Source organism: Leptidea sinapis, chromosome 34 (assembly GCF_905404315.1).
Source record: "Leptidea sinapis chromosome 34, ilLepSina1.1, whole genome shotgun sequence".
Lineage (NCBI taxonomy): Eukaryota > Metazoa > Arthropoda > Insecta > Lepidoptera > Pieridae > Leptidea > Leptidea sinapis.
In genome coordinates, this window is record NC_066298.1 from 3237845 (window position 1) to 3302500 (window position 64656).

Consider the following 64656-nt stretch of genomic DNA (forward strand, 5'->3'; position numbering starts at 1 on the left):
ATGCGGTGATGTTAGAATTTATTCATGAAAGTAGGTATTCTATTGTTGCTTACAATGATTTAATTTTTATCAATCAACCTATCGTTGTGAATTGTGGTTAATTGGAAATTAAAAGTGAACTATTCAGAAATGAGTAGTGCCTACTTATCTGGGGGCACGGTAGTACCGCGGTTATGTGTGTAATCAATATTAAAAATCTTTTATATTTTAAATAAATAGATTGACTTTGCAATCAATATGTCCCACCGTCAGTGTTTTATGTAATGTAAAATAAACATATATTTTGATTACGATAAAAACAATGAAAATAGGTGACTATGGATCAAAATTCAATACCTTTACGATACGTTGTTTTTAATAAAAAAAAATACATTGTGTTTTGATCACAATGCCAGGTTAATCTATTTATTTAAAGCATACGAGTAAAACATTTTTAATAGTGACATGGTCACTATAAGATGTTGTTAGGTTATCTAATAACTTAGGACAGGTAGGGACTGAAATCTGAATAAGTTGACTGACTTGGTATTACATGGATCTCACAACTTTTTACGGTAAAAGAACTGAGTTGCGAGTCTTGCTTTGTTTTACAAGTTATGTTTTTGATGGCATTATTTAATTACATTTAAAGTTCCTCTTCCACTAGGTACTTGGTTACATCATTTTTTTTTGTAGATACTCTTATCAACATCAGAAGGCACAAGTCAGTCTTCAATAATGTGTAGGTCCACCAAACGACAATTTTGTGGACCATTACCGGTTCTGCAGTAATGTGGTATATATAGCAATGGCATCCATGTTATCCAACAAACAGCCTAACACTTAACAGGTGACGAGAGCGAGGTATATCTTGAACAAACCATGATATCAGCATCTTACTGACACTGCATTAGTGTCTATAAGGGCATCGTCACAAATTTTTTCGTGGCTTACGTTGCTTTTTTTTTCCTTTTTTTGGAATAAAACTTATTAGTATGTACTAATATTATTTACATCCACTCATTGTGACAGAAAGAAAAACAAGTAAGAAATAGATGGAAATTCCTACTAACCATTTTAAAAATGGGTTACTTTTCAAATTTTACGTTTTCTCATGTCATCAATAGTAGCTAGATTCAAATAGTAGATACCTACGGGCTACGGCTAAGGAGATTTATTACAAGTTTATACATGGGTATAATCCTCCTTAGTCAAAATTGATGGTGATGGAGCATAAAAACCTTCATCTTTAAAGATGTCGGCTAAAAGCCTGCGAGATAATTGTTCTTACAAATGGCTATATTGTAGATCTTAACAGTTCGTACTGGGTTTTTAACCTTCCAAATACTAATGGCTGAATTATATCTAGCCTTGCGAGGTGAGTAAATGGCAACATCTACTGGCTTTAAATTAATTCTTCAGGGGGTTGGCTGCAGCAAAGTTACTCCATTTAAATTTGCGTATTTGACAACTTGAACTTCGAGTTTTCGAAGAAATCAGAAACATTTTTTTCTATTAAACCTGGTTGATCTAGATAAGTTGGTTGCTTCTGGGGTTCTTAAGCTTAGTTCAAAGTTTCTTGTCTTAAATCCTCTGAACCAATCATTCCGTGCGCAGTTGTTGAAAGTATTATCTGAAAATAAATATTATTGCGGGAGAAGGGGAGAGATAACCCTGGGTAAAGTCTCCTCCCGATGGCATCTTAATGTCTCCCACCGCATGCAAAGTTGTCCTTTAGTACATTTTTATAAAAAACAATGACACATAAGTAAGTAAGAAGCTTCCTACCGTAACTGTTACTAGTATAATTACACTTACGGTGTATATAAATGACATACTGCAGTCTATTCACAGTAAGCAGCAGAAGTCAAATTTCAAAAATTGAAAAAAACTACAAACCGAGCACGAAATTGTTTCGTCACTACTCACTCCTAAATCAAACTACCGACAGCAACGGCGTCGCGTTAGCGAGATGGGAGGCGTCTAAGGAGTCTAAGAAATGTGGTAATGTCGCAAAATCCAGTTCCACAAAGATTCTATGAGCAGTGGCTATTGTCTCCCACCTGCTAATCTCTCCCGGACTCCCCCTATATACCCCTGATAAAAATGTCAGGTCATCCTTGTGGTGGGTGCTACTTGCGGTGGACGGACGATCCTGTCATCGAGAAAGGATTAAAATGCATTTATTTTCTCAAAATTGATTCCTTTGGAATTCTTTTTATGTTACTTCAAAAACTACCACTATTCGGAAACAAATGGCGCTCTGAGAGAGAAGAGAAGGCGCAAGAAAATCTCCCAGCATTCTTTTTTAAATAAAATATTGCATATTATACTGTCGTTATTATTATAAAATAATCATAATCAAGTCCCAGGCTGTCCCATCACCTTGATATTCAGCTGTGTTGTGTTCTGAGAAACCTTAGATCTAAAATACACTTATAAAATGTTCATATATTGTTAATATAATATTGTTAAAATGTTCTACTTTATTATAAACAATATGATCTATGAATAGATATGTGTTTTAATTATAGATGTCCCAATATTTCATCCACCATAAGTTGTAGGGTATAATCCATCACCATAATCCAGTAACTTAATCAAAAAAGTCATAAATTTCCAAGAACTTAATTCAACAGATTATATTAGAACACAGATTTCAAATAATTAAGAAAGGATTAACGAAACATCAAAAAAACACAAATTACATTACAGATTTCATATATTCAGTAGCTTGATTGAACTGTTCTTTCAACTGACCAAGTAGATCTTCAGTCTGTGGCCATTTTTGTTTCTCAGCGACCCTTATCGCGGCCTGGCTAGTGAGTCGAGCTGATGACAGCTGCTGGTTAGCTTGAAGTACTTCAGCGTCGACTGCATCCTGTCGAGCCTTAACGCTGTATTCCAAAAGCAATTGGGAGAGTTCTAAAACTTTCTGGCATGTTTCTGGATCATTTGACCAGCTGGTGTTCTAGAATAATAGATGTGTTTTTGAGTAATTTGATTTCAATAATATTTACTATAGGCCAAAGCTGGCCATGTTTCACTGTGGTGTACTGTTTCAAATTAACAAACTACTAATATAAATAGAAAAATTGAAGTAGGCGTTATTTTGCGGAAATCCATAATTATCCAAATGTTTTCAGTTTTATTGAGTGTTAATTGCGTCAATATTTGTGTTCAAACAATTCGACCCGTGTATCGCCTCTACACGAGGCATCCTCAGGAGATGTTGAATCGCCAAACTCTGGCACGAGCCAGGCGGAAATAGTTGGATAGAATAATTTTAGTAAATAAATTAATTTACAATTAATTTTACAACCTTACCCACTCTGTTACGGGTAAAGTTTTGGGTAAAAACAGAGTATATAGCAAGTGTTGGTGGCTTTGCTAGTATGTTGAGGGCGTGTCCCTAAATTATTAATATTTTAAATAAATTATTCCTATAAAACCCGTTTTAAGTGTCTACATCGCGAAATAAATAACTATGCTTAATTCCAAGTCAATCCAATCGGAATACCACTGAGTAAGTGACACATGGAGAGATCTTTTAAAATATATTTATAGGTTGGTAGTTTTTTCGTCAGTCAGTCAGAGGTTTACAAGAGGGAGGCTCCTTTGCACAGGATGCAGGCTAGATTATGGGTACCACAACGGCGCCTATTTGTACCGAAAAACAGTAATGTGTAAGCATTATTGTGTTTCAGCGTGAAGGGCGCCCTAGCTAGTGAAATTATTGGGCAAATGAGACTGAACATCTTGTCTCAAGGTGACGAGCGCAATTGTAGTGCCACTCAGAAATTTTGGGTTTAATAAGAATATATTTTAAAGAATTTCCTGAGGAAGAGCGGCAGAACATTGTAATGGGCAGGGCGTATCAATTACCATCAGCTGAACGCAGCTTATTTTCTGAAAAAAAAAAGAGGTATTCCGCTGTTATAAATTATATAGATTTATAACAGTGTTATTAATTTATGCAATATATACCTGTGTGTATCCCTTGTATGCCTTGAGGAGCCGTTGCGCTTTCAATAAATAAGTCGGACTGACGTCACAGTATAATTGCCATATTTCTGGATTATTGTGATGTACAGATGTGATTCGACCAAATAGTTCCAGAACTCTCTTTCTAAACCTGCAAAGAAAGATTGGTCATCAAAACTCATGGGTAGCGTGTATGGGTGCCGATTGTAGATTAAAATATTAGTGCAAAACTGAATGTTCCATATTGTGTTTTTAAATACATAATATATACAATCTAAATCAATTTATTTATTTAAATCTTCAAGGCAAATGCCTTTTATTGTAATTTTTGCTATGTATCATATTATACTGAATTTATTTAATTCATTGTAACATTAACGACTTCAAACCTGGCAGCACTGTCACCGTCGGCGTCCGCGTCGCCCTGTACGACCGCCTTTACGAGCATAGACAATAACGCCACGTCATCGTACTTGTGCTTCAAGTCTAGTAGTCTATGCACGCCACGGATGACGTCATCGAGGTGACCCGTGTCTATGCTTACTAATATCACATTCTCCCAAAGCTGAAACCATATTTAAAAAAAATGCCGAGTGTAAGTTGTAAAAAATTTAGAAAAATACAACTTCAAACATATCGGCTCAGGGGTTAATACGACTTTATACACACACAAATTAAAAATTATGAATAGTTTAAAAATTAGATTATAATGAAATTAAATACTTATTAATTTAGTGGATCGAACAGACACGTCCGATCGGTACGTGCTCCAGTGTCAGACTGCCCGCTCACTCCTACGGCCATGTCCGAGCTCGACTCGGTCTCCAACATATTATTAATATTATAATGAAAAAAACTAATTTACTAACTAAAATTATATTAACATTTTGAAGTTAAAAAGCAGTTATGTCTCCTGGAAATAACTTCTATAAAACAGCTGACCTTCCAGTTGTCGTAGTTGAAACGCAGTGCCTCCATGAGAGCGCGGTAGGCTCGAGGCCGGTCTCCCAGCTGCACGTACACCTTGGCCAGGTTGTTCCAAGCCTCGAAGGTGTTAGGCTGCAGATATGTATACCGCCGGTAGGCTGTGCCCGCCAACTCCCAACGCTCACAGCTCAGCGCTGCGAAACTGTAACGTGTGCTTCATTTTAAGAAAGAAAGAAAGAAAAATCATTTATTCTGCGTCTTAAACCTAGTATACAAGTAGACTTATTATTAATTTATATTAAATTGCAGAATTGGAGTAAACCTGATATACTGATTATAACCATAGGTGATATGATCAGCGCTGGTCTTCCGGATAACCCCAGGCGGTCTAGCGAATTGCATACTACATGCAGTTTATACATAAATAAAGGGATGCCATACTAAGATAATAGCAGATAAAACAGTAATAAAAACAAAACAAAATAATTACATAATATTTCGTAACTTAAGCTAATTCAACAAGTTAGTAATATAATTAAGTACTTACAAAAAAAAAGTAATAAAAATATAAGAAGTGAGCAGTAATTGCGTGATTGAGTGCAAATTTTGCTGATATTGGAGAATGTGGGCGGCGGTGATCACTTAACTCCAGAGTACAGGTGACCCGTACACTCGTTTGTCCTCCGTTTCCATAAAAAAAAATATTAAGAATCTCGTATTACATTCAATTTATTCAAAAATAATTAAAGTGCCTGAACCAGTTAATCTTATGTTCTAGGCGTAAAAAGTTGACATATAAACCAAATAACCAATAAAAGAAGACTAAATAAATTAAAAAGCTATAAATTAATCTACGATTATGAAAACAATGTGTTCAATTAATGTTAACCTAAAACAAATAAAATATAGACAATGTTAAATGGCGGGGCGGATAAATATTTTTTTTTAAATTAAGAATTAGAAAGAATAGATATAGAATTTAGAAATTAAGGGACGTGACGAGTAGGACGTTCTGTTGGTGGTATTTGATACGCCCTGCCGTTGGTTACACTACAATGGGGTGCCACTAAGGAATTTTGAAAAACTCAATATTTCGGAGCGGCAACACATGCAACAACTGCGCTCGTGTCACGTGTGTTATTGAAGTCGGTTAAAAAGTCAATTATAATTGAACGGCACTGATTCAATTTTCTTCATATAACACATACAATAAAATAAAATAGATAAAAATAATAATGGATTACCAAAAACCTACGTCGATATTTGTACATAACAAGATAGATCATCTTTTTAATTCTAGTATACTATACAATATCTTCTAGACTCAAAGTATGTTACTTCTTGCTCACCCCAATCTCAACCAAACACCTTCCTGGATTGAGTTAATCTCGACCGATTTCTCATAGTGAGGTATGCACTCCTCGTATCGCTTGTGATCGAACAGATAGTTGCCCCAGTGTCGCTGTGCACGGCTGCTCCTGTTCATCGAGAACTCCCAAGCCTTCTCATAGCACGATTCGTCATCTGCAATTAAAAATCAATAACATCATAAGCATATATAGAATACAATACTAGATTTATACCAATGGGAGTCTCCTTTGCACAGCTGGATTATGGGTACCACAACGGCGCCTATTTCTGTCGTGAAGCAGTAAGTAAGCATTACTGTGTTTCATTTGTGTGAAATTACTGAGCAAATGAGACTTGACATCTTATGTCTCAAGGTGACGAGCGCAGTTGTAGTGCCGCTCACAATTTGTGGGTATTTCAAGAATCCTGAGGTGTACTGCATTGTAATGGGCAGGGCGTATCAATTACCATCAGCTGAACGTCCTGCTCGTCTCGACCTTTATTTACATAAAAAAAAGAGTGAAATGGCATGAGTAATCCACATATATATTTTTTTTTATGAATGAAAGTTACGTGACCAGCAAAACGTAGACCTGATGGTTTAATACGCCCTGCCCATTACAATACAGTGCCGATTAGGATCTTAAAATTTCCAAAGATCGGATCGCAAAAATAATCATCAGACTTATTCATTAGACTAGTAATTCACTCACATTCAATTTTATGACTAGATTAGTCCAATAAAAATGCGATTTTGCCAAACTTACTTAAATAATTGAACATTATTGATTACACTATTGTTGGTTACACACCAACATATTATGTAGGTTAATAAGGTGAAACATCTAAGAATTTAATAGCTGACATATTTTAATTACAGCCCTTTTTTAATACTTCTCATTATTAACAACATTTCCTATAGAGCAAACCCTGAACTTGCGAAACGACAGCTGATTCCTACAAAGGGTTAATAACCATTATTAGTATATGGAATGGCAGAATCTTTTTTCGCGTTTTCGTTTCTTTGATACCTACTATGTTTAGTCTCATTTGGCCAATAAATTAATTTCACTATCTATGCGCCCGGCATCCTGTGCAAAGAAGCATTGGTATCTTCGACAATGCCTTAAATTGTTATCGGTTCTTGTTTCATGTGTATTGTTCAGATTGGTAAAATGGTATCGCACAATTATTATCTAGACGGGTCGTCAAGAAGATATATATTCCGATAAATAAACCTCAACATCGTCTGCTTACTAGTAAAACGTGTTAAATGCATATTTTGTCCAAAATAAATTCCAAATCTACCGCCAATCAAAAAAGTGATAGGATTATTTACAGAAAATTTATTAATCAAATTAATTATTTATTAAATAAAGGATTGTTTTGATTCTCTTACCGGTTGCGTCACCCAGAAGACAATACAGCTTTACACTGGGCTGTATGTCTATTTGTTGCTTGATAACTTCAGCCGCCTAATAAACAAAGAAATATATAATAATAAAAATAAATATAATTAATTGAAGGTGTATAACGCCGCTTGCAAAAGAGTCAATCGGGGAAAAAATGTAACGTAACGAAAAAGAGTTACGCACGTCAACTGCTGACCGCTTTTTTTTTATGAAAAAAATTGGTGAAAGTTTTTCCTGTCCTCTTGAAATTATTTGTTAGGTAAATGTCAGGCTAGCGAAACTCTCTAAGAATAAAGCGATTCACTCGATTGGATTGTATGAAACGTGCAGTCATTGACAGATGACGGCTATAATCTTGTAAAAATAGGAGATAGTCCAAATCCTCTTCGTTATAAGGAACTGTCCACTTTCAAACTTATCTGGATTATACTTCGTCGCCAATCGCCATTCAAATTCAAATATTTTAATTCAAAATAGGATGTGAAATCACTTATTGAAAGTCAAAAAAACTACCACCCATTCCAAAGTGAATGCCTCAGGCCTGAGAAGAATGGGCGCAACAAACTCAGCGGTTTTTTTTCATCAAAAATATGTTTTACAATTAAAGTAACATTTACAAAGTAACATTGCACAATTAAACTTATTATTTAATAGCCTGAGGGCGGTCGCTCCATTCCCAATCTGTGGTATCATTAAGAAAGTCATTTATGTTATAGTAACCTTTACCACACAAACGTTTTTTAACAATTCTTTTGAATAACGTAACACCTTTGTTTTGAACATTTTCTGGGATCTTGTTGTAAAAGCATATACATCGCCCCACAAAAGACTTACTAACTCGACTTAGCCGAGTAGTAGGCATCATCAGTTTATGTCTGTTCCTGGTGTTAAAATTATGGTTATGACAGTTTCTGGCAAATTCACTTATGTGCCTATGAACATACATACTGTAATTACTACTATTTCAAACTTATGTCAAATCACTGCACGTTTCATACTAAGCTAAACTTCAATTTTTTCACTAGCAGTCCCGCCTCTTATTACGTAGTATTTAAATCCTCTTTGGTATATGTGTATTACTCTTTGTGTATTAAATTAAACTAAAATTTATTGGTTGACGATGAAAAAATAAAAACAAAATACACAGATTAGGTACTAAGAACAACTTCTAACTAAGAAGTAGGTACTACTAACTAAGGTAGATAATATAGTTGAGTGGAAAATACATCTATTTCCAAAATTATTTTTTTTTAAATATCAATTTACAATCGAAGTTAGAAGAAATGGCGCGAGGAACTCTGTATCTGACGGCGGTACCAGACCCGCACACGTTTTTTCTATAATTCATATCATTATTAGTCTATTTTGAAATATATAAATGTATATCCCTAACCTTCTATGTTTGTATAGGACAAGAGCGACAAGCAAGGAATCTTTGCTGTCTTGCAAAATCAGAGGAATCACAGAAGCATTGAAACATTTCAGAGCCACTCTGAGCACGGCGTGGTATTTACGATATGTAGCCTGGTTAAAAGGTCGTCAAAGAATGTCCGTGCGACGTTGTATATACGTATACATTTAACTTATACAGATGACATTAAACATTCATTCAAATTAACACCTTATTTCATGGCAGTAATGTTCAAAATCTATTGGATATGTTCATTAGAAGTAGAATAAGTCGTGCGCGAGACGGCCACGAACACGAACATGCACATTTTGTTTTAGCAATTGAAAAGTAATTATTTAGCAAAATTATTAAAAACATTAACTTAGTTACCCAATTTTATTAATTTACATAATACACTGCTGGACAATGGCCTTCCCAAAAAAATAGCTATGACGATTGGTTCTGCTCTGCCCTCATCCAACCTACTCCGGTGATCTTGACCCGATATATATTTGATATTATATAGATTATTTTATATATATATATATTCCATAGCTCACCTTATGCCTCAACTGCAGCATGGTGTAACATACTACAATATCTTCCCAAAGCTGCAGTCTCTGGTACTCCTCCAGGGCAGCCTTCACGAGCCCCAGGCTTAAGTAGAGGTCGGCAAGCTGCTGCCGCCAGGTCCACGCCGGTGCCAACCCTGACGCCCACAGATAAGATAATCTGAAATATCCCGAAGGTTATTTGTAAAATTAGTATTTTTGGGTTTAAAACCTTATCAGATTCACAAACATATCAGTGAACATTAATATTATCCTACATATACATATTTGTTAAAAAAATGTTTTCAATAGTGAGGTAAAAACAGATGTATATTGACCACCCTGTGTATATGCTTATTGTAGCACAAAACATAAACTGTAGGCAATAGAGTTCTCACCGATTTTTAGGAGAAACTTCAGTTTTGTCATTAACAATTGTCTCACATTGCAACATAGCCCGTTCAACGGTCCTCTTATGGCTTGCTTCTAGTTTGCATCTAATCAATAAAGCAGCCACCCGCGTCGACCATGGACCATTCTTCTGACTCAGCACAGCTTCTATATAAGGCTGTAATTCCTCTTCCAGCAAATTATCTTTAGGTTGGGACTTTTGTAAATACTGTCTAAAATTACAACATTTTATTAGTGGGTTTTTAAATCTTTGTTTTACATATTATCATTTTAAAAAAGATCAATAAAAATAATATTATATACAAAATAATTTTATTATTATCTAAACCAAATTGGGTCTATCTTTATCCATACTACATAATATAATTTTTGTAAAAATAGAGAGTAGAACTTGTGCCCGAGTCTAACATCAATGTGAAATCAAGACAGAATGAATAGTTGTTTTTTCATCTAGAAAGGATGCAAGATTTTGAATTTATTGATGGCAAATAGCATCTTGTATTATGTCTAATATAATGCTGGGTAAAAATGTAAAAAATCTTTGTGTACTTCTACTGGCCAGTCCAACTTTGTGTTGGTAATAATTCTGTTAAAACAGTGGTTACCTAAGGGGAACTGACTGTAGTAATTATTCATAATATTAATATATCAAGTGAACTCACACAGTCAGTAGGCACAATGTCTGCTCCAAGCTTGGTAAGTCAGATTGAATTATCTTTTCATTGAAGTGTATCTTATTAAGTCGAACATCATCTTGCAACTCTACTTCTGGCGGTAGTACGGACATACCATGACTGTCTTCAGCTGAGGTTCGTGTAATGTCTTGATTTAGTTCACTTGTCAGCGCTAACTGTGGCAATGAGTTCTGTTGGAATTTTGTACGCTTTCCCAGTACACCTACAAATATTTCATAAAATTAGTTTAGTTGAAGTAGTATCTCATACAATTAAATTGCCATATATGTTGTAATTAGAAAATATAATATAAATAAAACTTATACATGAATTATCAAAATAACAATTTGTAGCTTATAATATTTTATCATTACTAATTCAACAAATTAAATAACAGTCATACTGCGGCACTCATATATTCATTTTATAGCCAAATGTATAAGGATTAGTTAAAACTAATAACTACTAGATACCTGTTAGCTCTAATTTTAATCCAGCTAATTCTTTAGCTTTTGCCAAATACTCATCTACTTTCTGTACTCTTCCATATAATAAGTAGGCTTGCCCAATTTCCAGATACAACAATATCCTTAAGCGAACATCATCTATTAATTGCGATTTATTTGATAACTTGACAATAATCATTTCTAGCTCGGTAAATAATGTGGCACTTGTGTCTTCCAATATTCTTTGGTGGATAACCTTACATCTAAAACTCCACCACAGATGAAGCTAGAATGCATAGAAGCATTTATTCACAACTTATAAATTAATATTGGTGTATATATATAAGAAACATGTTTACATTGCCACAGACTTTATTTTAACATTTTATAAGATCTCTCTAGTAATATGTGCACTAACCCGCTGTCTAAGACAAATAAAAAGCTGGGACAACTTCATGCTGTTTATTTTTAAGTAACATCCCTCACTTCTAGGATTAAATATACAAATTTAATGTGTACCACAATTCAAGGGCAATGCGGGATTCGAGCCCGCCCCCACAGATTCCATTCGAGCTCTCTTACCTCAGTTGGTACCCCAACCAGTGAACAGATTCACAAAAACTTTTGGTATGTCTTATTCAACTGTTAGGTTGTGGCTCCATCTAGTAGATAACCTTCTCAACCCCAATAATTATATATTAGAGAATTAACTCTTGAGCAAAACAATTTTTAAAAGTGTATGGTAGACTTTGCAGCAAGACTTGCTCAAAAGGCACAAACTTTACTTATAACAGAAGTAATGGCCAGACTAGGTACAATAATACTTAAATTAATTTGTTAGAATAAAAATTTCTCCATAATTTAGTTCAAAACCTTTAAGTTTAGTAATCTTTTTTAACATATACATTATAGGCTATAGTATAGCCTTACCCCCTTATTCATAATAGTCTGCTAACTTAAAGCATTGCTAATTCACACCCTGTCTTCTTCTATTGACCTAAGTCAGAATGAGAAAAAACACTCCTTAGCGGCTGTTTTAAGTTAGCGGACCATTATGAATAAGGGGGTTAGAATATACTAGCGTGTACACAACCTGATATCCCAATAATGTGTCAAAAATTTTGATATGTCAAAATTATTAGATGATGTGTGTGGTAGCTAGTTAGTTGTTTACTTGACATTGCATATGTTTATTGTTTATTAATATGCAAGTATAATGGGGATTCCTAGTACTCAAAAATACAACAAAACCTAGGTAAATTATTATTGCTGCAAATTATAATAATATATTTCACTGTATTCCTTAATTATGATCATTTCTGCTGCTTTAATAATTTTACTTAATACTGCTATGAGTAGCCTATTCTGCCACTGGTTTTAATTATCCATACATTTGATAAATCTATCCCCAAGCACAAAACCATACCAAACTATTAACAAAATTGTTGTATCTATAACTGTTTGTTAGTAATTTTCAGTGATATAAGACTAGCATTGAATGTAGTCATAATTCACATTGATTTTAATTGACATGAAAAATCAATATGTAATAATATTTAAATAAGATAAGAGAAAAATTTCCTTTCATTCATAACAAATTTTTATGCTGAGGCTATACCTAACATGAAATCTAGTACAAATTGTTAATTATTGAGTTAAACATACCAAGTTGTCCTCCACATGACACAGAGCAGCAAACAATTTATTTGAAACCAATAATAGTTCTGGATATTTGATGTTTGTACAAATTGGTTCTGAATCACACTGCAATAGCTCTAAGGTATCAATACTTTGTGGCCATTCTGTTCCTATATATTGTTGAAAATCAAAATCATTTGTACAACTGTTCCAGTTCTTTTCACAAAACATCAAGCAACAACTGATTGATACATGAAGTAAATCTTGCATTCCAGCCTCATCATTTTCATATAACTTTAAAACTTCATTGAGTTTATCAATATTAAAGCTGGTTTGTAGAACTTCTTTAAACAGACTTTTGTTTTTTATCTCCCAATCTTCAGACCATAAGGATGTTATTGTTTCTGAAACTTTAAAATGGTATGAAAAAAAACTGCTTAAATAAAAATCCGATAAAACTCATGAATGCCTACTAGAACTAACCTGATCCACATGATGGATTGTCGTAATTACACAAATATAACACTGTATCTCCGGTTGAATACATGGCGTGACAACAGAAACAAAAATAATTTTTATAACATAATATAGGCTAGTATATAGATTTTTGCACGATAGGCCTGTAGACTAGTGGCTACCTCCTAATAAAGAGTACACTACTAAATTACTAATATGTAGTAAAAATATAAACTATAATTATTAAATTAATTAGTTAGTAATTTCCAACCATAACAAAATAGCTCCACATTTACAAACCGAAAGTCGTAAGTCGTCTCCGTCTGTCGTAACTCGTAACCACGTGTTTTTGACGTTTATAGTTTATACCCAGAGAATATAATACGCACTAGTAACGGGTAGACAATAATTATTAGGAACTATAATTGTTGGGAAATGAATATTCTTTTCTTATTTATTATGTACACAGAAACTCTAATAGTGGGACCTTTTTCTTAGAGCACAAATTTTGCGGAACTATGATATAATCTAGCTTAGATTTTAGCCGATCTGAGAATATTTTGAAATCGTGTCCTCTAATGGATTGTCTCACTTCTGGTCTTTCAGTCACTTCTGCCTGCGCTACTGTTGCATAATTGTAAATGAAACAGTTCATACACTTGCGAATGAAGGTGTAGCATGTGGTGATAAAATTATCTATAAAAATGTATAAGTACACAATATGTCATTGCTACTTTTCATAGTTTAAAGCTCTTTGGGTAGCCTGGGTAGAAAGTAGCCGAAAGAAAAATATTATTTGTTCAGGCGTCTAAAAACGAGCACGGCGGTACTTCAAAACGCGTCAATATTTTTCTAACATTACCTGTCTCCTCTGCGGCAGATACCACTAACGAGGGGATTAAGCATGACTTCTGTTTGGTTTATATTGTAACTTAATAATTTTGGATTTTAAACATAACTTAATTTCTTGTTTGTGGAAATTTATACAAACAACATTTTGTTTCTATTACGTAACGTCCAAAATCTAATTTAAGTACCTACTATTAAAAGGGGTTTAGGAAATGAGACCTTGACCGCATTAAATGTTAGACGTAGTTCAGTTAAGGATCAAGTTACTAAATTTAAGAATTATTTAGAAAGATTATCTACGTTAAAAATATTTACTGCTGCACAAAGAGCAGAACTTACACTTAAACTAAGCAAATTCGAAACTTTATCTACAAAATTTGACGACCTTCAAAGTCAAATAGAAAATTTTAATTCAGGTCAGTTAGAGAACTTGATGAGCGTGAGAACATTGAAGGAGAATTTATTAGCAATATTGTAACAGCCCAGGAATTATTATTATTAATTTATATATTAATATGGATGTTTGTTTCCGAGTCATGGATGTTTAAATGTATTTATGTATGTTTATATGAATATTTGTATGTTTAAGTAAGTATATTGTATTAAATATATCGTTGTCTTGTAACCCATAACACAGGCTATATATATATCATAGAGGTCTTACTCATTGAAGAAGAAATTCGTCTGGAGAGTTGTCTGCCGAACATAATAATTTCGTGTTCGCTCGGTCCGATGGTTTGCACATCGAATTTGGTCCGCTCCGTACCAAATCCGCGAGTCTGTACGCTCGGACCGGACAAACGCACGGGAGTCACGTTTGAAACATTCTGGAGGTAGTACGTGCGTCAGCGCATGTTCGCACTATGGCGGAGATTTCCTTGTCGATGTTTTGGCATTGTATAAAGACTTTCCGTGCTTGTGGGATACATCACATGAATTGTATTGCAACAGAGATGCTCGTAATCAAGCTCTACAGATTCTTCGGGATTGTCATTCAAGGTTTGATAGAAGTATCACTGTAAATGATGTGAAAAAGAAAATAGAGAATATGAGAGCCGCGTACAGACGAGAGAGGAAAAAGGTTAGTTAAAATCAGTCTTTCATTTTAGTATTTTTCATTTATTATTTATATTATGACAGTATTTACAAAAATTAAGATTTGTGTTTTTTTAATTGCAGGTAGAGAAGAGTAAATCTAGTGGTGCCGGGACAGAAGATCATACACACCATCCTTGTGGTATTATCAATATTTTACGTTTTTACACGAAAAACAGAATCCAGCGGTACAAGGAGTAGACAATTATGACGACTGTGACAGCGGCAGCGAGAAAATTTTAAGTTTTTAAATATTCAACACATTTATCATCCTTTCTTGAAAATCAACACGACCTTCGCCATTAAAGTGATCAGTAAATATTTGCCGAACTTGTCTCCCAACTTCTGTGCGCTCCCTTTCACTACGAAGACCGGTGGAGATATCATTTTGTCGCCAATACAAGATGTCGAACAACACACCTTCCGACCAGGAGGGTCGATCTTCAAAATAAACACAATTTCTAGTAATATAGGGGCGACTCTTTTTTCTTAGAAAGTTGTACAGGGCACACGAAGCCATTACGATTTTTTGCACATTGTTTACGCTAATCGTAATTGGCTTTTTGAATACTCTAAATCGTTCAGCTAAAATACCAAATGCATTTTCGACAATTCGTCTGGCCCGAGAAAGCCTGTAAATGAAAATTCTCCTGTCATGTGTCAAATTTCTCTGTGGGTATGGCTTTAAAAGATGTTCACTCATCGCAAAAGCACTGTCTCCAACAAAACAATACGGAGCCATGGTATTCGATCTTGAAAAATTTGATAATGGTGGTATATGCAGCTCATTGGATAGTAGTTTATCATAAAATTGTGTATGTTTAAGTGCTCCACCGTCGGAAATACTACCATTTATGCCTGCATGTACGTACAAGAATTCATAATTTGCATTGACAATTGCAATCAAAACTATACTGAAAGATCCCTTGTAATTATAATACAAAGATCCACTATGGGCCGGTTTCTCAATAATAATGTGTTTACCATCAATAGCACCCAAACAATGATCAAATTGCCATTTTTGTTCAAATAATCTCACTGTATCCAACCATTCATCTTCTGTTGCAGGAACCTGAAAAAAAAAAAAAAAACAAGAAACTCAAACAAACGACAAGCAAATGAAATCCTTCTAAAACAATTGTACAAGTGCTTGATGCGACAAAAACTTTACTAAATGATTCTGGTGAAGAAAGTTCAGCTGATACTTTTGGACGTTCTGTTAGCTCTCAACTAAAAGAGATCCCAAATACATTGCAGCGCTGTTTAGCAGAGAAATTAATAGGGGAAATTTTATTTTATGCCAAATGTAATTAATTTAGATTTACGTCCAGGTCAGTCTCAAACAGGTTTTCCACGTTCATCTTCTCTGTACCCATCTTCACATTCGATGATTCAGCCATACTTCACACAATCACTTACACAATCACGTCGGGACGTAGTCCAATATACACATTCATTCTCACACTCGCTGTCACCTCTACAACAAGATCAGTCTCTAAACTCACATTGGCAGTCACCTCGCCACCAAATCCAATCTCCAAACTCAAACTCAAACTCGCCGTCACCTCTCTACCAAGTTCAAGCTGCACACTCATACTCACAGTCACCTCTTCACCAAGTTCAGTCTCCAAACTCACACTCGCAGTCACCTCTTCACCAAGTTCAGTCTCCAAACTCACACTCGCAGTCACCTCTTCACCAAGTTCAGTCTCCAAACTCACACTCGCAGTCACCTCTTCACCAAGCTCAAACTCCACACTCGCAATCACGCTCGCGGTCATCTCAGAATCAGTCCCTTGATTTTAATTTAGATTTGACTACGCATTAGTCAATTGATACTACTGATAATTATGTGGTAAGAGGCGAATGTAAAGATCTCAAAGATTTTTTGATTTTTAAGAAACCGCTTTAGTAATAACTAATATGTTTTTAATAAAGATAAATATTTTATAATTTTTTTTTTATTCAACCTCTTTAACGAAAATTGTAAGTTGATGTGTACCTTACATACCTTAATGTAATCTTTAAGTACGTTGTAGATTGCATCGCAAGTTTATGGTATTATTTCGGAGAGTAATTGTGACGATATACCAGTACTGAATTTCAGCTCTCTAAATTCTCTTCCTGATGCAAGATATTTTAACGTTGCAATAAGTCGCTCTTCAGCAGTAACAGCTTTCCTCATCACAGTATCAGTTTTCGTGATTAGAGGTTTAACCAAATTTAAGAGTTCCTCAAAGGTTTCGTGATCTAGTCGCAAGTATATACGGAAGTCTTCGCAATTGAGCGATTTGATTAACTTCATGTGACTAAATTCATCACGGTTTTTTAAATATGTTTTTGCCCACTCCTTTCTTTTTTTTCGTGATATTTGTGGCGGCATTACTGTTGCCGCAACAATCGCAATTTTAGCGCGCTTGGATAACGTCGGAGGCATGACGTCTGAACTGTGTACACGCCACGCGGTTACTGCGAAATCCGGCCGTGTGTTGTGAGTAGCGGATTTGGTACGCCACACCAATCCGCTATCCGGCCCGCACCAAGTTCGATCGTCTATTAATACTATTATATTAAATAATGGTGAATGCACTAATTTGCTCATAGTCTACTGCTGATACTCTGCTCTATCTCATATAACAGGTTATGGGCCCAGAAACGGGAATAAAAGAGAAAAATGAGTAATCACGTGCACATAGAACAATTGAAAAGAGAAAACTTTGATACATGGACGATCCATGCAAAAGCTGTACTATTAAAATTGGCCTTTGAAGCTATGTTTCAAATAAAATTAAGAGACCAACGCGAGAAGGTGATGCATTGAATGACTATAAGTTAAAAGATGAGTTAGCATTAGCCGAGCTATTTCTCATAATATCACCGGGCGAATTAAAACAAGTTAAAAATTGTCAAACAAGTAAAGATGTCTGGGATACGCTAGAAAGCATATATTATAGCAAAGGTCCTGCAAGAAAAGCAAGCCTATTAAAAGAGTTGATATTGAAGAAGAAGAAAGATGGTGATAATATTGTCAATCACTTGAATAAATTTATGGATATCGTCGATAAACTAGCAGATATGGACATACCAATTAATAAAGATCTTCTTAGTATTATGACGCTTTACAGCTTACCTCAATCTTTTGAAAATTTTAGAATTGCAATAGAATCCAGAGATGATCTACCAGATCCAGACAACTTGAAAATAAAGATAATTGAAGAAGCTGAGGCAAGAAAAAATATAGCTAGTACAAGTGAACAAAACTCTGAACAAGAGGCGCTGTATAGTAGACAACGTGGCAAAAATAAAAACTTTATTGTTAATTGTTTTAAATGCAAGAAGAAAGGACACAAAGCTCATGAATGCTGGTCAAAAGTGGACCGTGTTAATAAAAATAATGTAAGTCTATGTTGCTTAGAAGAAACATGCCTAAATACGTCTGATAATAAAGAAAAAATTAAGAAATGGTGTCTTGACAGCGGATGTACGTCACATATGAGTCATGAATTGAAAAGATTCATTAATATGGACAAAGCTGATATCAAAACGTTAAGGTTAGCATCAGAAAACTGTCTTGCACAAATCGAAGGACGAGGTCCAGCAAAACTTTACACCTATAAAACACCAAATCTGAAACTAACTGAAGCCTTGTACGTACCATCGCTGACTACAAATCTAATGTCAGTTGGAAAAATAACAGACAAAGGTGGAACAGTCTTATTTAAACAAAAAAATGCTACCGTGATGCGAAACAATAAAATTCTGTTAAAAGCAGAGAGACATTCAGACGGTTTGTACTACGTTAAAGAAAACATAGAAGAGAAAGCTGCTTACTGCGAAGCAAGCAAATGCAGCAATGGCATAGAAAGTTAGTACATCTAAATGAAGGACAAATGAGATTAGCACTTGATAAGAAAATTATGGAAGGCTTAGAATTCAATAAAAGTGACACAGTTAAAGACTGTGAAGTCTGTGCTAAAGGCAAAGCAACAAAACTACCGTTTAATACACCTAAAATTGAGCAACGTGCAAATGAAAGATTAGAAATTGTGCATACTGATGTATGTGGTCCCATGAGGCAGCCATCGAAAGGGAGTTCCAAATACTTCATCACATTTACAGATGATTATTCAAGATATACAAGAGTATATACAATGAAAACTAAGGGTGAAACTCCATCAAAATTTAAGGAATTCAAGAATGAGGCTGAAAGATTTACCAAAAAGAAGGTAGTATGTTTACAAAGTGACAATGGGACAGAATATATTAACAATAATTTTGACAAATATTTGAAGGAGAATGGCATCAAAAGGAGACTTTCCGCACCATACACGCCAGAACAGAATGGCTTAGCAGAAAGAAAAAATAGGACATTGCTTGATAAAGCTAGATGTATGTTGATAGACGCCAATATGAAAGAAGTCTTTTGGGCTGAAGCTATTAATACAGCTAACTACTTAGCAAACCGTAGTCCTTGCACAAGTATTGATAACGCGACTCCATTTGAAAATTGGGTAAAGAGAGTTCCGTCTGTAAGACATTTTCACATATTCGGAACTAAGGCGTTTGTACGTAAAAAAGGAAAGAAAAATTGAAAATTTGAAGCCAGAGCGACACCTGGAATTTTTGTAGGATATTCGGAAAATCACAAGGCATACCGAATTTTCAACCCAAAAACAGACCAGGTAATGATTAGCAGAGATGTCAAAATACTGGACAAAATGTTTTATGAAAACGAGATCATAAGAGAACAAAAACAAGATGTAGTTAATAAAAAAGAAATAGAAATTATATTTTCTCCTGAAAAAGAAAATGTAGAAGATAATAAAGATTTGAAAGAACATGAAATTGATGAATCTGAACAGGAATTGAACAATGATGAAATATTTGTTGACGCAAATACAGAAACAGGTGAAATAGATCCGACTAGTTCTACTGATAAAAGACAGAGAAAACCACCAGCATGGCATCAAGATTATGAGATGGATGCTGAACAATCATTCCTCTGTGAAATAGACGAGAACATAGATGAATGGGAAGATGCAATAATAAGCGAGATTGAATCTCATCTTAAAAATAATACTATGAAAATTGAACACAGGAACGCAAGCAAAAATTTGGTTGATAGTAAAATGATTTTAAAATATAAATATAATGCAATGGGAGAAATAGATAGACGAAAAGCACGACTTGTGGCGCGTGGGTTTAATCAGAAAGAAGGAATTGATTACACTGAAACATTTGCACCTGTTGCAAAAATGAGTACTCTTAGAATACTTATCCCAACTAGACGTGTGTACTGCATTTTTAAACGGCGATATAGATGAACAAATTTATATGAAGAAGCCGAAAAATCTGGATAAATATTTAAAATACATAATTACACATGGAAAAGACAAAGAGTTGATTAAAAAAGCAAAAGAAATGCTTTTAGATATAAATAGATATAAAAATAATGGGATATGTCAACTAAACAAAGCCATATATGGTTTGAAACAAGCAGGAAGACAATGGTTCTTAAAGTTACATGAGAAATTGTTGGAAATCGGATTTAAGAATTCTTCAGCGGATCCTTTCTTGTATATATTAGAAAAAGGAGGAGAAAAGCTGTTTGCAAACATTTATGTGGATGACTTAATACTAGCATATAAATCAGAAATGTTGTTACGAGAAGTCAAAACAAAACTGCAAAAAGTTTTTGAGTTCGAGATATGGGTTCACTCCATCATTGCCTGGGCATACAATTCACCCATGTTGGGGGAGAAATAACATTGTCACAGGAGAATTATATTGAAAATTTAATAAATAAGTTCAACATGGCTGAATGTAAGCCAGTGTCAACGCCCATGGAGACTGGTCTGAAACTGGAGAAGGGTAATGGACTCACAGAGATGGAGAATATACCATACTAAATGTTAATTGGATCTCTAATCTACCTCGCTGTAGCCACAAGACCAGATATAATGTTTGCTGTTAGTTATTTGAGCCAATATAATACATGTTTTGATAATACACGTTGGCAAGCTGCAAAAAGGGTGATTCGTTATTTAAAAGGAACGAAGAATGTAACCATCAGATATAAACAATCAGGAATGGCACTAACAGGCATGGCTGACGCTGACTGGGCGGCATGTACCGTTGACCGTCGTTCATATACCGGTTATATTTTTAAGTATGGTGGTGGCCTTATCAGTTATGCATCAAAGAAACAAAGAACAGTGGCTTTGTCAACAGCAGAAGCCGAATATATGGCGATGACAGAAGCAACGAAGGAAGCTGTGTACTTGAAATATCTGTTGGAAGATATTGGAGTTTTTCAACAAACTGTAACGATCTATAATGATAATTTGGCTGCACAGATGTTAGCAAACAATCAAATGACTGGTAAGAGATCGAAACATATCAGTATAAAGGAACATTTTATACGGGATTGTGTCCAGAAGAAATTAGTGACCACCCGTTACAAGGACACAGAACATATGGAGGCAGACCTTTTTACAAAGGCATTACCACAACCAAGATTGTTAAAGCTTCTAAAGATGATAGGCGTCACTCAGACCTGAAGGTCATCGTGAGAGGGAGTATCATAGAGGTCTTACTCATTGAAGAAAAAATTTGTGACTTTTGGTAACTATGACTACAAAGCAGTTATTACGTTGTCATGAGAATAAAAAGTTGTGATTAATTTATAAAATTGTTTTCTTATATTAAATAATGGTGAATGCACTGATTTGCTCATAGTCTACTGCTGATACTCTGCTCTATCTCATATAACAATATGCTTACATTGGGGCAAGAGAATTTGTGTAAAAGTGGGTCAATATTATTATTATATTCTCTTTATTACAATTTCATCTTCTTTTCTACATTTATATATATAACATATTTATAAAAAAACAATATTACAAATATAAATATAAAAAATAGAGTCCCGCCGGCGTTGGTTCACGACAATTCCGCCGGTGGTTAGGGCGACAGACTGAGGAACTTCCGTACGATGCGTGCCGTTCCCAAAACAGCTGCTTTCTGTAACTGACCCTTTATCCAGTTATTAATTGAGAGCCTCTTGAGATGATAGTCGCTCTTTGCTATAAGACCGTTAACGGAAACGACTATTGGGACAATTATTGTTGAATCAACATCAGTATGTCAGTAACCTCGTGTACTAAGTCTAGGTACTTCGACAATTTGTCTATTTCAGCTTTCACAAGGTTATCATCACACGGAACGGTGATATCTCTAACCGATCTACCAACACAATATCAGGCTTATTAGCTATGATAGTTCTGTCCGTGATGATAGATGATAGGTCCCAGTAGAGCTTGGCACGGCTGTTTTCCAGAACTGGCTCCGGAGTATACTTATAATACGGGACTTCAAAATGCACAAGATTGTATCGAAGAGCAAGTTGCTGATGGATAATCCTGGCTACTTGGTTGTGTCTGTCCAAATGGAGAGTATTTGCACACATTGGCAAGACGAGAACAACCGGAAATAATATGTCTGATAGACTCACCAGGATGATGGCACGCCCGACATATGTCTACTGTGCCATCCTTCATGATGTATTTTTGGTAGTTATTTGTCTTGATAACTTCATCAGCAATTACACAGGCAAAACCTTCAGTTTCCCCAAAGAGGTCACCAAATCGTAGCCAGGTCACAGACGAAATCGTGTCTACATCAGGTCCGTAGAGAGCCCGGTAAAACCGTCCATGAAGCTCTTTTCCCCTCCACACATTCATGCGATCTTGAGTAGGTACTGGAGTATCACCGGTTTTCGCCAATTCTCTTTGGATAAACAGAGCGGAGTAAGTCCATTGTCTACTGCCACAATTTCTCGATGCACTGCCCATTTTTTACGTAGGAAATATTCCCTGAGATTATACAGCTCATGATTATGCAGGTTTTTGGTACTTAGAAACCCTCGGCCTCCACATTTCCGTGGGATGTATAATGTCATCAAAGATGGGCGTGGATGGTGCATCCGGTATGTCGTCAGTAGTTTACGGACCTTTCTATCTAGGGCGTCAAGCTCGGTCTGAGTCCACTTTAGTATGCCGAAAGTGTATATTAATAGGGGCATTACCCAGCTGTTGAAAGCACGTACCTTGTTTCCACCAGATAGGAGACTTTTTAAAACTTTAGTTAGTCGGTTAAAGAAACGTTCGTCACCAGCTGTTTAATGTCCCTATCAAAAAATCCGAGGCATTCTGATATACCAAGGTATTTGTAGGTTTCAGTCGCACTAAGTGATTTGAGAAATAATGACTCTGAGAGTTGTATATGTCGTTATTTACAACCCGGCCTCTAAGTACATGTATGGTCGCACATTTATCCACACTGAATTCCATTCCGATGTCATGACTAAATGTTTGCGTGACATTTAATAACGATATCAAGTCCTGTTTATTCCGTGCATATAATGGTGCTCCCACATTGCCGTTAGAAAATGTTTAATAACGTTAGTAAACATTTGTTAGCAAACATTTAATCACAAATAAATTTTCATGTTAGAAAATGTTTAGTAATGTTAGTAAAATGTGTTATCTTTTGTTTGTAAACATTTTATAAGGGTGATGGCGGGATAGGCGGTGCGGTGCGGTGGGGGTTAGAGTACGCAGGTCGCTGCGCGTGGTGTCTCGCTTGTCAGTTCCTTTGTGTCAGCGTGCATCGCTGTGCGTGTGTATTAGTGGTTGCGCGTGCGCCAAGCAATAAAATATGTCCGGTAATTGGAATAACGATGATGTTTACAAACTGATTGAAATGTTTCAAGCAAGAGAAGTACTATGGAACACGATGTCAGAGAGCTACAAAGACCGAAATAAAAAACACGATGCTTGGATGGAAATTGCCAGTGAATTTAATATGGATAAAAAAGTAATTGAAAAAAAGATTCGATCACTCGTAGGTCAATTTAACCGAGAATGTAAATCTAATAAATCTGGTGCAGGAGCTAATGAGTCAAGTAAATGGTTTGCATTTAAAAAACTCATGTTCCTTAAAGGCAAAAATATTCCAAGTTTAACTGTCGATGGAGGGTTGCAGGTGAGTTTTATTTTAACGTCTTTTAATAATATTTAGATGCCCAGTCCAAAAACCCTTCATTTGAAAAATATTCTGCGAATTCTTTTCTTATTTCTTTCCCATCATCTGTCAGGGATTCACATGCTTCAAGTGGTGTTAATTGCTGCTGTTCTAATCTCCATTGTCCATCGATACGTGTACCAGTTACTATGTCATCTCCATCATAGTATTGAGATGGAGCGTAAATCATGCTCGATTCAGTTTTTCTTATAAAATTATGCAGTAGCACGCATGTCATAATTAAAGTAGTAGTTTTTTCTGGATCTAATAATATTGTAGTTCGTAAAACTCTAAATCTGGCTGACAAAATCCCAAATGCGTTCTCTACTGTTCTCCTCGCACGACTCAGTCTATAACTGAAGATTCTTTCCTTAGAATTGCTATCCTGTGGTCCTGGAAAAGGTTTTAATAAGTGTTTTTGTAAAGGGAACGCATCATCTGTTACGAACACATAAGGAAGAGGTTTGTTTCTGCCTGGTAGTGAGCTGTCACTGGGTATTTTTAAACTATTGTCGTTAATTTTATTTCGAAATTTTGTGTTTGCGAAAACTCCGCCATCACTTATGCGTCCTTGGCAGCCAATATTCACGTACAGAAAGTTGTATTCTGCGTCCACTATCGCTAAAAGTACAACGCTGTAAAATCCTTTATAGTTGTAATATTCACTGCCGCTATCAATTGGCTTTTGTATGGCTACGTGCTTTCCATCGATACTTCCTAAGCAATTTGGGAAATTCCATTTTTCTTCAAATGAATTTGCCACGTGTAGCCACTCTTGAGGTGTTGTTGGTATCTGGAACAAAAATAGAAGATTAAGAAATAGGCGCGAAAAATAAATTTATAACTCGTTATTCTAACAAATTTTATTGGATATTTTTATTAAGTATGAAATATTAATAGAATACACTATAAAAAAATATGATTTCAGTTAAGGGTTGTTAAGTAATAGAAAAAGAAAATCGCGGTTATAGATTTTTTTACAATTTTAGCTAATTTGACGCGCCTATAACTTGAAATTATCGTTTAGTTCTATTCTTTCAGGGTAACGAAGAAAACAGAATTGCTTCAGAAAACACTCTCAGTTTGAACGAAACAGGAAATACTGTCACTGATGAAACTACGGGCACGCCTTTCGCCACCCCAAAACCATTTCGGAAAAGAAGACGGCCTGAAGTAGAACAAGATCCAACACAACAAGAAGCTGTAAATATTTTACAAAGAATGTACGAATCTAGAAAAAGCAGGGATGAAAATGACGCATTTGGAGAGTATGTCTCGATGAAACTGAAACAAATAAAAAACAGTCATGCTAAGAATACTGCTCAACATCACATTAACAATATTTTGTACAATGCGACAATGGGACAATATGATTTTCCAACAACCTTTACAGACCCAACCGCTAGTAGTTCCTGGGGATACAACTCTGAACCAAATCTATCCACTTTTTCGGAAAATAATGCTGACTGTAGCTCGAGAGGATACTACACCGCACCGAGTCCCTCGGCTTCATTTGAAACCAGTTCTTCGGATAACTCCAGGACACATACTCGTACCAGCGCAAGAACACAGAGTCCGTCTAATTTATCGGAATCAAGCCAAGATTCGACCCAATCATTAAACGATTTGTTGGAATCAATCAAAAATTAAAAAATACATGTTTGGTTTGTTAAGTATTAAAAAAATTATTAGTAAGGTAAGATAGGTACCTACCTAAAGTATGATTAGATTAGATCATATTAAAAGTAAATAAAAAAATAATTAAAAATGTTGTTTGACTTACCTGTATGTATTCCTTTAAAACCTCATTGAGAGCCTCGCACACTTCTGGTACGATAATAGATATCACTTGGTCTGACAACTTGAACACATTTCCAAGACTTTTATAACTGCTACCAGTTGCCAAAAATCTTAACGTTACCGCAAGTCTTTCCGTCACACTTACAGATTTTCTAAATGTAGTGTCTCGTTTGCCTATTTTTGCCCCAATTAAATTTTGTAGATATTCAAATTCGGAACTGTTCATTCTTATAAAATCTTTTAAGCAACCATCAATACCTAAATCCTTGAGATAGTCTGTGGCACTATATTTTCCTCTAGCTTTTAGCGTTTGGCGCATCCAATAAGAGCGCTTTTTCTTCTTTTTTAAACAAAAAATAAAAGCTATTCCAATGAGCAAATCTTCTTCCATTTTCGTGTAGACGTCCTCAGCCCTCAGAAGGCGAAACCAAACTGCGAGCCAATACTAGATGTTATAAAATGTTTAAACATTTTCCATCAATGTAGGAGCACTTATAACATGTAACAGTTTCTAACAAAGTGCAACAATTGTTAACATTTGTTAGTAAATGTTTTGGTGTTATAAAATGTTTACAAACATTTTATAACGGCAATGTGGGAGCACCATAACTTTAGATCATCCATATTTATTTATTTATTTAAAATCAACAAGACAAACACTAACAAAAGTATAATAATATTATTACAATAAATAATAAATTCTAAGTGTTGGCTTAATTATAGGTGTTAAACACATCTCAAAAACATAGACACAAACATATTTAATTAAAATGAATACAAACATTGTCGGAATATTTAAAAATTGAATTAAACGTAAATGAATAAGAAATCAATAATATTATATAATAATTAAAACATGCATCATTTCACAACCATATAAAACAGACTAAAACTTATCAGTATTTATAAATCATTTGAATAAAATATACTTTTTGACTATAATTTACAAAAAAAAAAAACAAAAAATTATGAATATAAATGAAATAAATTCCGTTTAAATGACGAAATATTGTCTGAAAATATATCAATATCAACTTTTTTTATCTTTTTCTTCATCCTTTTCTTTATTAACAGTAGTTGTTATGACACCAATACATTTCTTAACCCAACATCGATCTATTAATTGGAGAATAGCGTCTTTGACGTGAGCGTGTGCTTTTTTCTACGAATGGCATAAAAGACAATCCATATATAAGAGGTGAGAAATTATTTCTCCTCGCTTACGAAACTGAAACCCTAACCTAGTATTCCTTAGTAGAACATCTAAGGGATTCAGAGCTAGGCAAAACCACAAAGGACTTAGACTATCACCCTGATAGATACCCCGCTCAATCTTTATAGGTTCCGAAATGTTAAGATTCCCCGCCGCATCATGGAGACATAGAGCTGTGGTCCACTGCCTTATAGATGAGCCAAGAAAGGCAGACAGAACATTATCTACTTTGTACAGTTCCAGTACTCGTCTCGACCATGTATGAGGCATCGAATCATAGGTCTTCTTATAATCAATCCAAGCGGCAGAGAGGTTCTTCTTATTTCGACGAACCTGTTGGTTAACAGCCATGTCAATGAGGAGGAGCTCCTTTGTACCACGGGACCCAACCTTACATCCATCTTGAGCAGGGTCTAAAATTTTATTTTCACAAAAATGTTTATTTAATTTTGATGTCAATATGGATGTAAGGAGCTTATAGATTGTGGGTAAGCATGTTATTGGTCGAAAGTTTCTAGGTTCCATGGCACTACCCGATTTATGGAGCAGAATTGCGAAGGGAAAGCGATTGGAAATTGAATAGAGGTGATTCCTGTAGTCATAAAAGAAGGGAGGGATTCCGATTGAATGGCTTCCTGATATTGTTTAGCTAAGCACCCGTGTGAAGACCGCAACCATTTCAACCAAAAATTTTGTAATCCATCTGGCCCTAAGCACCCGTGTGAAGACCGCAACCATTTCAACCAAAAATTTTGTAATCCATCTGGCCCTGGGGTTTTCCAGTTGTGGGTTAAACAAATTGCGTTTGTGACATCAAGAGGACTAATAACAACAGGCGCCATAGGTTGCAACTGTTCACACGAGCGCTCAACGGTATTCATACATTCATTGTCAGTGTGGGTGATGGGCACCGACCAAATATTTTTCCAAAAAGAATACATCTCATCCACATTTGGCAGGTGAACATCAGTACTACCGGGTGCGTTGTCTTCCCAACTTCTATATACCTTTCTTTGGTCACTTTGGAAGGTGCGATTCTGATTATATCTATCGGCGCGTTTTTTATAGCGACGGATCAGGTTCGCCCACGCGGAAACCTTCTGCTTTAGATAGTCAATTCGTTCCGTGACACAGGTACTATAATGTTTAGGTTTTATATTTGTTCCAGCAAAGGCCTGCGTCACAAAACGCATGACTCTTGCGCGGGTATTACCCGATCTAAAACAGATTAGTTTGCCTATCTTGGTTCTAGCAGCATTGATACGTTGTTCGATCCTTTTTTGCCAATGAGGTGTTTCACCAGCGAACCGTGCCCCCCTATCAGAATCCGGAAACCTGACATGAGCGACCCGGCATGCTGCAATGGCTGCACAGTAAAGGATCGAATGTGTATCAGCAAGGTCTTGGCTAGATTGTAAATAGGTATCAAGTATACGATCCAGAGCCACAACTAACGATATGTTACGATTTTGCGTAGGAAAACGGGGAAGTCGTGGTTTCCCAGAAGCTGGTATTTGTCTGAACTCGTGAATCGAATCTTCCAAAGCCCTCCTCGTAGCATCATCCAACACGTTGTTGCGTTTAATAAACCGCACTTGATCAGACAGTCGTTGAGTCGTAACGGTCATTCCTGGTTCAAGGATCTGAAACAGAGAAAGCATTCGGGAACGATACGCAGTGAGGTTTGTTTCCCTTTCTGTAGCCCCATAGTACGCTCGCATGACATTTGCGTTGATAATATTCGTCCATCTCATGCGGCGCACTGCACCACCGACGGCGGGAGCCGGATGCAGGACAGGGCGTCCCACTGACCCCAGGCGCTGCCGCGGTGGCCTCCCTCGGCGCGGCGCAGGTGCTCGACGTGGCGCTGGAGGCAGCAGCTCGTCATCACTACTCGACGTATCGTTCTCCGGGGGGTTGGCGTACACCTCCTCAGACGACGCGGAGTCATTTGGTGAAACGGGCTGCGGTGTTGGGCGTGCGTGCTTTGTGTTACTCCTTGTTAACATAAACTATATCACTGGTTCACTGGTCACATGTTTTCTTCCTTTTTGTCTATATTTAAATTTATGCATTTCTCAATTTTGGTGTACTTTCATGGGTGTTCCTTATTATAATATAGTACTTTTTGATATAATTTTTAATATAATTCCAATAAAATAGGTAAAAAATTGTATTTTCTAATTTTGATGGAAAAAATCGTGACACTTCACTTCAATAGCCAAGGAGGTATTATTATTATTACAAATGCATAGTCGGGATGAGGGAATTCAGGATTCAAGTAGTTGTCAAAATGCAACTCAGTGCGCTTTTGATCACAATGAGATGGGTTTCAAGCTACCTTTAATACAAGTAGCTAAGTTCAACGAATCATACTTTCGCTGGATGGAATTTCGCTATACATTTAGATCATTAATTCATGAGAATAATAGAATTAGTTCAATAAATAAATTCCACTACTTACTTCGTATTTCGATGGTGAAGCAGCCCGAATTGTATCAAACCTAGAGGTATCTTCTGATAATTACAAGGAAGCTTAGAACCTGTTACTTGAGGGTTACGACAGTAAACGGTTATTGATTAGTCACCATTTAAGTGCACTGTTTAATATTAATTCTATACCCAAGAAGTCTGAGAAATCACTACGCTTACTGGTCGACCGTATAACAAAATATCTGCGTACTCTTCCCAACTTGGGACAAGCTACAGAACACGGGGACGTAATAATAATCCACTTAGTAGCTTCCAAATTGGATAATCATACTTTTGGCAAATGGGAAGAACACCGTAACGCGCTTATTACTGACACACCTAGTCTAAAGGACTTCTTTAAATTTTTGAATGAATGTGCTTCTGTATTAGTCTTTAAATCGTAATAAGACATAACACCTCTAAACATACTCATATTAAGCAGCGTCAGGAAATTACTTCTAACAAACAGAAACATAACCTTTCTAAATCATACGCGTACATTAGTAATAGCTACAATCATACACAACCTCAAGCGTCGTCATCATATCTCTGCCCGTGTTGTAATTCTGCTGACCATAGGATATACGACTGCCCTTCTTTTAAGGCAAACGGAGCCGTTCCTTTAACAAACCCCAATATTTCCACTGAGACACTAGCCAATTGTAGCAATCAACCAAGCTCTTTTATCTACCGCCTTGATCAAAGTTGTAAATCCAAACACTACTCAATCTGAAACAGTTCGGACTCTACTTGAATGTGGGAGCTAATCTTCTTTTATTAGCTTGAACCTGAAACAAAGGTTGTCTTTAAAGGCTAATCCTATTAACGCTACAAAAATAATCGGTTTTGGCAACAATGACTCAGGCACAGTATCTGAATGTTGCATTGCCCAGTTAAAATCGAAAAGTTCATCATTTAATATTACTTCAAACTTTTTAATAATGAATAAACTAATAACGGGTGCAGTACCACAAATATTTATAAATAATAAGTCATTTAATTTTCCAGATTATATTATCTTAGCTGATCCCAGTTTCGGCCTTCTTCTATAGATGTACTCATAGGCTCAGATTTTGTTTTGGTATTTAATAGGTTGTGAGCAGCGGTCATTAGGACCCAACCTTCCTAAATCACATAATTCAATGTTAGGATGGTTGATTGGGGGTCCTCTGCGGCATAAACAAGACGTAGGTAATATTAAATCTAATAATATACTTGCAAATGCTTGTCACATTAACAACATAGAACACATAAGTAGATACTGGGAATTGGAAGAAATCACATCAAAATCACACTTAAGTGAAGGCGAGCAAGTATATGAAGACCATTTTTTGAAGCACACTTGCCGCCTAGAGAATGGCAGATTTTCGGTTAAATTACCTCTTATTGACTCACCTGATTGTCTGGGTGACTCCTTCAATCAAGCTAAAAAAAAGGTTTTATAATTTAGAACGCAGGTTCAGAAGGCAGCCCGATATTAAATCGCAATATGTGCAGTTCATTAGACAATATGAGGAGTTAGGTCATCTCTCTGAAATTTCATTTAATAATTTAAAACTAAGCTTATGCTACTTCTTACCTCATCATCCAGTTTTCAAGGAAGACAGCGAGACCACAAAAATTAGAGTGGTTTTTAATGCGTTGGCTCGCACTACCTCTGGTCTCAGTGTCAACGACATACAAATGACGAGGCCTCAAATTCAGGACTCCCTTTCTCCATACTAATTCGAGCACAGTTTTACAAGTATATCATTGCGGGTGAAGTTGAGAAGTTATTCCGTCGAGTGGAATTGGAAAATTCCGATCGGAATCTTCAGCAAATAGTATGGAGAGAAAAAGATCATCAACCCCTCAGAATTCTACGCTTAAATACTGTTACTTACGGTTTCGCAAGTGCCAGCTATTTGAGCACGAGATGCCTCTGGCAGTTTGGAGAGGAGTACGAGGATCCGCTTATTAAAACAATAATACAGCGCGATTTTTATGTAGACGACTTAATTACAGGCAGCAATTCCGAAAATGAACTCAAATATATACAACAAGCTGTGTCAGATGCATTAAAAACAGGCTGCTTTAATTTGTGAAAATACAAATCAAATTCACAATCTGTTCTTAAATCTTGCTGTGAAAACTCTACAGATTCAGATCTGATCATTAGTGAATCTTCAAATGCTCTTGGTTTAGGATGGAATTCTAGAGCAGATTGCTTACATTATTCGTTTGAAGTTCCTCCAGCCAATGACAAAATTACGAAACGCTATATTTTATCGTCATTATTCAAAATCTTCGACCCGCTTGGTTTGGTGAGCCCCTGTATTATAATACCTAAATTAATAATGCAGCAACTTTGGCTTGATAAGGTCGGATGGGATGAATATGTTTCTAAAGAATTAGAAAAGTCTTGGCGTAAATTTTCTAGTGATTTGTTTAATCTATCTCTTATTAAGATACCAAGACTGGTTCTGTGCCACTCACCTATTGTGACGGAGTTGCATACTTTCAGCGATGCCTCTCAAAAGGCATACGGTGCCTGTGTCTATGTTAGGTCCATTGATGGCGCAGGTAAGTACAACTTAACTACTTGGTTAAGTACAACCTCTAGAAAATTAAAAACTTTCGTAGCTAATAGAGTAGCAGAAATACTAGAACATACAAATCTATCTAGTTGGCGCTATGTACCTATGACAACCCAGCTGATCTGGTTTCACGCGGTGTCTACCCAGAAGACTTAAAGAACCATAAAATGTGGTTGCCAGGGCCTGATTTTTTATATAAGGAAGAAATTTATTGGCCCACATTACTTAATTCTGAAATTAATGATTGTGAAATTCCTGAAATAAAATTAAATTTAGCTAAAATCGAAAGCAATTCATCTGACAATATAATTCTATTTGATAAATATAGTAGTTTATATAAAATTAAACGTGATTACGCATATATATTAAGATATTTTTATAATTTACAGAAGCCTAAATCACTTACACGTTTTGGAGCTCTTAGCCTCCAGGAACTGCAATCTTCATTTCAACTTTTTTTCCGTAAGGCACAACAGCAATCTTTTCCGCTTGAATATATCTTTCTAAAGGGAAGTCCATTAGTACAAGGTCTAACATTATTTCACTCACACATGGATGCAGATTATTTAATTCGCGTGGGGGGTCGTCTGAACTCTTCAAATGTACCATATCAAAGTAAACATCCTATTTTGCTACAATCCTCTCATCATCTCACTAAATTAATATTTGAAAGGGAACACATTCACCAATTACATGCTGGACCACAGCTGCTTCTTGCGTGCGTTAGACAGTATGTGTGGCCTATTAATGGTCGGCACCTCGCCAGGAAAACTGTTCATAACTGCATTTTATGTAAAAAGACACAGGGTAAGACCTTATCACCCTTAATGGGGAATTTACCACCACAGCGCGTTACGGTGGATTTTCCATTTCCTAGTGTAGGAATAGATTTTGCTGGACTTTTTCTTGTCTTAAGTAGGACTCTCGAAGGACTCCTTCATCCTTACTTTACGTAGATTCATATCTCGCCGGGGTAGGCCTGCAGTAATTCAAATTCAAATTCAATTGTCTTCACTCCTTCGTACGCTCCCCACTTTGTTGGCATTTGGGAGGCCGGGGTCAAGTCGGCAAAATTTCACATTAGACGTGTGATGGGCAACACACATATAACTTTCGAGGAATTATCCACATTGTTAGCAAAAGTGGAGGCCGTTAAAATAGTCGCCCACTTTATCCTATGTCCACCGACCCAAATGACCTTCTTTTCCTCACCCCAGGGCACTTCCTGCTTGGACGCCCGCTGGCTGCGCTACCTTCACCAAGCTTAGATGATTGCAAGGCTCTCAATTGAAGTGATACCATCGGATAGAACAAATCCGGCAGCATTTTTGGCGTGGATGGCAGAAAGAAAGTCCGAACTCCAACAAAGATCAAAATGGAGGACTAATGACTCTTCCCAGTATTGCTAAAGGAGGACAACCTGCCACCACTATGCTGGCGTATGGGCCGCATCATGAACCTCTTTCCTGGCCCTGATGGTGTAAGCCATGTAGCTGACGTTCAAACTACGCATGGATGTTACCCGAGGCCCTTCACACGACTCTGCCCCTTACTAGCCGCGGAGGAACTCATCGAGAGTTTAAAATTCGGAGACTTTCAACGGCCGGGAGGATGTTCAGGCATCTAAAAACGTGCACGGCGGTACTTCAAAACGCGTCAATATTTTTCTAACATTACCCACAATGTTGTGGTTGGATCTGTCACATGGATTTAATAGACACGTAATGGTCGTTGCTCGCATCATTCTTTGTAAGAAACTTCTATTGTAATTAACGAGTACTTACATTAAACCGTTTTCTACAATTTATCCGATATTATCATTTTAAATAAGTACTCCAGTGTACGAGTAACGTACATTATTTATCTCAAATGGTTACTTATCTATCAAATTTGATAAAATATTTACTACGTGAATCAGAAAGGGTGTAAGTAACATCCCCTCAATGCCACTTTATATAAGTCATATACAATAGTGTGGTGATGTTTAATCCTTTGTGTCCCTCTACATCTTTGAAAAATTATTCTTTATTTTGACAATGCGTCCATATATAGCGTACTTTTTATATCTTATAATATATCGGCAATCTTAATAAATTGTAAATATGTACATCACCTAGTTTTTCTGTAATTAAGCACTAACCTTAAACGCGATTCGTTTCTTTCATCATCACCAGCCGGAAGACCACTGCTGGACGAAGATTATTGATTTGATGAAAATAAAAATACTTTCATCTTGTTGAACAGAAAAGAAAATATTCTCATTTCTTAATCGTGAACTCAAGAAAACCTATAGCCGGCGGATGCATGGAACTTTGAACTTGTGGACACAGTGGTCTTCATGGGTATCACGTTAGATAAAAAGCTTCAGTGGGGTCCACATATTGCCCAACTAGCAGATAGACTCAGCTCTGCGGGATATGCCGTTAGAGGGTACACGAATGTTGCGACCGCTAGATGAGTGTACTTCAGTTATTTTCATAGCATCATGACGTACGGTATTTTACTGTGTGGTCATGCAGCTGACATTTTGTATAGTGTTTGCACTGCAAAAGAGAGCTGTTCGTGCTATAAATCAGCTTGGTTATAGATAGTCTCTCAAAGACCAATTTAAAGAAATAAATATTATGACTGTTAATTGTCAGTACATTTATGAAAATGTATTACACGTTCACAAAAATCGTCACCTTTTTGCTCCTAATAGTGATTTTCATTATTATAACACTAAAAATAAGGGATTACTTGTAAATGTATTTATAATTAAGTCCCAGCCACTGCTCAGTCGTTATCTATAAATAAATTAAAATATTTTTATTAAATAATGGCTCTGTCGTAAATCCTACTATTTCACAGCTAATCTAAATGATCGGACAACCTGGGACTAGATTATGATTGTTTTATAACGATAGAAATTACTGTACAGATTGTATATTTTTATTGAAAATAGCGCAAAAAAAGAATGCTTGGAAAGTTTCTTGCGCCGCTTCTTCTCTCTCAGAGCTCCATTTGTTTCTGAAATCGTAGTAGTATCTAGGATATTAGAAATGAACATCAAAAAGAATGCTAAAGGAATCAATTTTTTAGAAAATAAATGCCTTTTTATGCCTTTGTAAGCCAAAAACTCTTTGATGTGACAGAACAGGTGACAGTTACAGCTCATAGTTGGTCATCCCGTCATCCGTATTCCGTCAGTGTCAGTGATATGAGTGGAAAAAAAATGAATCACTGAATGCCGTGTTTGTTTTTATTATTACCGTAAATTTTAACTTAATGTTTGTAAAAAGTATTATTCTATTTATTTCTACACTTATACACTAAGTTAAAAATTAAGTAGAATATTAGCACAAGTGGGAAAGGGAACGTATGTGTTACGTTTAAGAAAATATAAACCCCAAACCCCAAGATGAACCTTATAATCGTGTTATGTTTTGCAGTTGTTTTTATTTTCTTAAGTATTTTGTGGTAAGTTATTTATAGATAATAATTTTATAACGTTGTGCATTAATTTTGAATATTAGAAGTACTAAAAAATCTCTAGGTCGTATTAAACTTGCCATGAACTGACTCACACAATGTTAATTCTTACGTTTATTTGTTATAAAATACTTTGGTTTTTAACTAATACGAAATTTAACAAATATTTTCGACTACACACTTGTTGCTATCAACATTAAATATTGTATTATATATATAATATATAGAATTATGTGAATACCACATACATTTTGGCTCAATTTAAAATATTATATTATGCTAGAAAACTTATTGGAATTCTATTTCAGTATTATCCCAATACTTCTGGCTTGGCTATTTAAACGAAAATATCACATTAAATTAAAGCAAATATTACTAATTTATTATAAGTATAGATATTTTCCACTACACAGTTGTTTTGTTTTGCCCACATAAAATATAGATAACTAGTTGTTGCCCGTGACCTCGTCCTCATAGACAAAGGGTTTTTAAAAACAAGCAAGTTTAAGTTAAATTGAAAATTATCTCATGTCCTATTCCAGTTCTGGTTCCTATTTTTCCTCCCATTTTATATGAATCTTATTTCGAGGAAGATTGCTGTGGCAAACTAAACCTAATATTGGTAGGGATGAGCATACCACACTAATCTATTTGAGAAATTTTGATTAAATTAATTAACATGTATGAATTTTATAATATTTATATAATATATATACTACAAAACTTATTGGTATTCTATTTCAGGTTTATTCCCACACTTCTGGCTTGGCTGTTTAAAAGAAAATATCACATTAAATTAAAAATAGGAAGGATAACTGTGCCAAAGCTGATTTTCAGAGATGTTAGTCTGTCCAAGGATGGATATTCTATTGTATGTAATTCTTTGTATGGGATTTTAGTTAAAATTAATAATAATATAAATTGTTCACAGTAATTTTGTGAAAGCATGAGTTTTGCTTTATTTTTTTTATAGTACTAATGTTTTTAATATGTGTTTGTTAAATTATAGTATCTATTGATTCTAGAGCATTGATGAAATATCTTTCCGGAGCAGTTTTTTCAATTCTGAAATCAACAAACTTGTATCAGTTGTAATAAAGTCTCTAAAAATAACCAATAATGCTGAAGAGAAAAGAAATGTGGTGGTGGAGACAATACTTAAACCACTCTTGTCTAAGCAGAACTCGTATTCTAAATCTGATGAAGTTGATGAGGAAGGCATTCATGGTGAAAGGCAGTTGTTTGGATTGAAACAACAGAAGATATTGGATTTTAGAGATGCAAAGCTACCTCCTAGTTTAATAATGTTTGCACAGGTAATTATTTGCTTTAAAAACAATTAAAACCAATACTGTTTATCAATATCATGGATTATTTAAATCTATAGAAATTAGGCTGTAACCTATTATGTTAACATATTTTTATTTAAATTTATGTTTATATTTATGATGAGTGACAGTGATTACTTAACATCAGGTTACACTCATTTGTCCTCCCATTCCATAAAAAAATATATATTTAAAGTTATCTATACTAATATATAAAGCTGCAGTGTTTGTTTGTTTGTTTGAATGCGCTAATCTCTGGTACTACTGGTCCGATTTGAATGATTCTTTCAGTGTTGGGTAGTCCATTTATCGAGGAAGGCTATGTTTTTTTTTCAAAATTAGGGATCCGTAATAAAATTGCTATTTTGTAACACAAGGTGTAAAATCGAAAACCTATTTTTGTGTGCCCTGCAAAAACTATTGACAATAGAACAAAATGATGTACAGGCTATAATATAGGCAATATTTTATTACTTATAAAACTATCGCGTGAATTATACTTTATATGGCAAAACAACGTTTGCCGGGTCAGCTAGTTGAAAATATATGACAATACCTATTTCTCACAATGTAAATTGAGCTTATGCCATTGCCTCGGTAGAACTGGCAACTCAAAGTCTATGGAGTTATATAGGATACATATGTTTTGCAAAATCACTTTTGCCACCAAGCTATTAAATAAATAAATTTATTTTTACACAAATAGGCCTGCTGAGATTGTGCCTTGTCTTTCTAGTGAATAATTGAATGAAGCACATATTTTCCTGATTTTCAGTAAGCTGTAAAGTTTGAATAAAAAAAGAAGTTTTATCACCACAAAGATAGTTTCGAAATTTATATGATACCCGATAGCTGACCCGACAGATGTTGTTCTGTATAAAAAATTAAGTTTATTTTTTACCTCCTGAGAGGGTTAGAAAGGTATAAATTCTAGTTATAAATTTTAAACTATTCTTCCAATTTGATTTTTGAATAACGGGGTACACATCAAAGGAGAAACAAATTTGTTGTTTTTATTAAATTCTGAGCATTTTTATATTTATTCACCTTTCAAACCTTCTCTGGAGTTCCACAAATAATTCTAGACCAAAATTAGCCAAATCGGTCCAGCCATTCTCCAGTTTTAGGACTAACGAACAGTAATTTATTTTTATATATATAGAAGTAGCAGGCAAAAGATCTATCAATAATAAATTATCAATAGTGAAGAGAAATTATTGGGATAAAATCTGATTAATTTGTGTTTTTTTTACAGTTTATGGGTGTTCATATTTATGATGCATCACTTACATTCCATAATGCTGCTGATAGCACATGGAACTTCACTGCAACTGCCTCTGAAGTGCATGCAGATGGTGCCGCCGGAGGTCCAGCTAAAGCATTAGTATTCTCTGCCAATATAGCAGGTGCTAAAGTTAACCTGATGGCACTTACGAAGAGTTTGGCAGAGCTTCAATGTAGTGTTCTAGTTGAGGGCACAGTTAAGGCGGATGGACCATTAAATGTTGAGGTTATTAATTACTGTAAAGTGTAAAATCTGATTATATCCAATTCTGCTGACTGTTATTTTAGTACATTATGTCATGTGTTTCATTTAAGATCTTATTTGTTTAAATTCTTTTAGTGCAAATCAGCTTGCAACAATTAAAAAAAAAAGTTAAACTAGAGCATTTGTTTTTTGGCTAAGAAAAAAAAAGACTTTGACTTAATCATCTTAGCAGAAACTAATATAAACATACTGTTGATTAGGAGTGATACCATTCATTTTATGTGGTTAACCATCTTTTATTACATGAATAATAAAATTTTTTTGCTTAACATTTCAGAAAATTCACACAGTTATTAGCAATCCCACAGTCATAATACAAGATGATATTTATAATTTTTTACAAAGTTATAAAAAAAGGAAGAGAAATGTATCACAGTCTGTTACTCAGGATCATCTAGCCACACTTATTCCTAGATTTTCACCTGTTATACCAAAGGTAACTGAATTTTTATTGGTATATGTAAAATATTAATAAAGTATTCTTCCGAAGAGCTGTTACACCTGAGTCCTGCCGCACCGAATTCCCCTTTCGCACGACACGCCCCACATTAGAAGATCATCCCCACCATCTTGATTTGTTCACCTTCACAGTGAGGTTTTCAAGGAACTTGCTTCAACATGCTACAAGGCTCTGGAATGAGCTTCCTTGTGTGGTGTTTCCGGGACTATATGACATGAGTACCTTCAAAAAAGCGCGTACACCTTCCTAAGAGACCTGCAACACTCCTGTAATTCCTCTGGTGTTGCTAGAGAATGTGGGTGGTTGTGATTACTTAACACCAGGTGACCTGTACACTTGTTTGTCCTCCTTTTCCATAAAAAAATAGTATGCAATATTATGTAATTTCCTATGTTAAGTTCACAATATGATAGATATTTTGATGTTCCTCTATAAATTCGTATTGTGAGGATTTAAATAGAAACGGCAATTCGGGAGTTTTTTATGTTCATTTAACATTTATGTGTAAATCAATTTATTTATTTATATTAAGGCTTTATGTGTGAGGGTCATGATGGTATTTTTTGATAATAATATTCAAATAAAAGTTTATTAGATTTTTCAATCTTGATTCTATTCGCTGTTACCTTCATATATGTAGTTGTAGCCATAAAACATAATTAACAATTTGCAAAAACTGAACCTATAAGATTAATTATTACAGTTAGTAAAGTTGTGTATTTAACTCTAAATAGGGTAAATAATTAATTATATTGCATTTAAGACTACAATAAAATAAAACATAACTAATAACAGTCATTTTACTTTTCAGATTCTAAGCATTAAAATAGAGACTACTTCTGTTCAATGTATAGACCATATTACAAAGACTCGCTTTGAAGTTTCTTTACAAAGTTTCCAAGTAAGGACATTTATTCTTCCTCTTATGTATAAGTACACACAGCAAAGTGTAATGGAATTATCTGTGCTAACTCACACTACTAGGACTTTTCTTAATGACAATAAGGTGTGAGACAAGCAGCAAGTTCAGGTGATGGTAATTGATAAGCCCTGCCCATTACAAAGCAATTCCACTCAGGATTCTTGAATAACGGTTCGGACATAAGATGTGAAATCTCATTTGCCCCTAAATTTCACCACCCTTCAGAGTGAAACAAAATAATCCTTACACATTATTGCTTCGAAGCAGAAAAAGGCGCTATTGTCGTATCCATAATCTAGCCGGCATCCTGTGCAAAGGAGCCTCCCACTGGTATTATTATCACATACAGTATCATCATTCTGTAGACGTGCAATAGACCATGAGCAGTTGTCATCCACTAGTTTTATTATCCTATTCTATAAAAATGCTTGATTGATGTTGAAGATACAAAATATAACAAAAAAAAAATTCATATACCACCTTTTCGTTATTAAATCTCTCATGTTGCACATAAATCGTATCGAAATAATAACCAATCTGTATGGGGGCTCACTCGGAGACAGGTGATCACCTGTCTCCGAGTCCAACATCAACCAGTCAACTCCAACCATTGAATCAAATCCTAAAGTTACCATGAAATTTGTATAAATATGGAAAACCATACAATAGTTAAATCTATTGAAATATAAGTGCCAAAAGTCTAATAGACTGAACAATATGTTATGTTTATTAAAGTGATAACCCTCACTTCTAGGATTAATACACAAATAAAATTTGAAAAACAAAATTTTATGAACAAAGCAAACAGAATTTTATAACGAGGCGGTACTCGAACGGCTAGATCAGTTGGTTAGAGCACCGGCACGGAACGCCGGAGGTCGTGGGTTCGAATCCCGCATCGTTCATAAAATTTTGTTTTTCAAATTTTACTTGTCTAATAGACTGAGTTAAGTTTAGCTTGGCGTCTCTTGTGGCATTAAAAATTGCAACCATAAGACTAACTATTTAAATTTATTTTCAACAATCGATGTTTTTTCCGCCATAATGTATCAGTATTGTTCAGGTAAACTCAAGGTTCAGCTCTGGAGGTGCCAGTCTCCCTCAGGTGTACGTGGCGTGGCAGTGTGTGGCATTAAACGTGTCTGTGGCGCACGTGTCCCTACTCTACCTCGACAAACTCAAGTTGGACGCCAAGGTATATCATATGGCGCTATTTCAATTTGTGTTTTTTTCTGGTACCCATATTCATATTTACATAAAATACACCGCACAAGGAACTATTCCACGAGTTAATGAGACTATTCGTTTGCGCATCAAGCTAATAAAATAGTAGTACATAAAATCTACACAAATATCAGTATGTTTGGTATGCTGTGTGGGAATATATGTACCTATGAATTTCATTAGGATAATCAAATATTTTTATTAAAATAGGATTTTTAAATTCCTATTCAACTTTCAAATTACCACCCAGTCACAAATACATGCCTCAGACGTAAGACACACACGAGGCGTTTTTTTTAAATAAACATTTGTTATAATAAAATTTGTAAAGTCAATAGTCTGGAGGCGATCACTCTGTTACCAAGGTTGGACATCATTAAGAAAGCCATCTATGTTAATTGAATAATTTTCGTAATATTTTTTTGAATTAAATTTTACAACATATTCCCTGATAAATCGTCCACCAAAGGACTTACAAACTCGACTTAACCGATTAGTGTCACACGCATAACAAGTTTATGCCTGTTGCTGGTGTTAAAATTATGATAATCATAGTTTCCAGAAAATTCGCTAATGTGCTTGACATAACAAAGGCATAAAAATTTATTTCTTTAAATTTTGCTCTTAATGATCCCTTAGGACCTCGGTTGTGAATAACCCGAAAAGCCCTCTTCTACAGCACAAAGATGGATATTGTATCGACTGCATTGTCCGATAACAATATACTGTAGGACCATAATGCTATGAAAACTAAAGTAAACTAGAGCCGTATCTGTGTCAGGTAATTGTCTAATCTTTGTCATTACTCTGTGGTGTAATTAGTAACTGTGCTTCTTTTCACGTTGAATATATGTTGAATTGTCATAGCTTCCCTTTGGTTATGATCTAAACTTCGTAGATCGCTGGGTATAATGTACTACGAATTCGCGGACTCTCCCACGTTTAGGTCTGTCATAACCAGAGATAGGAAAGCCTCTAGCTGACTCGGCATAAAATCAACCATATCTTAAGAATCATATAAGGTGACCCAAGATAAAATAAAATGTCAAAAGATTTTATTTTTACTTTGGTTTTCAGCCCTGTATCAATCTTCATACAACATAATCGTTTCGAAAACATACATCATGTTTAAGCGCATAAGAGACAGCATAAGTGCAGTAGGTGCATAATTAAAGTTTTGTTAATATTTCAGCTTGAAAAGGGTGTTCTGAACCTGTATCTCATAATAAGTACACTGAACATAACATACAACCATGCCAGCTACTTCACTTGGTACTCGGCCGCATTGCAGCATATCAAGAAATCGCAGTCGATGCAAGTAAAACAGATCTCGCATAAGAGTAAGTATTAAAAATTTACCTATAATTGCTTATTTTCAAAGTGGCTATACTAAAAATTTGCTATATTATAAATGTACCAAATAATCATTCAGTAACTCAGTATCTTATTAGTATGGTACATAGTCTTGAATATATATATATATATATATATATATATACTATCTACAGATAGAGATAAATTACTACCTTCTACTGTCAGTAATTAGCTGTCAAAAATCTGAAGCTGTCCCAATATACCCGATAAGTCTTTCTTATCGCCAGTTCACTGTTGTAATTTCCATAAAAACTTCTATCCCTGGTAAGCTATACGTCGTCCCATTGACAGACAGCGTGGGACAGAAAAGTCCACGATAGTTACGCTTTTTATCTCAAGCAGGCCACAGCCGGAGATCGACTGAATATTGGGAATGGCCGTATGAGTTGCTAAAATATATATCACAGATACGATTTGTTCACTCGTTTTTATCTATCAGCCTTGATTATTGTAAACCAAAACTGGTGACATTAGTCTTCCATTGTGTAAAAAAAAGAGGAATATTCCAACATATATTTCTGGCTAGCATGGGAGTCGCACAAGGAGACGTGGTGGTCGCGTGTTTCTCGCAGCGTCGCTCTGCAGGCGTGCGCCGAACTTCGCGCGTTACTCGTGCGAGCGTCTACACACGCGGCCAACGACGCGCGCGCATTCGCACTTGGCTGTAGCGGCCTAAAGGTGAAGTTTGATCAACTCTTGGATACGACAGGTACGTAATTATTCACGCCGTCACGGCTACTATTTACGCATGTAGTTACGAAACGAAAGAAAAGCCTTTTTTGTTATCTCGGACAATGCAGGCTATTATACAAACCGATCAAGGAGAATTATATGAATATTTAGTGCTGAAGAATGTGCAAAGTTACTCATCCAAGTTGGTTGCAATTTAAAACTTAATAATATATATATTTTTTTTATTCTTTAATATCGAACTTATTAAATGTTTATGTACAGAGGAGAACAACGTGGCGAGTCGTCAATGGAGTGCAGAGGTGCTAGTGGACGGTGGGTGGACGAGTACGGGGCCCGGAGGAGAGGCCCCTGGAGTGCCGGTGGCCCTCAGTGCGCCGCCCCGTCGGGCCCACGCCTGGGGCTCCGCATTGCTTGCCGTGGCGCTTGTCAAATGGGGCTCGCATTCGCCAAAACATTCCAAGGTCATTGTCTGAGTAACCAAGACTAATTCTCCAGGTTTTTATTATATGTCAATAACTACACAACATTGAATAAAAAAATGCTTGATTTCTTGAAAGCACTTTAAGTCACAGGACATATCTGAGTGAAAGTCAAATAAACTTGATTCACATTTTATTGCTTTTGATTCGTTATTATATTCAATTTAAATTACTGAATCTACCATATGTTCGGAAAAGTAGAGCTCGTGAGAAGAAAATGCAAGAAACTCAATGGCCACTCATTTAAATCGAATGAGTATTTTACAATAGCTATGATATACTTACGTAATAAATTAACTATCAGTAGTGCTGTAAAACAGTTGGAAACAATTTTAATTCGATAAGTTATCAAAGGAGAATGCCCATTTGCCGCCTAGGTTTTTCTCATGCGTCAAAATTAAATTAATATAGTAAGTATTTACTCAATTCTTGCCATAATCTCGCGATCGGATCAAATGATTTGAACAAGGGATTCAATTTTAAATAAATAAAATATAATATAGTTTTTCCTGTAAATGGCGGCACAGAGCCAATTTCTTTGAATGTTGCGGTTTAGTAAATGATTATCATTAACATTTATTGATTTGAATCGATTTTGGTAAAAGTGATCTTGAAGAGAGAAGAGAGAGTATGTGAATACTTTAAAATCAGTTTCGTAAGTCTTATTTAGGTAATCGATACTAACTAAAAATCATTATGTGGAGTCGGCACCCCAATTGTGACTCTCAAATTAAAATATTATAATAACGAATTTAATGATATATGCGTGATAATGCGTTTTAATGATATATAAAGTAGATAATGCATAAATATATTTATATGGCTATTTCAGAAAAACATTAATTAGTTGCATGACATCATGTCAAATATAGAAATTACACATTTAAGGTGGAAGCAATGATGGACTGTCTCCGAGTAGAATGGAGCCAGCACCTGGCGCAGACGATCCTGGCTTTCGTGGACTGTATCAATGACTACAGGGCTACATCCAAACCGTCCCCAGTCGACGTCGGGTCGAGCAATACTGCGGTGAACGTGGCATTGTCACACATCAACGTGTTTGTGATCGCAAGCGAGCACGTGTGCCTCATGACTCGGATAGATGCCGTCACTGTAGAGAAATCAGCTGTCAAGTCCGCTGCGATTATATCCGGCATGAAAATGCGTGAGATTGTTCCCTATAAAGGTAATAAGGGTTCACCAGTGGGAGGCTGCTTTGCACAGGAAGCCGGCTAGATTATGGGTAACACAACGGCGCCTATTTCTGCCGTGAAGCAGTTATGTGTGAACATTACTGTGTTTCGGTCTGAAGGGCGCCGTAGCTAGTGAAATTACTGGGCAAATGAGACATAATATCTTATGTCTCAAGGTGACGAGCGCAATTGTAGTGCCGCTCAGAATTTTCATATGATAATCTCAATACTCCATATGTGGCTGGACCTGCGCTTTGTAGAGAGCTAGAATGTGGGCCGGCTTGAAGTATTGCCGTGCTCTATTGATGACGCCCAGCTTCTTCGAAGCCAATTTGGCTTTGCCCTCCAGATGCCCAATGACGTCAGCTGTCTGCGAAAACATGAATGTGTTGGAACAATCCTTGTAAATATCCTGTTATTAGGCATAACCATGATAATGCCCTTGATGACTATTAAAAAAACAAAGAAAAAAATATTTTCAGACAGAATTTAGGATGGGATTTAAGGAAAAAATACCCAGTTCTTATAAAAAGTTTATACAACAAAATAGAAGTGTAAAATTATTTTGTGACTAAGAAAGCCATTTAAAATGATGTACACGCAATAATCTTATATGTGTGGCTTAACAATTTTGATGAAATTCGGTTGAAATCGGTGAGTTTTGGGGTTTAGTCAACTTTTACGACCGTCATCTTCCAGGAACGGTGTAAAAAGCTTCGGGGGCACAATAACTACGTCACGTATGGTACTTACCAGAGACCAAATATCTCACCAGGGTGGCCCCGTTTGATCCTTGCCCGCCACATACTAATGTGTTTTCTTTCTTGTGATTCCTGTTTTGTTACAAGACAGTATAGGGCGCGGTCATTACATAACATAAGGCGACCCGTATTTTTTCCTCCTCTTCAATTCAAAAATACCTCTCTGTCTTTGTTCTCTTGAAGCCTCATCTCTTGTCTCTTTTAAGTCAACATTTTTTAATGTTGAACAGCATTATAATTCTTTACTCTAATTCTACCATGTGCTCTGGAATAGAACAATCAAATTAAATTTTATTAGAATATAATCATGACTGAAGCCATTCATCTTATTCTAGTTGTTAAGTAAAATTAAATAATATATATAACGTACTATTTATAAATTTTTGTGACTACTAAAAGGGATTAATTAAAAAGTAAAAGCTTCGTTTTGTTATTTACAGGAAATGTGCCCTGTCAAAGATCAGACGAGATATCATCGTATTTCTTCTTCGCTAAACTATCAAGAATCGAACACGTGCCGTCCAGGGAACGACATTCCGTTCTATTCGACTTTCAGTTTCTCGAAAACGTCGAGTTTGAGTGGAGTGCTAACTTGCATCTCAATATTGTGATTTTTATTCGGGCGTTGAGAGAGTTTAGGAGCGATTTGAATAAAAGGAGGAAGGAAGATCCTGATATGAGCACAGCTGTTGGAAAGACAAAGATGTCGAAGGATTGGAGGGTGTCATTTAAGTCTGAAACGAACCTCGGTTTGACACTGTCCAAAGAGAATAGTTTGGTGTTTTCAACAGGTCAGTATGTATACTTTATTTATAAATCGCAGTAGTTTTACTTATTAGTAAGTATTGTAAGTCGAAACTTCTGTTTAATTAATTTTGCACCAATTTCAAAATGTGCTTCCCCGGGCGTAAAAGTACTAGGGAAATCCTTAGCCCAAGGGTGTCGTAACAGTTCTCACAATACATTTTTCCAATTGCCAAGTACAGTACTAATTTTAACCCATTAAAACCCATTCTGTTATTCGCAAATTGATTTTATACTGTTACTAGTTATACATAGTTGAAAAATAAGGACTCGTATATCCTCCTCTTCCAAAAATAGAGGACGGCAGAACATGCAAGTGAAGATTTTAAATCTGGGTAAATAAAAAGTAAAACTATCAGTGAGACAGCACTCCCCATCTAGACTCGCACTCCCTTCTGACATAATAACTTTATTTTTTCAATAAAATATTGCAGATGACATGACGATAGCGTACGATCACGTGGCGGGGCTGTCAATATTCTGGAGCCAGTTGAAGATGATCCTGAATGGTGATGAGATCATCACCGTCGAGGGCTATACCATGGAGAGGGTTGCTGACGACCACGATATCCGGGTCGAGAGGAAGGCCAACGAAGGCTTCGTCTTAACATGGAACAAGGTTTGGTAGGTATCGTGGGCTGCTTAAGGTGCTTACTGTGCACTATGGATGAAAATGTAAAACTTACATATAACTATAATGGTAAAAAAACAATATGTTGCATATTTATAGTTCATTCAATTGGCGTATTTATAACCAGCTATGAACTGTTGCGCCGCTTGCAGAGCAGTATTAATATATAAACTTAAATACAGAGTTGGAATTTATTACTTATCTATATACCACTATTTTGCTAAGCGAAAAATAATGTAAAAACTGTAATAACGTTGCTTAGTTGAAAATTAAATTTGCCGTTACCAAAATAGTCACAATATACACACACGACTCATATTATAAATTATTATATTATCACATTTTTAGGTCGGTGAACGTAGATTCGATACGCATAATATTTCCGTACAAGCACCGGTTCGCGGAGGCTGTGCAAGGTGACTTCGTGTCGCTCTTCAAGTGGATCAAGCACGTGCACGGCATTCAGAAGAAGCCTTTCACTGTGGACAGCCCGTTACCTAGCGATCTCCATATTAAGGTAGGCATTGGGCTGTGGAGGGTTAGAGGTAAGGAGAACAGTCTCGATGTGACAAAAGTGTCCGATAAAAGTTATTAAATTTAGGAAGCGCCAATGTAGCAAGTGGGTAAATTTTAAAAGGAGCGCCAAATATTTACAATTATAAACATCGTTATTGTTTATTAATTAGTTATTCATAGTTAAGTCAAACTTTCTAAAATAATCAGGTGTTTACTATATTTTTTGAAGATGTGGAAGTTTTTAATGTTTCATAAGTGATTTTAAATCATATTCTGAATAAAAACATTTGATTAATAACCAATAATATTACATTTTTCTCCTGGCACACTTCACTCTGTTATATAGCGGCTAAATTAATTTTATAGCCTTTTGCTACTGTAGCGCCATTCTGGATGGATTTGGAACTGTTATTTACTGCTTAGAGTTGGACACTAATGTAATATTCCCCCACAAGAGATTGTTCTCCTACTACGCAAAAAAAATCCTTTTCTCATTCATCATCGGAAAGTTTCGTTCCCGCGACAACACGTTATACTATTCCCGTCAACTTAAATACGCATCAGGTTGAACAAAGCTTAAATACTTGACCATATTTTTAGCAGTGTGGTTAATTTCTCAAACACACACATATTAAAATGCACCTTCATAGACTTCAAGTATTAGTTATTAATCAAAATGTTATACTTTCAGATCGAAGAGGTGTTAATGGAGATGAGCGACGATCCGTTCGAGGTAAAGTTGAGAGACAACTACGAGTTGCTAGAGGATGAGTACAAGGAGAGTCAGAAGAGGAGAACTATGCTGGATGCTAAGGTAATGGAAGAATCGAATTCGCGCCTATTTAATTTGAAAGACCGACATATCAAACAATTCCCTAATATGCAATAATTGGGTTTAAGCTGGCTGTAAACTGAAAAGTAGATTCCTGTAGAGTGTAGATGAAGCCACAACTGGATTATTGAACAAACGTAAAAATATTTAAAGACCATTTAGATATAGGACGGTTGGCTCAGTGGTAACAACAATCATTGGGTTAAAAGAGTAATGGTGGAGACGTAATTTTGAATATCAAAACCCGGAGATGAGAAAAATCACACATTAACAGCCATAACACAACAAAATATACTGCCTGTTAAACCTGCTTAGAAGAATCTTAATCTATATATCTTGATTGACGCTGCGTAGGTATATTTGACCTTTTTAGGGCTAGTAGGGAAACCATTAAAACAACAATGCTAATGTGAGTTTACTTACATACTCCGGAATATCATTTGGAAATTCAATAAACTTGAATCTTTTCTTCTTTTCTGTTGTTTATCATTATAATCCTCTAGTGTTGAAAGTAAAGATAACGAAATAATGTGTGAGTTAATTATCAATTTTGTATGGTTAAAGAAATCCAATTTTCCTGCAGAAATACGGGTTGGGGCTGGCCTAAACGAATGTTAATGCTACAAGCCTGATGTGGTTCTACCTGCAGGTACAAGAGCTGTGCAAGCCACACCTGTTCCTGCCGGCGGGCAAGGTTGAGCAGCTGTACACGGCACTGCGGCAGAAGGACGCGCAGATCTACGTGCAGCGCTGTCGGGCCGCGCCGCCGCCTCGCACGCGGCTCGTGGCCTGCTGCCTCGCACGACTCACCGTACTGGCTCTGGCGGACCCGTCCATACACGGTGCCAACAACGCCAGCGATCGGCTGCGGGACATTGACCACGACAGGTAATATTGTCCCTGCATCTCGTGACATAAAAATTAAGTTGTGCATCTGTTGTTTGAATTAATGTTTTCAGCCCATGGCCAGAAGAAGGCTTGGAGTTCTCGACGCTGTGGTGTCGTGCGGTGAGCGTCACTTGCGCCACGTGGCAGTTGCGGCTGAGAGACTTCCCGCAGCCCCTGCTCAGCATGAGCGAGCTGCGGCTCTGGGGCACGCTGCTGGCTGCTGAAGAGCGCGCACCACCCAGAGGTGAGCAATTGACCCGTTCCGCGGTGATATGTATCGCAAGAGTTTCGTCTACGGACGACTTACCGTCGTGACATACATCACAATTTTGAAATCAGACGACCTCATTCAATTTCTGCTTTTATTTTGTTATAAGAAATGTACTTTTTCACTTTTAACTTATAATATAATAAAGGCTATTAATTTAGGTATAGCTTACAACAGATAGATTCGAACACTCCATAATACATACATTTTCGGACTTTACCCCAAAGCCTAATACTAGTTACACCCGTGTAAACCTAAGTTTATAATCTTCTATATTATTACCCATAACATTTATACTAAATTAATGAATGTTAAACTTTTTATTAATTTTATATGTAATTTTCGACGACAAATATACTTATATAATACTCGTCTGAGTGATAAAAATATTAAATTTTCTAATCAGCGCATTTCAGTCCATTGGGAACTGATATTTACACCCTTTTCTAACTGTTATCTCATATGAGATTGTTGTCCTTACTTCTACGCTCCATAGACCTAAGGTACGTTTTATGATGCATTCTCTGGTCATGTCTGTCACTGTCATTCCGCTTTGATCGCAGCGGTACGCACGGTGCTGATCGACCAGGGAGAGCCATGGGGCGAGGTGGAGTTGGAGCGCAGCATGATGCCGCTCAAGTGGTACTACGACCTGTTTTGCGAGATGACGGAGTACAGCTACGCATTCGGACCTTGCTGGGAACCCGTCATTGCGCAGTGTAACCTGGGTGAGTCCTATTATAGTTTCCAATAGTATGGTATACAGGGTTCATAAGTTTAGATGCTTGTACGCATAATATTATGTTACTGCTAAATTTAACTTAAATAGCGTAAACTTTCAATAAAGCGCTAGAGCCCGTGTCTGGTGAACCACCCGTATATTTTTCTATACAGTTTTATGTTACTGATGTAGAATGTACAATTTACCCATTCAATTATTTTATTATTTATTTAATTTTTTTTATTAGGTTCACAAAACGGGATACACTCTTAATATTGTATAAAACAGAAAAATACGTTAACATGTTGGGGCGAGTGCCTCCTTCTGGAAGTGAACACAGCATGCTTTTAAATATGTTCTAGATTTTATATAAAACTAAAAACATTAACTTAAGCTAGATGAACACAATTCAACCCCACAGTCCCCAATAATAATCCGCTTTTTCTAGCAGAAGTCTTCTGAACCTAGGGACTGACGGATTGAATATGTCTACCTTCTGACAGACTTCATTTCAATTGTGATCTATCGACAGGTATTGGAAGTTGACATTATTTGGTCCTTCCAGCTATCACTTATTTGCAGCACTTTAGTTTTATACATAATACAATATTAATAGCATTAAATTATATTATAAATTTTAATATTAAATTATAATATTAATAGCAGCACTTTAGTTTTATACATATTATTTGTCGCCATCTTTGTTGAAAAATTTTGAGGTTGTTTTGGTCACGTAGAGAGGATGGATGAAAGCAGATTTGGGAAACGTCGACTTATTCGTGGATTATATTGAAACAGAATTGAGGATAAGAGAACATGTATGAAAGGTTTGATCCGAGTATAAGAGGCCAGAAATGTATGACAAGTATGTCAGAACTGTGGTCGATAAAGCTGTCTAATCTCTGTTTACCCCTCTAGGAGACAGGCATGATTGTCAGTATGCATTTAAATAGCAAAATTAATGGTTTTCTTTATTTTCAGCTTTCGACCAAGTCTCCCGTCCGTCGTTAGATCCTTCTGCTCCTCTGACTTTTTGGGACAAAGTGCGATTGTTATTCCACGGTCGCTTAACCCTCAACTGTTCCAAGTTCACATGTCTACTGCACGTGTCGCTAGATCCTTATAATACTACGGAAGAGATGGAGGTCACTTGGGCGGATCTTGTATTGGATTGGACTAATGGTACATCAATTTTAAATACTACCAATTAGAGTTGCTCTCTTTGAAATTCAAACTCAAATATTTTTATTAAAAATTAGATTCGACATCACTTATTCAAAGTCAAAAAGTACCACCACTCCAAAAAGAATGCCTCAGACCTGAGAAGATAGGGGGCAACAAACTCAGCGGCCTTATTTTTTCTTTATAAAAAACGTTTACAAAGTAATATCGTACAATTAAACTTATTATTTAATAGCCTGAGGGCGGTCGCTCCATTCATACATCCTCCGAATCTGTTTCAAAAACTTTCAACCCAAATTATATAAAAGTACGGAAAATTCTTTACATAACTTACAATTTTTTTTAATCATTATACGCATGCAAGGTTAGGTAATATGCTCTTTGCTTGAAGGTTCCTCGTCGTATCGTATCGGTGGAGGCAAGATTTTTTTGCAACTCTTGCAGTTACACAATATCAATCTTATTTTTAACACGTGGTGGGGATGAAATTCTGCATTATGTCGTGATTTCCGGTGTTTGAAAGTCTATTACTGTTTTTCCTTAATTTTGTAGGTAAACTGGGTTTCCTCGGCGAATTGAAAGTGTTCGTCCGCACGGCGAGCAAGTACGATGACTGTCGCGTTCTCCGCGTGCCCGGGCTGCGGCTCAGCATCAAGATGGGCTGGCTGTGTGTGGGAGACTCCCGCGACCATCACGCCGTGGCACCGTGCGCGCCCACCCGCCTGCCCGAATACTCCAGTAACCAGGTAGGAGAAGCTGACGCGGCTACCCTCTGATGCGGGAGATCGTGTTGTGGAGGGTAGCGATGGCTCATCCTTGCGTCAAGCTTGTGAACGTGTGGAACTGATGTCGTGATTAATCGATCTTGTTATCGAGAAATTTGCTTTTAAGTATAATTATATACTTTTTTTAACTATGGTCTATGTGAATGAAGATGGCGTTGTCCATATACATTATAACATTAAAACACGCAAACAATTGTCAAAGCATTATATCTGAGTATGTATGGTACAGGTAAAATTTCAACTATCCATAATAGACAAAACTCAAAAACAAAGCTAGAGCCAAAACAAACTGAGAAAAAAGTTCAAACACAAAACAAACTGACAATCAAGGCAGAAAAACCAAATAAATTACGTAGAGAAAAAGGCACTTCTGAGTTGGTGACTCGCTTAAAAATCGTCAAAGCATTATATCTGAGTTAGAGTATGTATGGTACAGGTTGGTTGGTTAGTTCTGGGATATCAGTGAATAAATAGTGTCAAGTTAAAGTGAGTGTGACTCGTAACTGACTTTCACAGCTTTTGGTATACCAATTTTTAATGGTGGCTCAGAAGTGCCTTTTCCCTACATAATTTATTTGGTTTTTCTGCCTTGATTGTCGGTTTGTTTTGAGTTTGAACTTTTTTATTTGAAATTTCAATTATCCATAATAGACAAAACTCTAGAAAAATTAAAACTAGAGCCAAAACAAACTGACAATCAAGCCCGAGAAAACTAATATATTATGTAGAGAAAAAGGCACTTCTGAGCCTCCATTAAAAACCGTCAAAGCATTATTTCTGAGTTAGAGTCTGTATACTCACTATAACTTGATACTATTTATTCACTGGTATTCCAGAACTAACCAACACCTGGTGGGTCTTCCGCGTAGGTCCTTACGGGCCTCGGGGTAACTGTTCGGGGCGATAGCCCCTTTCAGTAGTATAAACGCCGCCTGCAACTACAGACGGGGCACTGGGTGGGACCGGTTGGTCCATGGTGTCATGTCCGGTGGTATCTTGCTACAGTGCGATCAAGCCCGCGTAGTGTCGCGAGCGATCTGCGGACTGCAGCCGGTTTGTAGGTCCGTGGTTAGCTTGCGCCCGCCGCTCAGCGAGGTCGAGCCCGCCGGTAGTGTACCGGTGAGCGCCCATCAGCCAGCGGCGAGGGAGCAGTCGTGTCCTAGGAGACTAGGTCACGTGGTAGTCCTCTTCTGTCCGGCGGTCGTCGATGGTATGGCGCGATGCCACGCAAATGCTGGGATCGCGCTCCATCGGCGCGCGCGAACATAGAGGTGCTCAGGCGACGAACGAAGTGTCCAGGAAGTGAAGTCCAGGCTCTCCATGCGCAGGTCTCTGGAGATGACCTGATTTCGTACGAAGCGTGGTGCTCCGGAGATGGTGCGGAGCGTCAGCGACTGCTGCAGCGACTTGCGACCCGTCTCGCTTGTCAGCGCAAACCAGGCGGGGGCAGCGTAGGTGAGTCGCGTGCGAACGTACGCCTTGTATACGCACAACTTCGTACGGAGAGGCAGGTGGGACGCCAGCACGGGTCGGAGAACGTTCCGTGCGGCGCGCGTCTGGGCAACCACGTTCTTAACATGGGGCCGCATCGAGAGTGTCCTGTCGATGGTCACACCGAGGTATTTGGCCTTCGGGGACCATACGACGGTCTCGCCCATGAGTGACACCGGGGGCGGCAATAGGCGCGCCCGCCCGATGGAAATCGCCTGAGTCTTCGCCACATTGACCTTGAGTCTCCAGTCCTTCAGCCAGGTGGGAATCGCGTCCAGTGCTCGCTGCATCTTCAGCGCTGCATGCGGCGCATTCAGCGAGGTGGTAATGAACGCCGCACATAGGTAGATTTCGCGAATTTAGGCGGCCAAAAACATTTTACTGTATTAACAGCTTTTAAATGGGGTTTTAGTAATTAAAAGAGGTTATTATAAAATGAAACACTGTATGGAGTAAAACAAAAAAATTTAATAAATTATTTACTAAAAATATATATAAATATTAAGATTTTAATAAAAATTTATATTATTATGTTGTCTCAGCGGAGTAATTCACGGGACGATGCCCGGTCCTTTGAGAGGCTTGCATGGGGGCATGGGTCCAACATGTAGAGGCCCTTTGAGACTTTTGACTGTATAAAAATATATATATATATATATATATAAATAAATATATATATTTACCTATATAACTAAATATATATAAAAAAATCTAAATAAGTATACTAATATGAAAAAAAATAAGACATTTGATATTTACAAAATAATTTTATTCCATTGTATATCATAAAAAACAAAAAAAAATAAAAAATTTTATAAAAAGTTATTAATCTTCAGAAAAAGATGTGTCTGTGTATATTCGTTAGAATTAATATCAACTTTTGTTGCGGTCAGGCGCTTTTGTGCATTTTCTACATATGCTATTTCTTCTCTAGTGATATTTGTTGATTCTTTTACGAAGCGAAATCTAATCGGTCGGCAAAATCGTGGTGACGAAGGTGTAGGATTCTGCCATACAACCTTTTTGCCCTGTTCTCCACAGACAATTTGGATTGGAACAAAAGAACTCAAGAATATATTTGCATCAGAGTCGGCATCTTCTGTAAATTTCTGCTTATACCGCGTTTGTTGTGAGCCGTCACAACCCCATTTCAATATAATAGTTAATGATTGTCTTTCATTAGAATTAGTGTTATCCAAACTTCTTCCAGGAATTTCGATAAGCGCGTAACGGTGTGATCAATTAGGCTTTGAAGGTCCATTTCCGCGCTGGTAGCCGTTACCCGTAAAGCCGATTTCGGCGGGTAACACTCTTGCTTCGCTTTCAACAAAAGGTCATAACAAGGGAAATGTCTTTTGTTTGTTGCTCTTATTATTTCATATTGCCTACGTGTGAGATCAGCCTCAACAAACATCTTAAGTGCTTCGAAGGGGGTCAACGGAGGGATAGCTTCATCAACCTAAGAATAAGCCTTTTTGTATTGACTGGCTTTTGTTGGCGAATTGGTTACGTCCTTCAGGACTTTGGACGCATTTCTTTTTCCATCTGATTTAAAAGTACTTGCGCAGCATGGACTATTACTTCAGGGTCCACAGAAGAACGTATTTCTTCTGTTCTCCTTCTCTTGCTTCGCTCACTCAAATCGGCAAACGATTTACTTGGATGACCCTGGCGATGAGTTGTTTCAATCGGAATCTCAAAGGTTCCACCTAACCAAGAACTATTATTTTTTTCGAAAAACTCTTTATTTTCATGTGGTTTCAACCATCTTTGTTTCATTTGCGATCTAACGTATGAAAATTTGTGCTTAAGAGTTTTTTTATTGTCTTCTGTATCACCATAGCGCACCAGCAAGTAATTCTCTAAATAATCCAATTTCTCATCAAAAGAAGGTAAGTTTTGTCCCTGCATTAGGTCAAATAAATATTTTTTCGTCACTACCTTCACGCCAGAGGTATTTGATGATCCTAAAACGAAGACAACTATATTTTAGAAGCGTTAGAAAAAATATTTTTTTTTCTTGTTTTTTTACAAAAAATCTTTGATTAAGGATTTTTCCGAGATTTGCGGTTTCTAGCGGCAAATTTTTTGTTTACTATAATACTAAGACCCTGTTTATACCGTAAAAGAGAAGAAAACAGGTGGGATGGACCCTGAAGTATAATTAAAACTCTTGAGAAATCGAAAATCAATGATAAATTTGTACAAAAAACATCTTGTCTTACAAGTGAAAAAAAATATGACAATCTGTAATAAAACACCATTATTATATATAGTTTCAAAGATTCATACCTGAATTATGCGAATCCATCACTTTTACTAAGGTAATTAACTTCACAAAAAAAATATGGACTTTGTAAGAGAAGTTGCACAGTGAGCGACGCGACGCGTCGAGAACTGTAACGTACACCGGGAACGGAGGTCAAGTTTCGACTATGTGTAAATAATTCATGGCACATGGCCCAAGGGTGGGGATAGTGAGGATAGATTCATGGAAGTGTCTTGTAATGGTACCGGTCAAAGTTTTATGGCTAAATTGACTTTGAAAAAATGACTTTTGGCCGCCTAAATCGTCGAAATCTACCTATGTGCGCCGCGTCGTCAGCATACAGCGCTAAAATGGCGCCGTCGGTGACTGGAATGTCGTCCGTGTATCTGCTGTAGCAGACGGGCGACAGGCAGCTTCCCTGGGGCACACCAGCTCGGATGGGGCGCTCCGTGGACAGAGCGTCTTCAACCGCCACTTGAAAACGTCTGTCTTCCAAAAAGGTGGCCACAGTCTTAACTACTCGGCGGGGAGTAGTAGACGTGGACAGCTTGTACACGAGGCCGGCGTGCCAGACGCGATCGAACGCCTTCTCCATATCGAGGAATACTGCAACAGACTGCTCTCGCTTGTTGTAGGCGGTAGCGAGATGGTGCAGTACCCTCGTCACTTGTAAAGTGGCCGAACACTCCCGGCACGGAAACCGAACTGTTCGTCGCGTGGCTGAAGATGCGGCGTGATGTGCAGCAACAGTAGCTTCTCGAAGACTTTCGAGGTGGTGGATAGAAGAGTGATGAGACGGTAACTCCCAGGCAGCATGATGTTCTTGCCTTGCTTGGGAATCAGGATGACTCGGCCGAGCTTCCACGATGATGGAAAGTGCCCGGTACGGAGGATTCCGTTGAAGAGCCGCGTCAGAGTCGCGATTGCTCGCGGAGGTAGGTGACGCAGGGCTTCGTTGGTGACTCGATCAGGGCCGGGTGCTTTGCGCAGTCTAGTTCGCCGAATCATCCTTTGGACTTGTCCGGGGGAGAACACGACGGGGTCTTCTGTCGGTACTATCGGCGACTCGAAGTAGTTCTTCACATGTCGCTCGATGGTCTCTACGTGCTGCACATCTGCGGTCGGGTTGGGTGTAAACTGCGTCTCCAGGTAGTCCGCAAATATCTCCGCTCGATCCTCAGCTCGGTAAGGTGGGGTTCCGTCACTGGCCATGAGGGGTCTAATCGGGGAGGGCTTCCCGGAGAGTTGGCGGCATAGGCGGTGCATGCCAGACCAGTCGTCACCGGCTCGCTCAATGGCGGAGTGCCAGGATTCGTCTGCAACTGTCTCCAGTGCGTCTGAGATCTTGGCAGCCAGAGCGTTCAGCCGCGTCTTCATGGTCGGGCACCGCAGGTTTTGCCATTGCCTTCGCAGCTTCCTCTTCTCCTCGATCATCGCTTGTATGTAGGCAGGGAGCTGGGGTTGTCTACGAGTAGATGCAGCGTCGAGTCTGGACTCTCGAAGCGCATTGGACGCTGTTGCGCTGAGGTCCGTGGCGAGTCGATCAACGTCTGCAGGGCTCTCTACTCTAAAGGATGGCGAATGTTCGGCCATGTGTTCGGCGAAGATTCGCCAGTCCTGGCGATGCTTCGGAGAAGGCAGCGATGTCGTCATCGAGGTTGTCTTCAGCGTCAAAAGGACTGCTTGGTGGTCGGAGATGAGGTGGTCATCCAGAACGTCTAACGACGGTGCGGCAGCTAGGCCGCACGTGACGGCTATGTCAAGGACGTCTGGCATGTGGGCTGCACAGTACGGGTAGTGCGTCGGGACCTCTGGTCCTAGCACCTGGTAACCGTGGCGATCTGCGTCGTCCAGGAGGCGTCTGCCATCTGGGCTCACGATATTGGAGTTCCACGCCGTGTGTTTCGCGTTGAAGTCGCCCGCGACAATCGTGGGCAGCAACGAGTCCAACAAGGTGTGGACATCAGCCACTGCGAGTCGGTTCTGCGGCGGCTTGTAGAAAGCGAACACACGGGTGGGCTGATGTTCGATGCAGATCTCCACGCCTAGGGCATACGACGTCTGCAGTTGAGGTACTGGCAGCAGTTGGTGAATGACGTTCCGACGGACCAAGACTGCTAATCCCCTGTAAGCAGTCCCGATCGGCGAGGCGTGGTCCTCCCGGTAGACGTAGTATCCGGAAACCTTCAACTTGTCTACCGGTCTGAGGTGAGTCTCGCTGATCAGGCCGATGTCCACTCGACGCTGAGAAAGCAAAGTCTTGAAGAGACGGGCTTTTTGTGATGAAAGCCCGTCGGCGTTCCAAAACACGATGCGGAGCTCAGCCATAAAAGGTGCAGAGCTCCGTGATGCAACCCAGGATCAGCGGAATAGGGTCACGCTGCTCCTGGATGGCCATCAGCACATGATTCAATGTGCTGATAACTTTGGTGAGTCGCGGGTCCAGCGGCGTCACTCGCTTCGCTTTCGTCCCCCCTGCGGGGGCGGCGACCACGGTGGGCTTGGACGATTTCGTACTGCGCTCGGTAGGCTGCAGTGCGGCGGGCGCAGCAGCGCGTGTCGCAGTAGGTGGTGCGGCAGGTAGGGCGCCTTGGCGCGCTTGAGCGCGTTTCCCGCGTTTGCGTCGGCGTTTAACCGGTTGCCGTGGCTGGTTGGCGACAGCCATGAGCGAGCCGGGCGCGTCGGCCTCTAATGCGTGGGCAGTGGGAGGATACGCGCGCGCTGTTGAGGCGGTGCGTGCGATGGTGCCCGCCCGGCGGTTGCGCGTCTCTTTGCGGAACACCGGGCAGTTTGCGTTGTTCGCCGTGTGCGCGCCACCGCAGTTGGCGCACGTCGGCGGGTCCTCCCTGGGGCGCTGGCACTCTCGTGCAGGATGGTTGTCCCCACATTGCACACAGGCAATGGGCCGGTGGCAGTTGTGCGAGGAGTGCCGAAACTGCTGGCAGCGATGGCACTGCGCTGGTCCCCTTCTGCCGCGCCACGCCTCGATGGTGATCCCGGGCATACAGAGGAGCTCGTGCACCTCATATATACCCGGGATGAGATTTGGCGTACGCTGGAGTTGCACGAACATCAGACATCCCGGTCTGCCTGGGCGCGCGGGGATCAAGCGCACGTGCTCCGGGACGTATCCGAGCTCACGCAGCTCCGCGTCCACTTGTGCCGGCTCTGTGTTTGCCGGCAGGCCCCGTATTGCTACCTTAGCGCTCCTCTCCGCGGGGAGCGAGTAGCAGAACCAGGAGATTCCAGCGACACTTTCCAGCTGCGTGAGGTAGCGCTGGATGTGGCGGAACTCCTGGTCTGACTTGGGGATGAAGCGGACGCCTTTGCCAAACGGGCGTCCGTTAGGTGTGTGGCCGAGTAGCTTTTTGAGCTCCCGGAAATGCGTCGGCCAGTCGGGAAGCACCTCCACAATCAGCGGTGGGTAGCGACTGGTCGCTTTGGTGGTCGGAGTGGCTGAGGTGGTGGCGGCGGTCGCAGCGGTAGCGGTGGCGGCGGATGCGGTGACGTCGCCCGTCGTCGGCGTCTTTTTGGACGCGGTAGTAGCCGCGTATGTTGGGCTTGTCGCGGTCTCCATTGGAGAGCCTGGCCGGGTCGGCATACTCGGTGGTGTTCGTGCCGAGGTTTTGTGTTCTCCTCTATAAGGAGGCGAGGGGAAACGCCCCACGGGTATACCAGGCTGCGTGGCGGGATATCGTGGCTGACGTGGGTGAGGCGCTTGCGCTGTATGATTCGCCGTTGCAGGCGTCGCCGTGCGTACGGCAGGAATAGGCGTAGCGGCAGTAACTAACCAACAAACTTTTACCATACATACTCACATATAATGCTTTGACAATTGTTTACGTGTTTTAATATTACAATGTATGTGGACAACGCCATCTATCGGATGTTAAGCGAAATATCGTAAAATGATTCTAACACTGGTCTATGTGAATGAAGTTTTCGCATTAAACTTTTATTTATTTAGGGTGTCTGTAGATTCGTCTATTATTCCTAATTATTTTTTAACTTCCGCAAGTAGGTACGTCGCAATATTTGAATATTTTAGTTGCATCGCTTTGTATAAGATATATGTATCTATATATATTTTCTAAAATGCTGAAGCTGTAAATTTTGATTTAAAGAAATTTATTTCTTCTTATTATAGCTCTACCTCTCCGAAGTACTATAAGTTTGACTGTAATAAATAATATTCTCAAAATTCGTTCCCTATAGTTTTGTCGGTAGCAACAATTGGTTTCGTTACAGGAACACGACTCGTACAGAGCGTTCCGGTCTCAAGGCGTGGAGTTACATCTGAGTATGGATACAAAGCCCTTAGATAACGACGGTCCCGTCTTGTTGCTGTACGGGAGCACATTACGGTAAGTTAGTAATAGTAGATAAAAATATTCAACCAAAAAAAAATAACTCAGTCTTAAAAAAAAATTATTTGTAAATCTACGCGGACACATCGGTGCACATGGTTTTTATTGACAAAGGTAGATAATTAAAGCGTGCACCTTCCTTAAAGGCCGGCAACGCTCCTGTGATTCCTCTGGTGTTGCAAGAAATTGTGGGCGGCGGTGATCACTTAACAACAGGTGACCCGTACGCTCGTTTGTCCTCCTATTTCATAAAAAAAAAATAAGATAATAGGTCATTGATTATTGACATTTATTGTCATACTTTTACACCACATTCACTTGACCAATGGCAATATTATAAATTTTTCACATTTTAAAATTGATTTCCTTTCTCAAATCAAAATTTGATTCCTGATTCTGAACTGATATTGTTTATTTAAGTTTCTTGCTACTTCTTATCATAAGCTCAATCCTTTACGACGTACTTAGGGGTAGGTTCAATAAGAAAAAATATTTTTTTTGACATTCATAATTGTCATTTCTGTGACCTACATGAATGGAGTGATTTTGATTTGATTCGATTTGATTTAACAAGTATTTGACCCATTTGCGTATACCCTTTTATTGTTTATTTCAACCATAAGTGCTCTTACCATCCATGTTTGAATGTGACACAGCTGGTTCGAGAGTCTGAAGTTGATCCTGTCTGGCACTACGCGGCCGACTCGTCGCGGTCGTGTGTTCAACAACCTGCGCCCGCGCAAGCCGCAGCTCTCCCGACATTACAGGAACGTCAGCGTGTCACTCACGCTGCACAATCTGCAGGTGACTGACACCACTATTTTTTCAGAGACAGGAGTATATACCAGGGGCGTTGCAATAGTTATTTATGCAACTGTTGTGATAATAGTATCACATGAGTGTTTTAATACCTAATTATCAACAGTTGCATACAAGACTTTATCTACACCTATAATATGAATCCTCTATAAAAGATTCATTAAATCCTATATAATGTTGTACTGAATTTAATTACAACATTTGTTTGGATGATGTCATGGTTATTATGCCATTGGGTGTTTTAATATTGGCAATAAGCTAACTGTTTCAGAATCTTTAATAGAGGATTTAAAGTATGGGTGTGGATAAATACTTTTACTGGTATTTTGCTAGCATTTTACACGAACGTTTAGGGATAAAAAATTACCCTGGGTTCCCAGAATGTTTAACAATTCACAAAATCAAACGACACTGAACATTCTTTGTAACTGTTGAAACAAGATCCAGACATTTTTTATAGTCTCTAGTGAATCCAATTGGTTTTTTCTTCAAAGGTTGAAGGATTATCTGAAAGGACATAAGAAAATGATGAAGCCATAGTTGCTGCAAGAAAGGTTGCCAGATGAAGAGTTTTTTATGAAAGGAATTTTAAGTTTATACAATGATATTCTTTTAAGCTAAAACGAGACGACATTGAAAATATTTGATTTAAAAAAATTACCAGCTACATACACTTTCATACTTTTTATTGATTGCTCTAGCTACATTTTAGAATTTCAGAAGACTATTCTAAACAATTATTAACAACAATACGAAATATAATTAAGTATTTTTCTTTGAGCCTCGGGAAATTCATGAATGGACACAGAATCAATCCACATACACTTATCATTGGACGTTGTTCCTGAAAAGCGTTCCAAGCCACAAACGTCATATTTTAAGGAATTTGTGTTTAAAGTTTAATAAATATTAGTGTATTCCATACTTGTGGGTTGGGCTACTAAGTCATGATGTCATATAAAGAGTGCCAGTAGGGCTGCCATTTTTTGTCAGTCCGTTAATATGAATCACGTGATAAGTTTTGTGTTCTTAACTCAAATTCGACATGATTGTGGTTTGGAACGTTTTTCTGGAATAACGTCCAATTTCGAAAGATATACAATATTTGTTGTAGGTGTTCTACTGGTCGTCATCGTCGATGCAGCGCGGCATCGAGCTGCTGGGAGTGCGCGTGACTTGCGGCTCGCGGCACCGCCTGGCGCTGGTGCCCGGCTCCGACTCGCTCATCCGACGTGCGCGTGCGCTCTGGACCACGCTGTACATGAACTGCGACCTTAACGACGTCGAGATATGGCTCAAAACTGCGCAGCCGCACGCCGAGGACAAGTATTGTGATGACGTATGTACCGGCGGGCGTTGTATTCTAGGATGGGAGGCTCCTTTGCATAGGATGTCGGCTTTTTCTGCGGTGAAGCAGTTATTTCTAAGCATTATTGTGTTTCGGTCTGAAGAGTACCGTTGCTAGTGAAATTACTAGGAAAATGAGACTTAACATCTTATGTCTCAAGATGACGATCACAATATTTGGGTTTTTCAAGAATCCTAAACGGCACTGCATTGTGATGAGCATGGCTCATCAATTACCATTAGCTAAACGGCCTACTCATTTCGTTCCTTATTGTCATAAAAAATTGCCAAGTTGTGGTAAACACACATGAAATAAATAGAATTACACTTTTGAATGTCTAAGTAAACTGAATGTTTAGACATTCAAAAGTGTAATTATTTACTTAAATAATAAATAAATAAATTGATTATAAATATTGATTTAAACAGTGCAAACAGTTTTGTTGTCGTCAGTTCTTCTAATTAAAACTCAATTTTCCCAAGTGACATTCACTAGTGTAATTTTTGACCAAACCGATTTTTTTAAATCAAAATAGGTTTGAAAATCACTTATTGAACGTCAAAAAACTACCACCCATTCCAAACAGTATGCCTCAGACCTGAGAAGAATGGGCGCAAGAAACTCGGTGGGCGTTTTTTTCTTAATTATTTAGTTACAATATAATATGTAGTGTCGTATTTTTTTTATGGAAGAGGAGGACAAACGAGCGTACGGGTCACCTGGTGTTAAGTGATCACCACCGCCCACAATCTCTTGCAACACTAGAGGAATAATAGGAGCGTTGCCGGCCTTTAAGGAAGGTGTACGCGCTTTTTTTGAAGGTACCCATGTCATATCGTCCCGGTAACACCGCACAAGGAAGCTCATTCCACAGCGTTGTAGTACGCGAAAGAAAACTCCTTGAAAACCGCACTGTGGAAGACCGCCACACATCCAGAAGGTGAGGATGATAACCTAAGTTGTGGCGTGTCGTGCGAAGGTGGAATTCACCAGCTGGAATCAGGTTAAACAGCTCTTCGGAACACTCCCCGTGATAAATGCGGTAGAAGACACACAATGAAGCGACGTCTCAACGCAACGCCAAGTGATCCAGCCGTTCGCAGAGCACTGGGTCCCTTACAATTCGAGCTGCTCTGCGTTCGACGCGGTCAAATGGATCGAGCTGATACTGGGGTGCGCCAGACCAGAGATGACAGCAATACTCCATGTGTGGCCGGACCTGCGCTTTGTAGAGCGCTAGAATGTGGGCCGGCTTGAAGTATTTCCGTGCTCTATTGATGACGCCCAGCTTCTTCGAAGCCAATTTGGCTTTGCCCTCCACATGGCCACGGAAATGGCAATCGCTCGAGATTTCGAGACCCAGTATTCCGATACTAGGCGAGGCTTTGAGGGAAGTGTTTTCGAAGAGCGGTGATACGACAAATGGGGTTTTATTAGTGGTAAACGCGCAAACTTCAGTCTTCTGGGGGTTAAATTGGACAAGGTAAACCTTTAAAATTAAAATTTACCCCATTCCACGACCTTCTCTAGAGAGGACTCGATAGAAGACACAAGTTTCTCCCGGCACTGGTCGACAATTTCCCGAGAGAGACCTACGTGGCCCGTGTATACGGCATCACCAGTGCTGTCGTCTGCATAGCAATGAATGTTGGAGGTGTCCAACATATCATTGATATGCAGAAGAAACAGCGTGGGAGACAGCACACAGCCTTGGGGCACTCCAGCATTCACGGGCTTCGGGTTCCAGTAATATCCGTCGACAACGACCTGTATGCTGCGCCCAGTGAGGAAGCTAGAGGTCCACTTGCACAAGCTCTCGGGAAGCCCAAATGATGGAAGTTTTGAGAGGAGCGCCTTGCGTCATACACAATCAAAGTCCTTCGCTATATCCAGGCTAACTGCCAGGCCTTCCCCCTTGCTTTCAATGGCCGTCGCCCATCTATGTGTTAGGTATACCAGAAGATCACCTGCCGA

General features: G+C 37.9%; 3 protein-coding genes and 1 long non-coding RNA gene across 5 annotated transcripts; 1 reads left to right on the forward strand and 3 right to left on the reverse strand.

The window, feature by feature from the left end:
- Positions 1-2683: 2683 nt before the first annotated feature.
- Positions 2684-13546, reverse strand: LOC126974922 (tetratricopeptide repeat protein 27). Of its 2 annotated transcripts, XM_050822663.1 has the most exons (12): positions 13246-13546; positions 12790-13172; positions 11152-11410; positions 10667-10901; positions 9992-10216; positions 9603-9774; positions 7640-7715; positions 6240-6414; positions 4906-5092; positions 4353-4528; positions 3967-4114; positions 2684-2950 (listed from the first exon to the last, which is right to left on the reverse strand). In XM_050822663.1, the coding sequence occupies exons 1-12, from the start codon at positions 13307-13309 to the stop codon at positions 2684-2686; spliced, it is 2367 nt and encodes a 788-aa protein (XP_050678620.1). In that variant the 5' UTR covers positions 13310-13546. The 2 variants fall into 2 exon arrangements, with proteins under 2 accessions (XP_050678620.1, XP_050678621.1); XM_050822664.1 differs by lacking the exons at positions 11152-11410; positions 12790-13172; positions 13246-13546 and having other exon boundaries at positions 9992-10212; positions 10667-10809.
- Positions 13547-23880: 10334 nt separating this feature from the next.
- LOC126974979 (uncharacterized) lies at positions 23881-26014 on the forward strand. The gene is made up of 2 exons (XM_050822753.1): positions 23881-24207; positions 25288-26014. Exons 1-2 carry the CDS (start codon positions 23881-23883, stop codon positions 25894-25896), a joined length of 936 nt encoding a protein of 311 aa, XP_050678710.1. The 3' UTR covers positions 25897-26014.
- On the reverse strand, positions 24000-26663 carry LOC126974957 (putative nuclease HARBI1). The gene is made up of 2 exons (XM_050822721.1): positions 26030-26663; positions 24000-25039 (listed from the first exon to the last, which is right to left on the reverse strand). The coding sequence occupies exons 1-2, from the start codon at positions 26435-26437 to the stop codon at positions 24230-24232; spliced, it is 1218 nt and encodes a 405-aa protein (XP_050678678.1). The 5' UTR covers positions 26438-26663; the 3' UTR covers positions 24000-24229.
- Positions 26664-30271: 3608 nt separating this feature from the next.
- LOC126975027 (uncharacterized) lies at positions 30272-31669 on the reverse strand. Its single transcript, XR_007731623.1, has 3 exons — positions 31311-31669; positions 31127-31156; positions 30272-30519 (listed from the first exon to the last, which is right to left on the reverse strand). It is a non-coding gene; the product is annotated as an uncharacterized LOC126975027 (long non-coding RNA).
- Between the last annotated feature and the right edge of the window lie 32987 nt (positions 31670-64656).

What these genes read in the sequence shown, in the direction of transcription:
- LOC126974922 (XM_050822663.1), bottom strand. Translation starts at nt 13,309, where the DNA reads ATGTATTCAACCGGAGATACAGTGTTATATTTGTGTAATTACGACAAT. An exon ending in TCTTCTGGGTGACGCAACCG is followed by an intron (nt 6,415 to 7,639) that starts GTAAGAGAATCA and finishes TTTTAATTGCAG; the next exon opens with ATGACGAATCGTGCTATGAG. An exon ending in GGTGTTTGGTTGAGATTGGG is followed by an intron (nt 5,093 to 6,239) that starts GTGAGCAAGAAG and finishes CACACGTTACAG; the next exon opens with TTTCGCAGCGCTGAGCTGTG.
- LOC126974957 (XM_050822721.1), bottom strand. Translation starts at nt 26,437, where the DNA reads ATGGAAGAAGATTTGCTCATTGGAATAGCTTTTATTTTTTGTTTAAAA. An exon ending in TTTTAAAGGAATACATACAG is followed by an intron (nt 25,040 to 26,029) that starts GTAAGTCAAACA and finishes TTTTTGTTCCAG; the next exon opens with ATACCAACAACACCTCAAGA.
- LOC126974979 (XM_050822753.1), top strand. Translation starts at nt 23,881, where the DNA reads ATGTCCGGTAATTGGAATAACGATGATGTTTACAAACTGATTGAAATG. An exon ending in CTGTCGATGGAGGGTTGCAG is followed by an intron (nt 24,208 to 25,287) that starts GTGAGTTTTATT and finishes CTATTCTTTCAG; the next exon opens with GGTAACGAAGAAAACAGAAT.